Source organism: Primulina eburnea, chromosome 8, assembly GCF_022965805.1.
Source record: "Primulina eburnea isolate SZY01 chromosome 8, ASM2296580v1, whole genome shotgun sequence".
NCBI classification, from domain to species: domain Eukaryota; kingdom Viridiplantae; phylum Streptophyta; class Magnoliopsida; order Lamiales; family Gesneriaceae; genus Primulina; species Primulina eburnea.
Window position 1 is genome coordinate 36,706,465 of NC_133108.1, and position 72,089 is coordinate 36,778,553.

At 36.5% G+C, this 72,089-nt stretch overlaps 6 protein-coding genes and 1 pseudogene across 8 annotated transcripts; 4 read left to right on the top strand and 3 right to left on the bottom strand.

Moving 5' to 3' along the window:
* The first annotated feature begins 492 nt into the window (after positions 1-492).
* On the top strand, positions 493-4,153 carry LOC140839484 (uncharacterized). The gene is made up of 4 exons (XM_073206209.1): positions 493-731; positions 2,418-3,036; positions 3,313-3,592; positions 3,933-4,153. The coding sequence occupies exons 1-4, from the start codon at positions 608-610 to the stop codon at positions 3,981-3,983; spliced, it is 1,074 nt and encodes a 357-aa protein (XP_073062310.1). The 5' UTR covers positions 493-607; the 3' UTR covers positions 3,984-4,153.
* A 908-nt stretch (positions 4,154-5,061) lies between these two features.
* On the bottom strand, positions 5,062-6,773 carry LOC140839485 (transcription factor MYBC1-like). 2 transcript variants are annotated; one of them, XM_073206210.1, is made up of 2 exons: positions 6,617-6,773; positions 5,062-6,312 (listed from the first exon to the last, which is right to left on the bottom strand). In XM_073206210.1, the coding sequence occupies exon 2, from the start codon at positions 6,263-6,265 to the stop codon at positions 5,366-5,368; it is 900 nt and encodes a 299-aa protein (XP_073062311.1). In that variant the 5' UTR covers positions 6,266-6,312; positions 6,617-6,773; the 3' UTR covers positions 5,062-5,365. The 2 variants fall into 2 exon arrangements, with proteins under 2 accessions (XP_073062311.1, XP_073062312.1); XM_073206211.1 differs by having other exon boundaries at positions 5,062-6,317.
* A 1,738-nt stretch (positions 6,774-8,511) lies between these two features.
* LOC140839486 (calmodulin-interacting protein 111-like) lies at positions 8,512-18,028 on the bottom strand. 2 transcript variants are annotated; one of them, XM_073206212.1, is made up of 11 exons: positions 17,724-18,028; positions 17,243-17,398; positions 16,126-17,006; positions 15,246-15,450; positions 14,275-14,482; positions 12,768-13,255; positions 11,318-11,744; positions 10,986-11,066; positions 10,691-10,881; positions 10,417-10,604; positions 8,513-9,076 (listed from the first exon to the last, which is right to left on the bottom strand). In XM_073206212.1, the coding sequence occupies exons 1-11, from the start codon at positions 17,979-17,981 to the stop codon at positions 9,004-9,006; spliced, it is 3,156 nt and encodes a 1,051-aa protein (XP_073062313.1). In that variant the 5' UTR covers positions 17,982-18,028; the 3' UTR covers positions 8,513-9,003. The 2 variants fall into 2 exon arrangements, with proteins under 2 accessions (XP_073062314.1, XP_073062313.1); XM_073206213.1 differs by lacking the exons at positions 17,243-17,398; positions 17,724-18,028 and having other exon boundaries at positions 8,512-9,076; positions 16,126-16,805; positions 16,886-17,008.
* A 3,655-nt stretch (positions 18,029-21,683) lies between these two features.
* LOC140839228 (uncharacterized) lies at positions 21,684-22,643 on the top strand. Its single transcript, XM_073205867.1, has one exon. The coding sequence runs from the start codon at positions 21,684-21,686 to the stop codon at positions 22,641-22,643; it is 960 nt and encodes a 319-aa protein (XP_073061968.1).
* Positions 22,644-22,676: 33 nt separating this feature from the next.
* LOC140839229 (uncharacterized) lies at positions 22,677-25,112 on the top strand. The gene is made up of 7 exons (XM_073205868.1): positions 22,677-23,051; positions 23,247-23,514; positions 23,700-23,895; positions 24,018-24,092; positions 24,424-24,664; positions 24,781-24,857; positions 25,010-25,112. Exons 1-7 carry the CDS (start codon positions 22,677-22,679, stop codon positions 25,110-25,112), a joined length of 1,335 nt encoding a protein of 444 aa, XP_073061969.1.
* Positions 25,113-25,229: 117 nt separating this feature from the next.
* Positions 25,230-25,715, top strand: LOC140839230 (uncharacterized). Its single transcript, XM_073205869.1, has one exon. The coding sequence runs from the start codon at positions 25,230-25,232 to the stop codon at positions 25,713-25,715; it is 486 nt and encodes a 161-aa protein (XP_073061970.1).
* Positions 25,716-49,426: 23,711 nt separating this feature from the next.
* On the bottom strand, positions 49,427-60,821 carry LOC140839487 (probable mediator of RNA polymerase II transcription subunit 26b; annotated as a pseudogene).
* Between the last annotated feature and the right edge of the window lie 11,268 nt (positions 60,822-72,089).

Here is a 72,089-nt window from a genome sequence, read left to right on the forward strand (position 1 = left end):
TAAGATCATGAAGCAAATATTTAATAACTCCATTTTTATTTATTTCCTTTTCACAATGCATAATTATGGGATTTTTAATTTTTTATTTCTTTCCCATAAATTGAAATTTTATTAATATATCATCATCACGTATAAAAAAACTCGAATAAATTTAAAAATAATCATCATCTCCATTAAAAAATTAATAAACAAAATAATTTATTGGTCAAAGATTTTCTATTACATTCCAAATTTATTATTTTATTATCATAACTTATTACAAGCTGACCAAATCATATTTCGGATGTAAATTTTTAATATTTTTAATAATTATTTATTTATATTAACTAAAAAGTTTAATATTCGACAAATTTGATTTCAAATTACTATAAAATTTGAATGCATTTTAATTAATTTTATTTATGTGATAATACAATTTTAATTATTGTTATATTTTATAGACCCTACAAAATTGAAGGAAGATTGCCGTAATTTGCAGATATATATATTCGATTTCTTATACCGCTGATTCCTTCTCTCGGATTGGTGGGAGAGAGAAGCCCCACGCAGAATTTCTCCCTCCCAACGCTGCGGTGGAGGAGATTATTTTTGGATTTGTTGTTCGAGGATGAATATGACTTCTCTAGAAGCTAACGGGATTTCTGTCGTTACGGAGCCACCGCCGGTCTATGTTGCCATGGTTGACCCGTTTCTCGTTGAAGCTCTTCAGAATCCTCGTCATCGTCTGACTAGTAAGTTTGTTTTCTTGTTTCGATGATTTTGTTTGTTTGAAGTTCAATTTTTTTTTGGTATTCGCTCTTGTTTTGGTTGCGTTAATTTGCCCATGGTGTCGTGCTTGAGGTGGATTTATGCTCTTTGTGTCTGGAGAAGTTGGAAGTTATTGAGGTAGATCTAGTGGGGTTTTGGGTATCTGGATTAGGGTGTGTTTTGTTTTGTTTTATTGGTTGTGTGGACTTTGGGAATTTTGGGTGCTTGGCTGATTTAGATCTGGGTCGGGAAAAGCTGACGGTGCACTGTACGTTGCAGAGAAACAGAAAGGTGTTGTGTTCTGATTTCCAACATGCTGTTGAACTAATTTTTATTGCTTGCAGATTTTGTTGGTTGTATCCTGAATTGCGGGAGATAATTTTTTATGGGTGTTGTTTTACTGGTACTGGCTACAATTGTGATTTGCAACTTTGTAGAAGTTCTCCGGATTACATGATTTGTACATTTTTCATTTACTATAAAAGAATGAATTGCTTGTGAATATTATGATTAACATCATATGTTGAATTTGACTTCTTGAGTTACTTCTTTTCAGTAACTATTTGGTTTGTTAAAATTTGATGGATGGATTATTTATCTCAAATGGACAAGTACAGCCTTCCCATATCAATTACAGAAATAATATAACTGATTGACCTTTCTTCTTCTGATGGTTTCTTAGTTGATGAGAACCTGGAGGCAGTTAAGGCCAATAGTGTGAACAATGCAAAGTTAATTTGTTAAAATACTCGGGAAAAAATTGCCTAGCAATTTATCCTATATCGAATATCGATAAATAGAAGGGAATCAGAAACTTGATGTTGCACGGATAATAGTTCATTTGATCAATGTTTAATTTTTTTTGTTTACTTTGCATATAAGCAAGGCAGTATGTTCAGTAGTAAAACATACCAGGTTCAATTCATTTATATTCCTTAACTTCCTCTTTTAAGTTTGTTGTTATTGTTAAATACATAATTTCTATGCATTCATACTTCAGTGGCCTAATAGAGGCAGAGCAACGTAAATCTGATTACCATTAACAAGTCTTCATGGGCCTGCCCTCAAGATATCGGAATTCAATCATGTTTTTCAACTTCTAGTTTTCCTCTCAAAAAATATTAGAATATTTTTCTTTCCAAATATCATAACAGTTTGAAAACGATATTTGGAATTGGCAGTTGGCCAACTGTAAAACTTTATGGAAAAATACTACATTATTTACATTCTCGTAATTATTTTTTTGTGCTTTTGTTTTTGCTGTATTGCTTTCCTTATATATTGAGTTACTGATTGTATAGGATATCTGCTTAGATATTTTTCAATATCTTTTGTCCACTTATATATGATGTAAATTATGTCTGGATTATTTTAGTCCCCATTCCCCAATAATGTGTACCTTTGAAGTTTGTTACATATACTTATTTTCATGGTGCACTTGTGTCGGGGTCAGGGTCGGGGTCGGTGTGTGCAAAATCATCTCTGTGGCTGGTGAGATTTGAACATGATATCATTGTTTTAACTCTTAAGATATTTGAATAATTTCTGTTCACATTATTGAAATTTATTTATTTTTCCTTTCTGTTTATTATTTGGATAAAGATTTCTTTTTCTTTAATAATATTTTTTTGGATAAAGTTGATATATTTTCTTTTGTAACTATTTACCAGTTCTACGGATGGAACTCGATGTGCAGAAGTTCTTTCAGAATTCTGATCTACAGATGTTTGTCTTTCCGCACTTCCCTACTTCATACCTTCGTCTTGCAGCTCATCGTGTTGCTCAACATTATGGCTTGCAGACCATGATTCAGGATAATGTTGTAGATGGCCAGGGAAGTGGAATTTTGGTTATAAAGAAGGCAGACAGCAAGTTCCCTGCCATCTGTTTATCAGATGTTCCAGCGAAAGAGGCAGAAAATGACAAATCTGATCAAATCAAAATTGTTATAAGGCCTAGAGCTTCTAGAGGTTCCTCAGGTGACGCCAATGAACAGGGGACTAAACGTAGTTCAGTAAGAACTGTGGAAGAAAGGAAGGAGGAGTATGACAGAGCACGGGCTCGTATTTTCCATAGTTCTAGTGGTTCTGAGTCGGAAGATGCGTTAACTCAAGTTGCTTCTGATGTGAGGAATTTGACTCTAGATGAGAATGAGGTTTCAAGGAACCTGGATGTGGATGTTGACAAGAGCATCTGGAGCAGGGATACCGGTAGTTCCTTAAGAGTAGCCATTTTTAGGGACAGGGAAAAAGATCGCACTGACCCTGATTACGATCGCAGTTATGGAAGGTAGTATGAACTTGCATTTCACTTCACACAATTTTTGCTATTTGAATTATTAGGCTGATCTTGGAGGTACCCTTATAGGCTTCTAGTATTGAAATATAAGCTTCAAAAGTCATACCAATGTACTTAATAAATGGATAAGACCGATTAACCTTACTTTTGTGGATGCTTTAGCCGAACCTCCCAATTCTAATGCCCATAGATCGACATTGATAATGTTTTGTTTGCAGTTTGTACTAAAACCAATCTGAGATTCTTCTGTTTTCTGATTTGATGCAGATATGTTAAAAGCACTCCCAACACTCAAAATTTCAGCTTAGCACCTTGTAATTTGCAGAAATTCCAACCTCCATTCGTCCAGTATGATTCTGTTTTCCCCCAGTTGCATCAAATGCCAGCACCTCAGGCTTCTCTTAACTACAGCAGCCCAGTGATGAGTCCTTACTGTGCCGCAGGAGTGAATCAGACTCCTAGGGATGCTTTATATATGCAATGGCAGCAAACCCAATCCATGATGTATGCACATTCGTATAACCAAATGAGACGCACTCTTTTTCAGGTAAACACCACAATCTAAATTCATCAAACTAGTTTGGATACCTTTTGAATTCAACAAATTTGAATTCCCCCTTCTATTGTTTGTTATAAATCGGTATAATGGATTTCAAATTATCGTCAAATATGGCCGTTCTAAATTATTAATCAAATCCAAACCACGGCATCCAAACACAACCCCGAATCATTTTTGGTGTACTTGTACTTTTTATGTATCTTAGCATTTTTAATGCTGCTGTACCTAGTATTTCTTTCTTTTCACGGAACCATCACAATTTTACATGACTAATGCAGTGCCTTCACAAGCAGTTAATTCATCTGTATATGTATAATCTTTCTTGTAGGCTCCCTTCTGTCAGCAGCCACTGAGTTTTGATTACTCCCAGAATCATTGATGAGGGTCGGAATATTTGGTGGGGGAATGTCTGTATTGATAGGTATCCTTATTAGGTGAAGTGTTGGCAGACAAACTTGGAGTTGTAATTTTGTATCTTTTTACTATTTTTGATTTGATGAAAATACTTTTTGTTAGAACAACAAATTTATGATGATGATTTTTTTTTTTGCTGTGTTATATTATAATTGTCATTGGGGTCGGCTGTATTTTATTTGAAATTATATTTCTTGATTATCAAGTGAGGTAAACATATTTTCGAAAAAAATTCAAAAGCTACTTCAAATCACAAGTCGATTTTCTGTTTAATGAAAACTAGTGGAGTGAAAGTGCTCGCGCTCCCCGAGATATAGGTGGGTTGACAATTGAAACAATTCATTAATTAATCAAATTCTGAGTCTATTGATAAATGAGTATTTATTTATTTATTTATTTATTCCACAATTTTAAATTTCTGGGTTTTTTCATTTATTTGTCACAGAATCAGGATTTTACTTTTTAGTGAGGGAAATACATGGCTTGTTAGTTTGAACCCGGTTTATGTATTGTTTTTTTTTTAATGATGTTTATGTATTGTTAGATACAAGTATAAACCATAACTGCACACGAGCCCTTCTCCAAGAATCCAGTGAGTGATTAGGTGATGGGATTTGTTTGGATAAATAAAAAGATTCTTCCCAGAATCGTGCTGGTGGAGTAGGTAGTTGGTTCACTTATTATTTAACTCAGATACAACGTTTTTCCCCCATAAATTCGATATGAACCAAATAAAAATAATATTTGATTGCTCGGGACAAGGCATGCTTCGCCAAATTCATCGTTTCGACATAAAATTAAATCGAGACATGTACATGCACACATTGCATCACAATGCCTACTTTTTCTCCAAACTCATGAGTGGAAAGTGTGTGCATGAGATTGAACACCAAACCCCAATGGATCATTAAATCCATCAATGGAACAATGTTTCACAAAACGAAAATGACAAAAATAATCAAAATCGAATCAATTTTTGTGCCTGATCTTAGTAATAAAAACCTTTCAATATAACTCGAGAATCCCTTGTAAAGAAGAACAACTTGAACAGAAGGATATATGGATTAGAAGCTCGGGGGGAGCAACAGAGTTTACACTATGCACGCACGCACTGATTCTAATGGATAAACTGCTGTCCACATGAACATCAGAAAGAATAATGGAAGTGGTAAATCATTTTAACAAACATTGAATGCCAATAAACACGAATCTACAACATCAAGAACACCTAAAAAAGACAAAGAAACACTAGATAGTCATCCGAAAGACTGGATTTCACAATGTCAAGGACCTTATATCGCTTGTGAACTGCATAATCCCCCTTGAAAAGTCATCAACTACCGAAACTCAATCATCGCCGGTTGGAAACAAAGTAAGAACTTTCCTCCCATTCGTGGTGCCAGCCGGTTCCATATCCTCCGCATATGCTAGAGGGAACGCAGAACCACTCATTCTCTGAACTTGCTGCTGTGATTGCCTCAAAAATGGATGATCAAATTGCCCGTTTGGTGGCGAGTGACCGAATGGCCTGAACTGCTTTTGCAACTGCTGTTGGTGCCCTGGCCCTGCCGCCACTACCGCCATCGGGTGGTGATGCTGCATTGCTGCACCAACCGGTACAAATGGCAAGAAATGCTCCGGATTCCCCCTGCCGGGGTTCAAAAACTGAGCTGGCACGGGGGAGCTCGCAAATAAGTGGTCCATGGCCGGATCCATGCCGGAACCAGACAGCCCCGCCGGACTGTTATTCCCTATGCCGCTGCCATTTCCACCATTGGAAATACCTTGCATTCGCTTCAAATATAGCCTGTATTTCTGCAAATGGCTCGCTACGTTCTCTCTAGTTAGCCCATCAACACTCATGAGCTGCATTATAGTCTTTGGAACAGCATTCTTGATCCCTAAATGGGCAACCGCATCTACAAATCTCTTGTGCAGTTGTGGAGTCCAAACGAGGCGCGGCCGCTTGAGGGTTCTTGCGGGTTCGTCAGACCCGGCGGCCCCACCTGATCCGCCTGCGGCGCCACTCAACTCCGGCGAGTCAAATTCAGCTGAGGAATGGGCAGTTGACTGCGGCGGAGGAGGAGCCGGCGTGTGGTGGTTGTGAAGGTTTTGAAGTGGATTCGAAATGTTGAAAGCTAGCGCTAGATCAGGAGTAATAAGAGATTGGTTTAAGGGCATCAATTCCTCGGGTGAGGGCAGTTCATCTTCCCATTTCGAAAACCAGTTGGATTCTTCTTCCCTCATTTCCTTTCCTTTTGTGACTCACTTCTTGGATTCACTGCCGCACAAATCTTTTCTCGAAAATAGAAAGATTTTTCAGCACAGAAATTTACAATACAAAAAACAAGAACAAAACCCCTTGTTCTTCAGAAATTCAAGATCTAGTGCCCCGAAAACCAAGAAAATGATAGCCAAAATCACAAGGAAAAAATAACAAAAAAAAAGCTCACTTTTCGGAGAGTAAGAGACAAAGATACAGATAAAAAGAAGACACAGTTTCAACTTTTGAGGGTGGTGAAATCTCGAGCATAGATCAAATTATCACGATATTAAACCAAAAAAAAAGTTTTGAGAAATGGGGTTTTCATTTTTCACCTTTGAATCCTCTGCAGACATTCATTTGAGAGAGAAAGACTAGTGGGGGAGGGGTGATCGAGGTGGATCATGTCTTCTTGTTTCCAGCTTTTGTTTATGTTTACTGTTGCAGATGCTTTTCTTCTGATTTTTTGTGTGTGGAAATTGTACTATCTGGTTTTTGTTTTATTTTGTTTTACATACAATTGTGTGTATGTATATATATATATAATATTTAGGTTCTTTATTTATTTATTTTTTCAAAAATCTTGAGAGTTAGTGCCACCATAGTGGAAAGGGGATTTATTTTTATTACATCATATTGAAATTTTTATATTAAAACGTAGAAATTGGGTGGACTAATTTGGTTTTTTAGAGGTTTCTGCAAACGGATGAAAATTAATTTTGAAATTCAATGAAAATAAACATGAAAGATACGTGAAAATTAAATAGGGACCCAAAAATGTAATGATATTTTTGTAGAAATTAAGGATGTCAATTAGTGCTTAGGTTGACGAGAAATTTGAATTCTTCTAAACTACGTCTGAATTTCATTTTGCTTTAATATGTAAATTTGGGAAAGATAAGTGGCAAGATAAAAAATTCAATTCACTTTATGATATCAAGAATTAGACTTCAAAAAAAAAAAAAAAAAAGAGTTGCAATTTGAGGAGGGTCTTAGAAATTGGAGCGAATATAGCCAAAAAAAAAAAAAGAAAGAGAAAAGAAATGGAGCAACGATACGGCGAGTGTTATGCACGCTCCAATTATCTGTGTTTGAGTGAGAGTTCCGCATTTATGACATTTATTTGTACAAAAGATGAGGTTTGTATTTCGTTGGTTTGGAATTTTAAAATTCCAAAGTGGGGAAAAAGGAGAAAAGTCTGAAGAAATTTCTTATTAAAGTTCCATATATATATATATATATATATATATATATATATATATAGTTTTGATATGCTGCACACCTATCGTGTACACCTATGTGAGCACCGATGAGGTGTCAATCACCCATTGAATGTGATGAAATATAGAAAAATTGTGCATCCAATAGGTGAGTGACATCTCATCGGTGCTCACATAAATGTGCACGGTATGTGTACAGTATATCAAAACTATAATATATATGTATATATATAATTTCAAGTTTTTTTTGGTCCAACGTATGAAAACACCTTTTTAAAAAATTAAATATTTGATTTCCACAATAACTCTATATGTAAATATGTCTACTGAATAATAAATCATAACTCTGATTTTTTTTCCACTAAAGGAATGGTTAGAAAGAACATATCAAAAATGTTTTTAAAATAAAAAATCACATTAATTTTGCAAAAACTAATAGTTGAATGCACAAAAAAAATATTATATACAAATTGCTCACTAAATTTTAGGACTGGAAATTTTTTTAAAAAAGCTCAAGCAAAACTATATTTAATAAGATGAGAAGCCCGCAAAACCCGTTTAAAGGAAAAAAGGCTGAGAATCTTTTTATGTTTAAAGCAATGCATCTTTCTTATATCTTTTTGGTCTCATAATTATATGTGGTAAATTGGATATGAATCGCATCTTTATCTTGAAAATGCTTAAAAAGATGAGATTGTAAAAAATATTTCATATTTTTTCTAAATTGTAATCAAATTTCACGTATCTTCAAATTATCCACTGAAATATCAAAGTCGATATTTATTTATTACCCTTAAAAAAAATCGTTGTTTATTAACTTATAGATTTTTAACTCTTAATTTAAGAATACAGAAATTTAGCTTATTCATATTTTATATTTATAAAGAATGAGTCTATTTGTGAGACCGTCTCACACAAGTTTTTACCATTTATAAAAGGGGTTTTAAACTGTTTAGCATAAAATACACCAGATCCGTATTGAATAACACAAGCACTGTATCTACTCAAATGCTATAAAAATTTGACCCAAAGAATGTTTCACTTCTTCATTGACAAATATGTAAGAATGGCATGAGCATATATAAATATATATGTAACTAACAAAGTGAACATAGAAATACATCTCTACGTACGTTAAACATGAGATTGGACAAAATCACAAAAGAAAAAATATGTAATAATAGGGGTAAGGGCAATGAAATGCAGCGCTACGAGTATGGGTTCATCCACACTTCTTCATCTGTCACAGACGCTACTCGATTAGACGTCAACATACAACGATCCGAGGTAATGACATGAACCCAAATGGCTTTGATGTAAAGCTAGTGACTCGGCATTTGAAAGGTTCCTCTGTTATGGCTGTATTGGCTAGGCCAATAAAATGGTTCTTTGGCAGTTCTAGTCATATTAGCGGCCTGGTCCATTCCATATTCTGATCTTTTTCTTTTATAAGAGCACTATTGCAGCCAACATCAAACAAGAGAATGCCAAATGTACTGGCATTAGGAAGAACCTCGTTGCAGTAAAAGATCCGGGAGTCGATAAAGGAAAAGCATAGCAGATCTTATTTTGGTCCTGATCACAAAATTTATGGTCTCAAATTCAGATTCCACACCATCCTAATGACAAAAAATAAAAGATAACGACAAAACACAGCATTTAGATCATATATTCATCAACATGGAACTACCGTAAATAATACTGAGTTTCAAAAGGAGCATTAACTTTTACTTTATCACATAATTCCTTTTCCATGGAACTAAAGATGCTTTTCCCGGTTTTCAAAGTAACGGTTCACCATTGAAAGAGACTAAAAGATTCTGAAGAAAAAAGATAACAGCAGCAATAAGTCAAAGACTTCAGGTGAAAGTAAAAACAAAGTAAATAAATCAAGTTCAGCAACTTTTAAGTGCATGCGAGAGACCTTACAAAACATCCAAAAGGTTAAAGAGGTGAAAAACAGTATGTACAATATCTAAAATTCACATTTCAATCCCTTTTTCTTTGCATATCGACATGGGAAAATTTAGAGATTTAACTCGCATATGACCATGATTTTGATATATAATCATCGTTCGTAGAACGAGAATGTTACGAAAACTAACTTGGTCTCTTGGTGTGAACACTATAAAATTACAAAACTAATTCCTATTTAAGTTGGCCTAAAATTTGAATGGCTATAAACCTTATTCTCATAAGAAAACAAGTACTCAAAAAACTTCCATGAATGATGGCTTTTTCAATTAATGGACAAAAGAGTTTTTAATAAGCACATAATCATATAGGACTAAATAAATATTTTAAGAAAATAATTAAAGATACGTGTGCATGACGGCCAGTATATATCATATATGAGTGTCCATTACATGTTTGAAGGTTACTTTACACAATAATAATAATAATAAAAGGTCATAAATTAAAAAAAAAGACCAAGAAATGCAATAATGGTCATGAAAAATCCCATTCATCGTGTATTCAAATAACAGTGAGTCGAGAGACCATTCTCATATCAGATCTGAACATGGCTGAACTAGTCACCTTTTCCATGTTGCTTTTAACAAGGTAATGATAGCAACGAGCTGTGATTTAGTATTTATGCTGGCCATGGGAATAAAGAAGAGGGGATGATGTCATGGAGAACTTGAAAATGCAAACAAAATATTATTTCAAATGCCCACAACTTCATTGAGGATTTTGTAGCGTATGGGTAAACAAAGGTCTGTAACAGGCCAGTCATTTTTGAGGTGGCTCAAAATTAAAGACAGTGGCATGAATAAGTGGAAATTATATCATCGTTTTTTCACAAACTTGACTATTTAATTGGAGACCAAGCATTTACTAAAATCATGCCATACTATGAAAACAAAAATGTGAAACACATTCTTAAAATGTGACAAGACAAAGAGACAGCATACCATAAAGGGATTGGACTTTGTTTACTTGAAATAGGTTCACATATAGAATTATCTTCCTTAGATGTTGCATGAACGAGTCTCTGAAACCTCAATGATAATTTTGAATACATCTGCACATCAGATGGCTGCACTTGGTTAATTCCAGCTTTTAAGTGCCCCATTGTAATTTCTGATGCCGATAGGTTCTCCTGACAACAACACAATGATTAACGACTAGTGAATGAGAAAAGTTAATATATTATGTGGTCTAAATTAAAAGCCATTTACTGCCTACTTCAATAGCTGTCATTGCTGCTTCACGGCAGATAAGAGAAATATCAGCGCCTGTACATCCCTCTGTGAGAAGAGAGAGCTCACTGATGCATACATCAGAACTACATGGCATTCGGCGCAAATGGACTCGAAATATATCTTCACGATCCTTTTTATTCGGTGGTCCCACGAACAGCAGTCGATCAAAGCGTCCTAAACGTTTGATAGCTATGTGAGCACTCGAATTTTGGGAAAAAATAAAACAGTATAGAAGAATTCATGGTAATCAGATACAACCAGGACACAACGCAGTTTACCTGGTCTCAGAAGAGCTGGGTCAATCTTATCTGGCCGATTTGTAGCAGCAATGACAGTGACACTACCTCTTTGTTGCAAACCTATCAGTAAAATGTTGACTGATATAGAGATTTGTAACATAGTAACTAACAAATTACTATTAGATAGCTATGCAAACTCCACTTTCATAGAAGTTATCACTTATCAGCATTTGGGAACTATTTGAAGTATGTCACACTACATGTTTCAAATAACAATAGTAACAATAATTATTGAAAGATAATAGATGTCCGGCTTGACAGAAGATACCAAGTAAATGAGGATTTTCTAAGAGAATTTGTGAAACTGTTACCATCTAACTCAACAAGTAGTTGACTCATAACTCGATCACCAACTGAAACTCCATCGCTTTCTTTTCCACGAATTATAGCAAGACCATCAATTTCATCGAAAAATATAATTGAAGGAGCATTTGCCCTTGCCTTCGCAAATAGCGACTGTACAGCCTTCTCAGATTCACCAACCCATTTGCTAAAAAGTTCAGGGCCCTTTACTGCAAGAAAATTCAACCCCGCTTCAGAAGCTACTGCACGAGCCAAAAGAGTTTTGCTGCATCCTGGAGGACCAAAGAGCAAAATTCCTGTAGGGGGACGGGTTCCAATGCGCTTGAAAGCATCCTTGTGCTTTTGAGGCCACTCCACAGCTTCCATTAATTGCATCTTAACCTCCATCTGGCCACCAACATCTTCCCAGGAAACCTTGGGAACTTCAAGAACCACCTGTTAATAGCAAGCAAATGCAAAAAAGAAGTGATGTTGATTTTGATACTTCTGGTCATGAACTACTGTATTTTCTCTATAATATTGTTTTTTTTTTTGGATTTTTATGAATTCAACAAGCTAATATTCCGTATGCTCAGCGAAGTCCAAGACTTCAATGAAACAATCACATAATCTTAATAAAACGTAAAGAAAACATTGACTATAGTCCCTCAAGATACTTTATCTAGATAGCGACATACAAATTTAGGCTATGCTGGTCTTTAAAAAAAATTAGGCTATGCGGGTTGAACAAGGGCAAACCCAAACTTTTCTCCTTGGGAGGCTAAAATTATTAATAAAAAACCGACAAGTCAAAAAACTGTTTATATTATGTTTATCCTTTATTCTCTTAAATTACATATCTTTTAATTTATTTGCACTCTTTTGCTTTTTGAATAGTAATCTTGGAAATAATGATACAATTTTTTAATATATTACCATCCTAAATTTGACAAGACAAAATTAAATATTTTCTAAATTTAACAGACAACATTAAACTATATTTTAATAACTAAACTTTGTTTTGAAAAACAATTGCGTTAAAATTCGAAGGGTAAATGAACAGTAATATTATTTTCATGATGTGGGGTATAATTTGTTTATTTAATTTAATAAAACACTTAATTATAGATTTAATTTATACTTATAACATGATATACTATCCACCACACTACATAACACTATGTCAGGCTTTCCCTAAAAAGCTGGGACGCCTAAACCCAAATATCACGTCACCTACTTCTTAGAGTACAACACAAACGCAAAAAATCAAATAGAAAAGGAACTGCAAGGGATCAGATAGACAGATATTTACTGGAAGAAAATGGAGATTTAACTGTCAGCCTGACATCTAAGACAAAGTTCTGAACCTTATGACAAAGGATATCATCATATCAAGAATGAATATATATTATTGCAACCAAAAAAATAGGCAATAAGCTCACCTTGGGTATGAGAGTAAAACAGATGACATGTACTTACCTCTCTCATAGCACTCGGTCTTATTCTATCTCTAGCCTTCTCAAAGTCCTCGGAAGTAACTTTTAAGTCACCCTTTGGAGCGCAAGCCCCAGTTGTTCCAATTCCATCCATAAAGTCTGATGAGCTTACTATTTCTGAATCATGGGAAAAAGAAGCCTCCAAATTACTATTAATAGAATCTCCCAAAACTTGACAAATATCCATATCACTGCTCAAGCAAACAATATCTGAGCGACTAGACGTTGAACTAACTGAATCATTGGCAGCAGTTGAAATTTTGAAATATTGTTCTCCAATGCAGACATTCAAATTAACAAATTGTCGAAGGCAAATCAATGCTGCTTCATTGCAAAGAGCAGCTAAATCAGCACCAACAAAACCATGTGTGGCCATTGCAAGAGTTAGAACATCCTTGTCAGAAAGTGAATGCTGCATTTCCCTAAGAAGTGCGAGCAATATTTCATAACGTTGTTGAGGAGAAGGAACCCCTGTGTATATTTTAATGAAACAGCAACAAATTTGAATCAGGTTTCTTAGAACCAGTCAGTTTTAACTAAATCTAAAGATGAAAATCAATACCAACATAACTGCACCGTGACAAAATGTTACTACCTCCATCCCAAATATACAAAATGCAATTCCATTTTCGGTCGTTCCACTCATATAGTCAAGTTTCTACATTTAGTATTATTTCTTCTTATTTTTACTAATATACCCCTGTTAATTAAGTATTGAAAAAATGTGCAACCATTACTTGAATGAATTAAATAGAGATAAACGAGGAAATTTGTTTGTAATTTTTTTCTACTAATGATATTATTAATTTGTGTGAAAAAAAAAAACAAGTTTATATATTTGACACGAATACGGTATTAATCAGTGTGACTATTCACATAATGAGAATGGAAAAAAATTCAATGAGTATACGTTCTAGTCTATTCTAGCTAAAGCATTCTTTTCATTTGTCTTAAAAAAAGACAAGTGTTACAATGAAATCATACAGAAATAATGTCCATGAGAAATTTGATTTCTTGCTGCCATGGCCTTGAAGCCAGAGCATTATTTCATTTGTCTTAGAAAAATATGGAAAGAGATGGAAAAAATCACATTGTAATTATATCCCAATGAAAGGATGTCCATAAAATGCCAATGTCTTTATGCTACGTAAAATCCTTTTCCTTTATCAACTGAAACCATGTAAACACTCTCTTCTATTACTTGTTTCCACATTTCTCGTCCTTGAGAGAAAAAATTTGCAAAAAACATATAGAGCATGACTTTCAAAAGCATCACCTAGGAAACACAATTACAGTTGGTTAATACAGGAGTCAAGCATAAGAAATCCTGCAAGTAGAAACATCTAAAATGCGCAAACAGGCCTCCAAAGTTTTCGTGTAAGATTTAACTGGAGTACCTCAAGGGGAAGACAGTTAGTTTCATAGAAATCACTGAGAAGTGTCGTATCCACATATTAAACAAAAACAGATTTGAAAAAAAATCAACAAACCAATTTCAATTTCTCGGTCAAGCCTTCCGGGTCTCCTAAGCGCAGGCTCAATGCTATCAGGCCGGTTTGTTGCAGCAACAACTAGTATCCCATCAGTTCTACTCATCCCATCCATCAGATTTAAGAGAGTAGCAACCATTCTTTGAGAAACCTGGTCTCCTCCATCTTTGCGTGCAGGTGCAATCGCATCCAATTCGTCTATGAAAATCTGCATCCTAAAATGTTAAAATACTTCCGGTCTTCCGCTAAGGAATAATGAAATTGTATTTGTCCAAAATATAGTCTTTCTTCGGTAATAGTATGTAAAATTGTGGAAAATATTATTATTTTATATATTCTGAGAATGCACACCTGTACATACGCAACAAAGAGTATGCTATCCGTACGAATCAGGAATTGATGATATTCTCCTACTAAACTTAAATATTAGACTATCCTATTGAATTAGATCAAAACACTATCAAATAACTGAATTACAACTGATTTGATCTTAATCTACATAGTAAAGCATTAAACTGCAATCCAATCGTGAAAATAGTTAAGTGTACATGCAATAGAGTATTGCCCTTGCATTGTGGTACAAGTTTCACCTTCCTAGTAATAAATCAACTACATGTGTCAATTCAGCCCATATTCAACAACATATTTACAACGGTTCCAATTTGGTCCAAACATGAAATTCCTGAACAAAATTTCAAAAACTAAAACATAACAATTAGTAGCTACCTCGAAGAACTATAGAAAACATACCCAGTAAACGATTTATACAAATATGTATCGATAAAATAGCATAACATTCTCTGGTGTAAAATGGCCTCGTATACTTGTGAATTTTGTATAATCCAACTACCTTGAATAACATTTCTCAACTTATCTTTACCAGTTGGACATTAGTTGTAAAGAAATAAAAAGATCCAAAACCAAAATTTATCTACTTTTGTATATAAGAAAAAATATAAAAAGCGATTTACCACGGCGGGCACAGCAAGGCTGGCTTTTTTAAACACTTCATCCAATGCTTGTTCGCTTTCTCCTTGGTATTGACTAATAATTTCAGGTCCACTGACTAAAAATAAGTTAACACCTACATCATTAGCACATACTCGAGCCAAAGTAGTTTTTCCTGTTCCTGGTGGGCCATGAAGAAGCACTCCCTTTGTGGGACGTAGACCCAAGCTAAAAAGTAAAAGCAATCACCACATGTATAGTTGAAAAAGAAAGATGTAATAACTTTTCTCTACAATGTCAAACTTTATTGCATCTAGTCTAGTAGTAAATATGTATTAACTTGTAGCAATAGATAAATGCAAATATGATGCTATAACTGATGCCCCACCAAATATGATGCTATAACTGATGCCCCACCTTGGTCAATACGCTAATACTCCTTATGGACGTCCAATGCCCAGCACACATTGCTGACAAGGAGGATGATGTCATTCGACAAGTTTCAAAATACATAATGAGCAACACTTTTGCTTGAACACAAACAAGGAGCTCCTACATAAAAATTTGCTTATTGTGATGTTAGCACAGCTTCTCCTTGCTGTTCTCCATCGCATTTCGTACGTGTAAAGCATACATGACTTTAAATATAGAGTTGGACATCACTGAGTTTTATAAAACATATATTAATATGATGATACGGTGAAAGGACCTCGGATCTAGGGAAAATAATGATACAGCAGTGCAATCAAGGAGGTGCAGGGTCCATAAGACAAACCCAACATGCAGTCCAGCATAAAACAAAAAGAATTCCCCTTTGTGTGTTGTACAACTATCAAGATCAAGTCCAACCAACTCAAGGACAAAAGAATCAGGTTAGATTGTTATTGAAGTCAAAATATATACCTTGCAACCGAACCCTTCACAGCTGACGAAACTATAATATCTTTCAGAATGGAAAATTCTGTGGAAAGGCCTCCCAACTTTGAAACGCTGACTCCCATACTCTCTATGTTACTTCCATGTCTAACTTCAGGATGCGTCAGAGAGCTTGTTACTGAAGTTTCAACCATAGAATTTCTTGGTAATAGCAAGTGCACTTTTGTTCCCCGATCTACAGAAAAAACACACACCATGCCTTTGCTTAAGTCTGGAGCTCCAGTGGCAGGACCATTATTTCTATTATTCAGATTCTGACCAACTGAAGACAATCTTTCAGAACCTATCACCCGGAATACACATTTCCTTGAAAGTAATGGGACTATCACAAAATTACCACGGAGTAAACTTCGTGAAGATAACCATGAGGTAGTGCAAGTTTCTAAAAGTTTCCTAGAAGAATCATCCTCCAAAACATCCTTCACATCAAGAATGTCAATAGATTCATGAGACTTATAAGCTGTCTTTGATGCTAACTTTTTATAGCCTGACATATGAGGTTGCATTGAGCAGGGAGAGCTCACTTTAGGCAATGAAACAGATGGTGTCTTTGGAGATGAAATTTTGTCATTTTCAACGGACCCAAGTTCAACTTCCATGGATAAGTCATAGTGAGATGATGTGACACTCTCCAACTGAAATTTACCCTTCAAACATACCGGAGATAGATATAACTCTTTGCAGCCATCAGATGACAAACAAACATCTGAAAGGCCAGATGGCTTACCGATTCCATTTTCAGTCAACTGCTGAAACTCCACAGGACAAACAAAAACAGTCCTACCAGAATCTGGACAACCCAGTGTACATAAAAGGCTTGAAGATAAGTGTATTTCATTCTTTAGAACCTGTCCACAAAGTAAACATTGATATTCAACAAAAGAAATCGAATAAAGTCGCAAATAACAGCATGAGATGAATGTTTCTGATGACAGCAATCAGATAATCAGCACAAAGAATTCATGACAAACTAAAGCCTAAACTTACACATTCAATCCACCATCCATAACTTTTATATAAAATTACAGAAATGCTGTGCGACAGAAATATAGAGCATATCCAACACCCAATAATTATGACCAACCTTAGAAGAAGGAAATACAGTTGCCAGGGCAAAAAAACTTCCTGCTTCATCAGAAATATTATCTTCGCAGTCAAACCCAAAATGCGTAGCACATTCATAAGATATGTCGGTCAATGAAAATCCACCCGGAGCTTTGTCCAGAGAAGGCAAGGAAACCTGTGATAAAATCAACCAAACAAGGAAAATATTGCGAACGAACATTCTAAAATTCCAATAGCTACAACTAAAATGATAGATTCGACAAATGAAACAAAACAGATGATTGATGTAACTGAAAAATCAAAATGATCCAACTCCTTAGAAGCAAATTCTCGAATACGTACTGCATGTGCATGAAACTCGTACTTCGAATACTCAAGACAGAACAAAAAACAAGCAGAATCCAAAAAAAGATAAGTACATCGGAAATAAAACAGGGTAAAGGTTTACAAAATTATTAAGAAACAATTTGTTCAAATGAAAAAGATGAAAAGAACAATACCGAAACAACAGATCCAGGGGGAATGGACCTAGAAATCATAGCCGATTCCGGCAGCCAAAGCTTACACCCTCTGGAATCGGAAACGTTTCCTTCTACAATTCTGCCGATGAACGCCGATTTAGCAAAGAAAGCTGGGAACTTTGCGGAAGCTTCATCAAGGGATGACGAGAAATCTTCGTCGAACGGTGACGAATTGGAAGAAGACAAAGCTGATGGTGAAGGTGAAGATGCTTTAGAATTTTTTTTCTTGGAAGGCATGTTGAATTTACAGTGAACAGCAAAGAACTTGGGGCAAGCTTTTAAACCCTACTAGGGGTTTAGTATTTATACGTTTTTTCTTTATGGAATTTGCAGTAACTTACGAATTTCATGACAAAAAAATTCAAGTATAGTTTGTCTAAACGATATATGAACTTCAAAAAATATATATATATATATATGAACTCTTTATCTTTAGAATAACTCACTCTTAACAAAGAATTCGTATCAAATTCGGTTTATCTATAGTGTTTTTCTTTATAAATATTATTATCTCACTCGTACGATATACACGTAGTATTATTATATATAATTTATTATTAGCATTAATAACTATGAGTGTTTGAAGAATTTTTAAAATACAAATCAACTAAATTGATTATAGATCATACAATTAAAACATAAATAAAATTTACGAGTTCTGGAAAATCTCTTTAAATATAGCATTTGTCGTGGAATTTTTTGATTTCATTGGAATTTTAAAAGAATAATTGGATCGTAAAGAGCCAGAATAAGTATAGAGTTTATTCCATGAATGTTGCTGGCTTTTGCCTTGAACGACAAATTTTAAGTAAAGAGACATGATAAGTTTCTATGTCGTTTCTACACTCAGTGGAATACAATCTATAAAAAAATATATCTACAACTCATTTCCTTTACATTCATTTAAATATTTTTTTTAAAAAAATTGGAGTTTTTATTTTTTGGGTTTGAATTTAATTATTAATGTATCAAGAAGAGATAAATGATTATATAACATGTTAATATTTTTTGAAATAATCAAAATCAAAATTATGTACATTAAAGATAGACAGAGATTTTATTCAAGAGGGAGGGACAATCACAACTAACCAACTAACATATTGTTATTCTTCTACAATTTTCAATTCCCAACTTGTCTTCTTCCAAGATATCGTGTAAGTCATGTGAAGGTGTCCTATTAGTTCAGTATCTTCTAACATATTAAGTGCTTCAGATGTCAAAAGAATCAACAGCCATGTTTTGTTTCACATAGATACGCTGAACTCTGAATTCCTAGTCTCTAGGAAGCAGAGTAGTACACACAAGAATCAAATTAAGTAATGACGAGCACTGTGAAGACCGTGCATTATGAGAGGAAGAATTGAAGTGCACCAATCTTGGAGGAGATTCATGAAACCAAAATCACTCTCCATTACACCATGAATATCGGGTGTGTATCTTGAATCAAGAAGAGGCCACGTTCATTCGGGAGAGAAAAGTGCAATCATCTCTTTGATTAAGCAATCAGCGACATTCTTGGAGTGACAAGAGCTTATCTTTGTAACTGATTTTCCAAGCCTATATAAGGAGGACCAAAGTGGTAGTAAACCCACCTCACATTCTGCAAACTCCCTCCTCGTAGCTACAAGAATTCGAAAGTGTAGCTGCTGGAAAACAGATTTTTTGATCCAATTTCCTGGCCAAATTCGAAGCATTCTAGTAGCGTTTCGAAATCCAGTTGCTGTCATTGTTAATTACCCTGAATCAACCGAGTTCCTGCTCATTCTTTCGAACTCAGTTGCTACCCGAAGCTAGTCCAGAAATAGCCGAGAAGCTTGATCAAACAAGCTATCCAAAATCCCGAGAATCTCGCAACGGTTCGAAACAAATTGTTGCCCATTCTCCAGACCAAGATTCTGTCCATTTTCAAAGGTGATAGCAGCCTACTTCGGTAAAACCATAGAAAATGATATAGGGGACTGATCAATAAAACCATAGAAAATAAGATGATTTTCAGTGCTATATTCGTATTTTTGTTAGTATTTGATTCAACATGCTTAATATTGAAATTACGATAATTTATTCGTATGTATATCCTCGATATTTGTTATGCACAATCGACCCCCATTTACTGAGTATTCTCAAAATATTCACCCCTTACATTCCCACCCAGATAAGAATGAGGAACAAATCGAGGATGAAGAGCAAGATTACTTTTGGGGATGGTGATGAAGCAAATCCATTTGAGACCAGTCGAATGTATTCTGTCTTTTAATTTTATCATCATGTATTTCGCTTCCGCATTTCATTTTCATCGCATTGTAAAGACGATTACTTGTTATGAAAAAGACTGGTTATTGCGAATTACTATGAGGCTTGTTGTTTTGCAATATGTGATTGTGAGACAACGTCGGTGTCGACTAACCCCGGTCTCGGGGCGTGACATTTAAGTGGTATCAGAGCAGCCATGTTCATAATCTGGTTGGGGAAGAAAATTATTCGAAAAAATTTTCGGTAGAATTTTAAAAATCGGCCAATGCAGTCTCCTCCAAAACGGCCCAACGAGCGATTTTCACGACTAAGTCGTGAGGTATGGGTCCAAATCGTGGAATTCCTTCGTTTAGGCCTCCGAAACCGCGTTTTTGCCGTTTTAGGAAAGTTTCGTAGAGCTTATAATTTTCGTAGGAAACTCCGAATTCGATTCTGTTGATTGTTCTGGAATACTCTCGACATGTACTTTCCATCCATGTGCATATCCAGAAAGTTTCCATTTTTGGAAACTTTCGATAAATTTCTATTCCTGCATTTTACCTTTCTGCTCTATATGATTGAACTTATTCTGAGCCTTTCCATTTTCTTCTTTCGATTTCAGGAAATGGCTTCAAATTCTTCTATGCCTCGTACTCGGACAACCGCACGCATGAGCGTTATACCCGTCCCTGACAAGGATATCATCATTAAGGACCTCCGAGCATCTCTCGCATTGGAATAGAAAGACAACGGGAAATTGATTGCAGCTTTACATACTCTGTAAGAAGAAAAACACAGGCTAGAGGAACAGAAAGCTCATCTCCAGGCTCTCTTGGAGCAGACATCCTTTATAGCGTTCCAACGGCATCAGCAGGATGCATTGATCATTCAAGAGCTACATGATTCGGTGCAACATCTGACTATGCATAACGAAAATTTACAAAATCAAGTTCAAGAACTTCAGGATGTCCTTATCAACTTAGAACCAGAAATGGAACCAATAGAAGAGCCGATGGAAGACGAAACAATAGGAGATGACGAGATTTTAGACGATTAGGGACTTAGTGTCGTGACTATTTGTAATAAGGGTTTATAATCCATTTGCTTTCTCATGAATTTTCCCTCCTTTTATGCTTCCTAAAACTTGGATTTGTATTGCTTCCCTTTCGTTTGAATCAATAAAAAGTTTATTTGATTATATTAATGGTCAATTTCAGTTCATGATTAATTCATATATATGTTAGCAAACAAATATCTTAGAAGCTTGTACCTTTGTAGGACATGGACGGAAGACCTCCACGAGCCAATCGCAACCCGCGGTATGCCAACAACCGCAACGACAATAATAGAAATCCGAATCCTGACGGAAATCCACCGCGACCACCTCCCAGATTTGGCCTGAGCCAAGCAGATTTGATGGCTATAGCCACCATAGTGGCAACAACTATCCAGGGTTTGGGAAACCCCAATGCTAATCAGCAACCCCCACCTCCACCACAGGGCGGGATCAAGTTCCACTACGAGTCCCTCTGCACAAACAGGTGTCCAACATTTCAAGGGGACGCAGATCCCGAGCTAGGCCAAAAATGGCTGAAAAACGTGGAAACACAGATGCAACTGCTCAAGATACCCAATGCACTCAGAGTGGATGTGATAGTGCCTTTCCTTGAAGGCAAAATAAGTAAGTGATGGGAAACAGTCTCTCCATCCATGACAGCTGCCGGACCAACCACATGTCAGCGCTTTCGAGACGCATTCCTCAAGCAGTACTTCCCCGCCGAGGTCAGGTTGCAGAAGTTGAGTGAGTTTGAAAACTTCTCACAAACTCCAAACATGCCAATGGTAGATTACACCTCCCGATTCAATGACCTTGGAACCTATGCCTCGACAATCATGGCAGATGAAGTTCTGAAGTTGCACAGATACAAGAAAGGATTGAGCAGCCGTATTCAGTCATCCTTAGTTGTTTACCAACCTACAAGATTTGTTGATTTAATGGGAGAAGCAATAAGAGCTGAGACAGACATCAAGCGTCGTGAGGACGAGAACAAGAATAAGCGGCCTCTTACTGGACAGCCATCTCAAGGGAAACAACCATTCAAGAGACCCAATCAGTTCAATGGGTCATTCAAAGGTGCTTCGTCCCACCCAACCTACCAAGAACCAAAGATGTGTCCCAAATGTAATAGCCGTCATTCTGGGGAATGCCACAGACAGACTGGGGCATGTTTCAATTGTGGGAAACTAGGGCATCGAATTGCTAATTGTCCCGAACCATTGAAGAGAGGGACCAAGCCAAATGTTGATGCTAACCCCAACAATCCAAAGGAGAATAAGCCCAACGCTCGTGTGTTTGCAATAACTCAAGAAGAAGCAGATGATGCAAACGATGTCGTGGCATGTACCATTTTTATCAATGAAATGCCAGCTTATGTGTTGTTTGACAGTGGTGCTACTCATTCATTTATATCTAAAAGGTTCACTAAGAAACTAGGGCTTACACCTGAAATACTAGTCGAACCCTTTAGAGTAGCGACTCCTACTAGTACGACAATTGAAACACATAGAGTGCACCGAAAGTGTAAAGTCTGTATCAATGAACACATATTCCAAGCAGAATTGATACAACTGAACATGGTGGAGTTCGACGTCATTCTAGGAATGGATTAGTTATCCAAAAATCATGCATTATTAGATTGTCGAATGAAGAATGTCAAACTTCAAGCTCCAAACCAAGAAGAGGTCATTTACCATGGCAAAGTCAAGAAACAGAAGTCCCTCCTATCAGCTTCTCAGAATTGGAGAGCCATGAAAAGTGGAGAAGAAGTTTACCTAGCAATGATAAGTGAGGTAAATGAAGAAACTATACTTGCATTAAAAGAGATTCCAATAGTTCAAGACTTTCCAGATGTCTTTCCTGAAGAACTCCTCGGGGCAATTACGGACCGAGAAGTAGAATTTAAAATTAATTTGATACCCGATGCTGCACCAATATCAAAAGCACCCTACCGAATAGCTCCAACAGAATTGAAGGATCAACTTCAAGAGCTGTTAGATAAGAAACAAATCCGACCAAGTGTATCTCCTTGGGGAGCTCATGTTCTATTTGTGAAGAAAAAAAATGGAAGCATGAGATTGTGTATTGATTACATGGAACTGAATAAAATCACAATCAAGTACCCACTTCCAAGAATGGACGATTTTTTTGATCAACTCAAAGGAGCTACGGTCTTTTCCAAGCTCGACCTAAGGACTGGTTATCACAAACTGAAGGTCAAGGCAGACTATATCCCGAAGACGGTTTTCAGAACAAGATATGGACATTACGAGTTCATGGTAATGCCGTTCGGATTAACAAATGCTCCAGCAACATTTATGGATCTCATGAACAGAGTGTTCAAACCATATCTTGACAAGTTTGTGATGGTGTTTATTGACGATATTCTCATATATTCACCAAATGAAGAGGACCACAAAGAACATCTCCGTCTAACTCTTCAGATGCTGAGAGAGAAAGAACTTTACGCCAAATTCAAGAAATGTGAATTCTGGCTAAGTAGTGTCACATTCTTGGGACACATAATATCAGCAGCAGGAGTAGCTGTGGATCCTAAGAAAATAGAAACGATCTCAGATTGGCCTAGACCAAGACTGTGATAGAAATTCGAAGCTTCTTGGGATTAGCCGGCTACAACCAAAAATTTGTTGAATGATTCTCTTCAATAGACATAACTCTCACCAAGCTCACACAGAAGAACTCTAAATTTCAATGGAGTGAAGCTTGTGAGAAAATCTTTGATACTTTGAAGAAGAAGCTTACTTCTATGCCAGTATTGGTATTACCGATGGAAGGCAAAGACTTCACCATCTACAGTGATGCATCTAAAGGAGGTTTAGGATGTGTGCTCATGCAAGAGAGAAGGTGATTTCATACGCGTCGAGACAGTTGAAGCCGTATGAACAGAATTACCCAACACATGACCTCGAACTAGCAGCAGTGGTATTTGCAATAAAGATTTGGAGACACTATTTATATGGTGCTAGTTGTGAAATATTCACCGATCATCAAAGCCTCAAGTACTTGTTCACAGAAAAAGAGTTAAACATGAGGCAGAGAAGGTAGATTGAACTCCTGAAAGACTACGACTTGACGATAAGCTACCACCCAGGAAAAGCCAACAAGGTAGCAGATGCTTTGAGTCGAAAGAATACAAGTAAGGTGATCCTGACATCACTTTCAGTACAACCATGCCTTCGAGAGACAATCAAGATAAGTTGAGATAAAGATTCCGCTTTGGTGAAACTGAAAGATCAAGCTAAAGAAGGGAAATCACAAGATTTCGAGATGGATAACAAAGGAATCTTGTGGATGAAAGGACGATTGTGCGTACCAGACATCGATAACCTTCGACAAGAAGTAATGTCTAAAGCACATAAGTCCAAATTTCAGTCCATCCTGGCAGTACCAAGATGTAAGAGACCTGAAGAAGAATTTTTGGTGGATTGGAATGAAGAAGGATGTTGCGATATTTGTTTCCAAGTGTCTTATGTGCCAACAAGTCAAAGCAGAGCACCAAAGACCTGGAGGACTTCTTCAACCCCTAGAGATTCCAGAATGGAAGTGGGAGCATATCTACATGGACTTTGTTGTCGGGTTACCAAAGTCTAGACAAAGTCATGATGGCATTTGGGTAATCGTAGATAGACTCACAAATCTGCGCACTTCTTACCTGTCTGCATGAATATAATTTGGACAAGCTAGCCACATTGTACATGAATGATATCTTACGATTACATGGAGTTCCAGCCAACATATTGTCAGACAGAGACCCGAGGTTTGTATCTCGTTTTTGGAAGAACTTTCAACAAGCCATGGGAACTAAGGTCACTCTTAGTACGGCCTATCATCCTCAGACCGATGGCCAAACAGAGAGGACAGTTCAAACTCTAGAAGATATGTTGAGAGCATATGCTCTAGACTTCAGTGGTAATTGGAGTGAACATCTGCCTTTAATTGAGTTCTCTTACAATAACAGTTATCACAAGAGCATTGTAATGGCCCCGTATGAAGCTCTGTATGGGCGAAAATGTAGATCACCACTATATTGGGATGAAGTAGAGGAAAAAGCCATCAATTGACCCGAGTTGATCCAAGAAACAGTGGATAAAATCGTTATAATCAAGGAGAGACTCAAAGTTGCACAAGACCGACAGAAAAGTTGGGCCGATTTAAAAAGAAGACCAGTGGGATTTATAATGGGAGATAAAGCATACGTGAAAGTGTCACCCATGAAAGGTGTGGTTCGATTCAACAAACTCGGGAAACTGAACCCCAGATATGTTGGACCTTTTGAAATTCTGGAGAAAGTGGGAACACTTGCATACATATTGGCACTCCCACCAAATATGTCTAGAATCCATAATGTCTTTCACGTTTCGGAATTAAGAAAGTATGTTCCGGATCCAAGCCACATTCTTGAAGCTGAACCACACTTAATCAATGAAGACTTGAATGAAAAACTTACATATAAAGAAATCCTGATCCAAATCGTGGATACCATGGACCAAGTACTAAGACGACGAACGATTTCATACGTCAAAGTACAATGGTCTAATCATATTGAAAGAGAAGCCACTTGGGAACTCGAAGAGAAAATAAGAGACCAATATCCCTACATTTTCAAAGGACAAGTTAATCCAAGTTTCGGGGACGAAACTTACATTAAGGAGGGGAGAATGTGAAGACCATGCATTATGAGAGGAGGAATTGAAGTGCACCAATCTTGGAGGAGATTCATGGAACCAAAATCACTCTCCATTACACCATGAATCTCAGGTGTGTATCTTGAATCAAGAAGATGCCACGTTCATTCGGGAGAGAAAAGTGCAATCATCTCTTTGATTAAGCAATCAACGACATTCTTGGATTGACAAGAGCTTACCTTTGTAACTGATTTTCCAAGCCTATATAAGGAGGACCAAAGTGGTAGTAAACCCACATCACATTCTGCAAACTCCCTCCTCGTAGCTACAAGAATTCAAAAGTGTAGCTGCTGGAAAACAGATTTTTTGATCCAATTTCCTGGCCAAATTCGAAGCATTCTAGTAGCGTTTCTAAGTCCAGTTGCTGTCATTGTTAATTATCTTGCATCAACCGAGTTCCTGCTCATTCTTTCGAACTCAGTTGCTGCCCGAAGCTAGTCCAGAAATAGCCGAGAAGCTTGATCAAACAAGCTATCCAAAATCCCGATAATCTTGCAACGGTTCGAAACAAATTGTTGCCCATTCTCCAGACCAAGATTCTTTCCATTTTCAAAGGTGATAGCAGCCTACTTCGGTCAAGATCGAAGCATATAGCAACCTAGTTCAAAGCTTTGCCGCAAACTTGTTCTAGCAGAGTTCTTTTAGCACACCCTTCTAGCTTTTCAATTCAAACGAAATCGACAAGTGGGTTTTTTTTTTATTATTATTATATATAATTGCACACTTATGTTTATTTTAAGTGGCTCTTGATATTTATATTCTTTTAATAAACATGGTTCACTTATTTAATTATTTTTAAAGTGGACTTTTAAATAAATATATTATTATATAAAAGATTTGGCACACTTATTCTATTTTAAGTGAGCATGATATATGTAGAAAATAAATTAAATATGACTTTGAAAATTCGACCGGCATAATTTATTCATTTCCATTTGGTATAAAATCCCCTGAATTATTCGTTGTTCGATATCAGTTATAATATTTGAAAGCATGTTGAATTATTTGAAATGAACTGTAATGATTTGATTTAGAAATGATAAAGGAAATTCCGTACTTTGATATGCTTTGTTTAAGCCCTGATGCGGTGGGTTATAATAACCGTTCTTTTGGCCTCGCCCCTTAGAGGAGTAACATATAGGGGACTGATCAGTAAAACCATAGAAAATGAGATGATTTTCAGTGCTATATTTGTATTTTTGTTAGTATTTGATTCAATATGCTTAATATTGAAATTACGATAATTTATTCGTATGTATATCCTCGATATTTGTTATGAACGATCGGCCCCCATTTACTGAGTATTCAAAAAATACTCACCCCTTACATTCCCACCCAGATAAGAACGATGAACAAATCGAGGATGAAGGGCAAGATTACTTTTGAGGATGGTGATGAAGCAAATCCATTTGAGACCAGTCGAATTTATTCTGTCTTTTAATTTTATTATCATGTATTTTGTTTCCGCGTTTTATTTCCATCGCATTGTAAATATGATTACTTGTTATGAAAAAGACTGGTTATTGCGAATTACTGCGAGGCTTGTTGTTTTGCAATTATGTGATTGTGAGACAACGTCGGTGTCTACTAACCCCGGTCTCGGGACGTGACAAGCACGGCCTCTAAGCTTTATTCAGTCTCTTAACTACCATCTCTAAATCAACCTCAAGCAAGATATGCTTGTACCCTTAGTTCCACGCTAGCTCCAGCCCTTACAAACTGCCCTGCCTAGAGCTCTGCCTCCTCGATCGAACTGTATCCAATGTTATACATGAAACCTATAATCCAATCACCAACTTTGTTACGCATTATACTTCCTCTCATAGACTATTTTTTGACTCGACATTAACCTAATGATGATACATACTTATTTTGCCAATGCCAAATCCACCATAAAGCAATAGCAAAGATAATATTCCAATCTATGTTATTTTGTTTCTCATGAGATAAATTTGTCATTAACCAATCATAAAAACTTAATCTCGCGGCCGACTGAGCATCTGTTGTAGACTGTTGACCACACCACACTCCTCTTGTGCTGGTACACTTATGGAAGATATGGGTGACATCTTCGAGATAATTATGACACATATTACATAAGTGTTGGAGTGCCGTTTTTTCGTAACCAAAATGCAAGAAAAGTTTAAAAATTTTGTTTTGATGTTCAAAATTTTCATTGGGCGTCGTATGATTTAAAACATTCATAAGGTGTTAAAATATGTTTACTTTTGCGTATTTAACGATGGACACCAAATTAATCCGAGATTAGCGAAGTCGGTCCTTACAAACATATCTTTTTCCTTTGATCGTCTAATCAAGTCCACGATCGGAGACTGGGTTCCTCGTTTAGATCGCACTAGAGATCTAAACGATTTAACGTTGAAACTAGACCGCTAGAATTTTACAAGTCCGGTGGAGTTATGGTGTCGTCGAGGCGGCGCATGGTGGAAGGGGTGGTGACCAAAATCTCCTTGTGAAATAAAAGGGTGACCGGAAATTTTCTCGAGCGATGAGAGAGAGAAAATTTTGGTTGCTAAAATTTCTGTGCAAATTTTATCTTATTTCATATAGTTCTAAATTATATATATATAGATTTTCATTCCTGAATATATATATTAGTGACTTTATATGTGAAATTTCATTTGTGTCCTTATTAATTGCTTGCTTTAAATGTATTCACTTATTTTTTTATTTATGCTTTAAAAATGTGTGATTATTAGTATTTGATCTTTTTTATGCCTACTCACATTAAAATGTGTTCTTTTTATTTAATGATTTATAATTTTTTTTATCTTTTCATTATGTAAATTAAATTAATTAAATTAAATTTAGAAATAGTCAAAAGTTGAATTATGAATTTTCTTTGGTGTCTTATTAATTTTTTTTTTATGTCATCGTTAATTAGTTTGTGTCTGGTTTACATTTATAAATTACTTTAATAAAACATGAAAAAAATCATTGTTATATGCATTTTTTAGAGTTTTCAATTTTTTTTTTTATTTGCAATTCATTTATTTGTAATGTTGGCTAGAACTTATGCGTTTAAAAAAAAAATTGCAACAAACATTTTTGGATATAAATTATTTAAATAAAACATGGTAAAAGATCATTGTTATATGTTTTTATTTTTGGAGTTTATAATTTCTAATATATTTATTTACTTGTGACTATTGACAAAAAATTATATGTTTAAATAAAAATTATACGATTTCTACGTTATAATTACTTGAATGAAACATGGTAAAAATCATTGTGATATACTTTTTTAGAGTTTATAAATTTCTACTCTCTTTATTCTACTTGTGGCCATTAGCTAGAAATTTTATGTTTAAATAAAAGTTGTATGCATTTTTTTAGAGATAATTTTCTAATCTCGTTATTCTACTTGTGGCAATTAGCCGGAAATTATATGTTTAAATTAAAAGTAGGTATCTTATGAGACTGTTTCACGGACCTTTATTTGCCAGACGGGTCAATCATGTCCATATTTACAATCAAAAGTAATAATTTTTTGCATAAAAATTAATATTTTTTTATGGGTGATCCAAATAAAAGATTTGTCTCATAAAATTGAACCGTGAGACTGTATCGTATGAGTTTTAATGTAAATCATATCTTTAAAAAAATATTAACTATATCATGTGGTTTGGTTTTCGATATTTAATTCTTTTTTATTCTTTTTAAATGTTTATAGTTTATATTTATAAATTATTTTAATAATATATGGTCAAAAAATTTATTGTAATATGCCTTTTTTAAAAAAAAAGTTTCTAATTTTTAAATATAATTACTTCTAACCGTTAGCTAGAATTTATGTGTTTAAATAAAAAAAATTGCACCCAACATACTTTTGCGGTTTACATTTATAAGCTACATGAATAAAACATAGTAAATATCATTGTGATTAAAGCCGTCAATTAGGGTTGAGTCCGTCGGGTTGGCCCACTCCGCCAAACAATTTGAGTGAGTTGAGTTGAAAGACCCATTTAAAGATTAGCCTAAATGAGCCTGCGCGGGGCGAGCTGGTTCAGGTTGGCCCACGGGCCTGTAAAGAATTTTTTTATGTATTATGAATTTATGGTGATATGTGTATTTTTTAGTGAAATTTATGAATTTTTTTCTGTCAAATACTTTGTCTAAAATGTACAAGTATAAAATTAATAATTAGGAATTTTTTAGAGATTTTTTTATAAATATTTATTTATGAAATGATAAATTTAATTAATTATTAGAATTTTTTATATTTATTTTTTTGTGAGTCGGCCCCCTAACCTGCAATCCACCTTGGGTTGGGTTGAGTTGGGGATTTCCATCCCGCCGAGATAGAGGCCAGCCCAACCTATCCAGTCAAATGGCGGGTTTTTGGATGTTTAGCCCATCCTGCAATGGGTTGGCCTTTCTGACAATTCTAATTTTTATATTTTTTTTTTATTTTCTAATATTCTAATCTATAATCCATTTGCAATCAATTTTTTTTTTAAATTTATATTTTATTTGAATAAAACATGGTAAAGAAATCATTATGATACCTCTTTTTTTTATACTTATTGTGGGGACCTGGACGCTAATCAAGTTCTTAATCATAATTGGGACTAATTAATCAATTAAAAACAGGGTCTAAATTTTTTTTTTTAAAATGCGGAACGTAGTGAAATTAAAACATATATACATATCAGTATATAAAATACAAGTCCTGTATTACAACACATTTATTCAAACTAGAGTCTAACATCTAATATCAAGTGTTCAAACCCTATCTCAGATCAAAGTCCGAAGTCTCCACTCTAACTCGATCTCTCTTCATCTCCTTGACCCTGAACCTGTCCCACCTGTTGTCAAGTACACATACAGACAAGACAACAGCCGGATAAACCGGTGAGAATAACTCCCAGTATAAATCAATGAAACATGCAATCATATAAACAAATATAAAGCATGTAATCAGGTATCAACAATATGTAACAAATCTGAAACATAATCAACAACACACTGTCAACAATACTCGTAGCTACTAAATTCAGACTAGACTCAATCCTAGTCTAGGGATCCCGATTCCAGAAGTTGGCATGCGTATATCGACTAACAGTGATAGAAAAGACTCCAGTTCTATCCACGCCGATATGGTATCGATCAACAGTAATAGAAAAGACTCCAGTTCTATTCACATCGATACGGTATCGATTACCAGTAATAGAGGAAGCTGTTATTCTATCCACATCAATATAGTACAGATTAACAGTAATAGAAGCAACTCTAATTCTATCCACATCGATATGACATCGATTAACAGTAATAGAAGAGCTACTAATCTATCCACATCGATACAATACTGATTAACAGTAATAGAAAAAGCCACCATCCTATCCACATCGATAGCCAAACATCCAGTGACAGTCTTTGGCACATCTGCCAATACACAATCTTATGACATCGTGCAATGTGCTCGTGGTGATCCCACCACTAACGGCACTTCTGTCATAAGACTACTCGTCTAATACCTGTAATCTATAACTCCAGAAAACAAGTATATCATCAATCAATGCAAATATCAATGCAATAAAGTAAAGTATGTGATTTAGGGAAACCCAAGTCTAGACCGACTTAAGTCCATCTCCCAATACCACATTGACTTATACCTTTCCTTCGTCGGTTTCTGGCTCAGTCGAAGTCCTGAACGCACAATCTGTCTGGTACTGACAATATCAATAATCTCATATCAATATACTAGTCAATTCCATAACAATCTGATCAATCTGGATTTAATTCAAAATCAACGGTATAACGGTACAATCTCAGTATCTCCGTCAATACCATATCACCAGATAACAGTTACAATCCATAACCCATATCCCATACAATCCGTAATCCCGTCACAATTCAAATCTGTCCAGTATAAATCAATATACTCCAGAAAATTCATAACAATTCCATAATCAGTCTATTTCTTAATCTGACTTCGATTCTACGATGTCTAACATATCAAGAACATCATATATGAATCCTATTCAATTCTGACAATAGCATAATTTCAAAGCATGTCAAAACGTAGCAAAACTTACGTCAAAGTGTAGCCTACGCTGATAGGATTACAGTACTGAAGTCGGATTACAATTCAGACGGACGGATTTCTCAGAAAAGGCGTAAAGATTTTCAACAACTCTCCCCTGACCCTTTTCTCGATTTTTCCCTTCTTTTTCCTTGAATTATGAAGGATAACGTATATATATATATATATATCAAAGGGTTCGGTTAAAGAAACGTGTCATCATTTCCCACATTTCGGTCGGCGCTCGGGCGGTAATAAACTACCGCTCGAGCGCGGCAGTTTCTGTCCAACTCCTTTCCTGGTTGCACATTGGCGCTCGGGCGGTCAAAAACTACCGCCCGGGCGCCGCAGTCTCTGCCCAAAGCATTTTCCTACTGAACATTGGCGCTCGGGCGGTCGTAATCTACCGCTCGGGCGCCACTACTTCTGTCCAAAACTTACACAAGTTATATGAACTCTTATTTCGTGTCCCGATTAATCCTTTCGTAATCATATCAAATTATAAATCAATAATTACCGATTACTAGGATTAAATTTCCGGGCATTACACTTATAGTCATTAACAAGAAATTATATGCTTAAATAAAAGTTATAAGCATGTCTTTTTTTAAAATTTCTATTTTTTAATTTATTTATTCTATTTGTGGCCATTAGTCATATATTATATATTTATATAAAAGTATCAACAATATCACGTGATTTGGTTTTTGTTAGGGCCAGGAAAGAGATTAGAGGAGGGTGAATAAACACTTTAAAAATAGTTGTTTTTAAAATTTGTTTTCAATCGTTTTTACGCGGTTGAAAGTTTTCTCGAATGGTTATAAATATGAACCACTTGAAAAGTGCGGAAAACGCTTCAAAATTTCTAATGACAGCTTCAACCGGTTGGCTGACTTGTTAACAAGAAACAGTTTGAAATGTAAGTGCTCACAGAAAGTAAAGACACATGATTTTTATGGATGTTGGGAGATAAAACTTCTACGTCACATCTTCTTCCTCTTTAGGAAGGATTCTACTAAAAGACTTTGGCTTTACAAACTTATTGCAATAACCCACTCCAATCAGGACTTATCACACTACCTGTTTTGGAACACTTAGTGATCACTTTACACTTCTGGATATTTAAGAATCCTCGATTCACCAGATAATACAATCAATCAAATAACTAAATGTTACTGATGTAAAGAAAACAATATGTCTTTATTAGCACGAAAATGATCTTTGAATGATCAGATATCTTTCTGTTGAGTATGTGCTTGATGAGCGATGAAGTATATGAACTTTAGGTGCGCTCAAAATCTTCAAGTATGCAAACTTAATGATATAGCAACTGCGTGGTTGAAAGGTTTAATTGATCGATGTATATTCTGCATTCTTCAACTCTTCTTTTTATAAGCTATCATTCCAAAGATAAAAAATAATGTGTAACGTAAACCTGTAGCATTGGAATGATGTGTCACCATCAGCTGCAACAGCATTAAATGCTCTTCAACAAAACATTTAATGTTCTCTTTGGTTGTGCAACTATGAATCTATTTCCTTTGAAGAGTTGCTGTTGCTTTTGTAGTAACTGTTAGCTTCATCAGAACTTGTAGGATGTTTAAGCAATCTTTTTACTCTGTGATAGTGACTTTAATGAAGATCTTTATCAGGACTGATGCAGAACATGGTTGACGGTTAGCGGTGCAAAACCATTGAATGTCCTGAGCCGCTCAAAGAATGTCTTTCATTAAGTGAACAATGAATAACTCTTTAATTAAGTGGTTGAAGTCTATCTTGGAGCAATCGGCTGGAAATCTTGAAGTCTTGGAATAACCGGTTGTAAATCTTTTGTTGCAAGCGGTTCAAATCCAAGTGGCTGAATTGTTGCTGTTATACAAGATAAATAGCCACTGTTTTCTTGAAACAGTTAGGTGTTGTTTTGATTTTGTCAATCACAAAAACTTTAGGGTAATAATAATATCTTAACAATTTCCCCCTTTTTGGTGATGACAAATCCAGCTGCAGAACTATACAACAATTTACAGATAATAAAGAATGCGTAATAAGAGAAAAGATTGTATTTCATTGAGTGAATGAAATTACAAGCTTTACAAAGTACAAGCAATTATATTAACTTATAAACATAGTGCTTTAACCTTTCTTATCTGCTTGACTCTTATTATGTTCTTCAAGTTGTTTTTGTATAAAGGCTTCATCTGTTTTGGCACGCTCTGCAATCTTTTTTCTTATAGCTTCTTCAGCTTTCTAAGCTTCCTTCTGCCTCTTTCTTTCTCCCTTTTTGACATCACCATGAATAAAGAATTGCATAATTTCGGTAAGTTGTTCTCCTTGGACATCCATGCGCTGATCAACATGTGCTTGAAGTCTAGACATTTGGCCCGAAAGCTCAGTGCACATATTGATAGGTGAAGAATTATGCATTGCTTGTCTGAGGGTAATACTTTTATTCATGACAAGAAATTCCTTGGAGAGGTCAGATTTCAAGGATTGAAAGGCTTCTTTGAGATCAAAGCTTCCGGTTGAGGGAAAAAATTGACTGATCCATATTTGTTAAGCGGTCCAAGATTTCCTTTTGGCTGTCTTCTTCCACAAATTCTTCTTCGGGTTCGAAGGGATCCGATGAAGAAAGTATTCGAGCCTTAATCGCGGCCACTTGAGAAGAAGATGCTTTTCCGATTTACTTGGAAGGCTGAGGTTCATCGATTTCAGAAGCCAAAACATCAACCGCAGTGTCAAATGCTGCAGACGAAACATGGATTTCTTCGCTGGGGACTTTTTGTGCTACCAGACCGGTTGGTGGAGCCTCAGACACAAAAGAGACTAGAGGCAGAGAAGCAACAGTTACAGTATCATCCTTGGGTATGGCAGGTGAAGATACAAACGGTTCTTGGAGAATTCCCTCAGCGGTATCAACAACATATTCAGACTTTGAAGGGGAAGAGATCTCCATGTTAGTTGTGCCCTGATCATAGTCAGACAGAGATTGCACAACTTCTTCAGCAGAGATAAGATGAACTTCTGAAAGATCAAACTTGGACGCATCACCAACCTCAGGCAGTTGAAGTTCCTGCCGCTTAAGAGCGACAACCATTGAGAGTGAGAGGGCGCCCATCTCAAGTTGAGCAATGACAGATGAGTCATCTTTTGCGGTTGGGCAAGTAGGAACAAAATTGTTCCTCTTCAATTGAATCAGTGCTTGGAGAACACTTTCCTTCGTCTGTAATTCCAGGAAATCTCTACGAAGCAGATTGGTTGGAATTTCGGAGGCTTCTGTCCAATCTAATATGGAAATTTCAAGTTTGACATCTGCTTTGATCTTACCGGTTTGAATGAGTGAGTCGAAGGTTGTGACCTATCGAAATTCAACCCACTTATCAAACATTTATATTTTCTGCCGAACGATCTCATTGACTCGTTCTCTTGTTAGCACAATGGCAGTGTAAACATTTTTGTTTTTCGGTGGATATTCCAGCAGAGCTGTCTTCCTCTTTTCTGTGGGATGAAGGAGAGGAATACTGGAGAAGGAAGATGTGATTTCTAGTTCAGCGATCTTAATCTCTTTGAGTTTTGTTGCTTTAACTACGGGGACTAGAGGAGGGATCAATGATACAGAAACATGCTTAATTATCTTGATTTTTGTAGCATTGGGCTTTTCTGACCGTTTATTCTTAAAAACAGACATCATCCCTAGATTCTTCATTTGAGATGGATTTCATAACCAGCTTTCTCTTAGTGACCTTGGGAAGCACATGAGTCTTCTTTTGTTTGACAAATTCAATCCTAGTCTCTGTTTTGATAGAGACGATCTCCTCATCTATTGGAAGATTTTTCTTCCGAAAATTTTCAATCGTTGTCTAGTTGAACAACTTGGGTTTTCCCACTTCAACCATGTCTACCGATTGGACTCCTTCATGTATCAGTAGATGACAGATTTGAGCCGCAAATCCTTGATACTGATTCTCTTTCTTTATCATAACAACTAGTGTCTTGAACAAGACATCAGCCCAGTTGACTTTAAGATTTGAGGCGATAGTGGCCATGACAAGGAATTTTTCTAGAGTTATTTTATCAAACGCACCAGCCTTGGCTGAATTCCTTTTGCCACTATATCACCCATCAATCTGAACTCAATCTTAGATCTCGTTTCTGGCAAGTTGGAGAAGAGATAGGAGAGTCGGAGAGAGAGAAGTTACTTCTTCAAAGCTTAGCGTTGCCATCTGACAGAGTAGTAAATCAATGATTCCAGCGACTGATAACTTAAACAAATCAGTGAACATCTTCTGTGTAATGAGAAGGTCTTTTCCCTGAACAGCGCAGAGGATTTCCCCATTTTCCATGAAGGAAGAGTTGAAGAATGCCTTCAGAATGGTTTCAAAGTATTGTTTGCTGCATCCCAGAAATGAGCGAAGGCCAAAGTTGGCGAGCATTCAAAACATAACTTGCATCGACTTATTGGTCATGGCGAGCACAGATGCAAAGTCGACAACGATGGTGTTGTGGGCAATAGAGGCAGCCATTGAGGCGTTGAATGCAAGAAGTTTAAAGAATACAACTTCTAAGACAACCTTGACAAGCAAACAATCGCAGAATAGTACAGTGCTAAGATGATAAATGTTTGCAGTAGAGTAAAATGATTATGTAAATTTGATATGAGTATATCCGACTCGAGGAAGTACAGATCAATTCACGTGGCGGATTGTCAGTGGATGGGTTTTAAAATTTGAAAAATTTCAGACGGCGGTATAATGAGTAATTTAAAATTAAGAAAGTAACCGATAGGGCGGTCAAAAAGTTGAGTGATTTTTACACAATGACATTGAGAAACGTGCACAACACATAAAAAACCGACTGGCTTTAATATGAATAGAGAGTACGCGGTTTGAAGTCATGTAATAAACATGTGTTGTCCATTTTTCAACCGCAGCGGTTGAAAACATATTCTTTTTAACCCATTAGCTTGTCCACTTCAACGATATTTCTCCCTAAATATATTTATAAAATAGCTTTAAATGAGCTTATCATCGGTGAATGAGCAGTCGATGGTGGACAGAGATCTATTCATATTCTCCTATCAATGAGTCATAATGGTGATCACGACCCTTCATATGCTTTGAGTCTATAAATAAGAACAATCCACTTAGTCACGAAATCACTAAAAAAATTTTAAAGGCATATAATATTATATCAAGACGAGCAATGGACAAGGCAAGCAGCTCAAAAGAACCAGACATGGTGGAGGAGTTTCAGCGGTCCATAGTGGTTGCTCGCAAGCTGAAATACGAGGACAATGTGCTGGAGAAGATGTTGTCCACTTGGAGCAAGCTCCAGGAGCTGCAGTCCTTCTGGGAGATGGATCTCCTTGAAGGAGGACCTGTTGCCACAAGGAAACTTCTGACAAGAGAAAAGAAGTACCGACGGCGTCTAGGCGTTTCCCATGCTGCTGACGTCTTCAATGGTGAAGGTGTCTATCTCCTGATGCTTCTCAAGGAACAGAAGGTTCTGAGAAAGATTGTCTTCTCAGAAGGTTTCCTGAAGACCAGCACCGGTGGAATGGGCACCTTGATGTTCTTCTGGAAGGATGCTGTAGATAGGGAAATAACCAATGTAGAAGCCCGTTTTTATCAATTAAATCTTATTTTGTTTATTGTTTGTCTGGTTTTTTATGCTTTCTATTTATTATTTCCTACACTTAATCCTAGAAATGAACAACATATAAAAAAGTTGGGTTTTCCCACTTCAACCATGTCTACCGATTGGACTCCTTCATGTATCAGTAGATGACAGATTTGAGCCGCAAATCCTTGATACTGATTCTCTTTCTTTATCATAACAACTAGTGTCTTGAACAAGACATCAGCCCAGTTGACTTTAAGATTTGAGGCGATAGTGGCCATGACAAGGAATTTTTCTAGAGTTATTTTATCAAACGCACCAGCCTTGGCTGAATTCCTTTTGCCACTATATCACCCATCAATCTGAACTCAATCTTAGATCTCGTTTCTGGCAAGTTGGAGAAGAGATAGGAGAGTCGGAGAGAGAGAAGTTACTTCTTCAAAGCTTAGCGTTGCCATCTGACAGAGTAGTAAATCAATGATTCCAGCGACTGATAACTTAAACAAATCAGTGAACATCTTCTGTGTAATGAGAAGGTCTTTTCCCTGAACAGCGCAGAGGATTTCCCCATTTTCCATGAAGGAAGAGTTGAAGAATGCCTTCAGAATGGTTTCAAAGTATTGTTTGCTGCATCCCAGAAATGAGCGAAGGCCAAAGTTGGCGAGCATTCAAAACATAACTTGCATCGACTTATTGGTCATGGCGAGCACAGATGCAAAGTCGACAACGATGGTGTTGTGGGCAATAGAGGCAGCCATTGAGGCGTTGAATGCAAGAAGTTTAAAGAATACAACTTCTAAGACAACCTTGACAAGCAAACAATCGCAGAATAGTACAGTGCTAAGATGATAAATGTTTGCAGTAGAGTAAAATGATTATGTAAATTTGATATGAGTATATCCGACTCGAGGAAGTACAGATCAATTCACGTGGCGGATTGTCAGTGGATGGGTTTTAAAATTTGAAAAATTTCAGACGGCGGTATAATGAGTAATTTAAAATTAAGAAAGTAACCGATAGGGCGGTCAAAAAGTTGAGTGATTTTTACACAATGACATTGAGAAACGTGCACAACACATAAAAAACCGACTGGCTTTAATATGAATAGAGAGTACGCGGTTTGAAGTCATGTAATAAACATGTGTTGTCCATTTTTCAACCGCAGCGGTTGAAAACATATTCTTTTTAACCCATTAGCTTGTCCACTTCAACGATATTTCTCCCTAAATATATTTATAAAATAGCTTTAAATGAGCTTATCATCGGTGAATGAGCAGTCGATGGTGGACAGAGATCTATTCATATTCTCCTATCAATGAGTCATAATGGTGATCACGACCCTTCATATGCTTTGAGTCTATAAATAAGAACAATCCACTTAGTCACGAAATCACTAAAAAAATTTTAAAGGCATATAATATTATATCAAGACGAGCAATGGACAAGGCAAGCAGCTCAAAAGAACCAGACATGGTGGAGGAGTTTCAGCGGTCCATAGTGGTTGCTCGCAAGCTGAAATACGAGGACAATGTGCTGGAGAAGATGTTGTCCACTTGGAGCAAGCTCCAGGAGCTGCAGTCCTTCTGGGAGATGGATCTCCTTGAAGGAGGACCTGTTGCCACAAGGAAACTTCTGACAAGAGAAAAGAAGTACCGACGGCGTCTAGGCGTTTCCCATGCTGCTGACGTCTTCAATGGTGAAGGTGTCTATCTCCTGATGCTTCTCAAGGAGCAGAAGGTTCTGAGAAAGATTGTCTTCTCAGAAGGTTTCCTGAAGACCAGCACCGGTGGAATGGGCACCTTGATGTTCTTCTGGAAGGATGCTGTAGATAGGGAAATAACCAATGTAGAAGCCCGTTTTTATCAATTAAATCTTATTTTGTTTATTGTTTGTCTCGTTTTTTATGCTTTCTATTTATTATTTCCTACACTTAATCCTAGAAATGAACAACATATAAAAATGTTAAAGAGATTAAGATAAATCAATTAATCCAAGAATATTTTGAAAATAAAAAAAAACTTAGCGTCCGGTAGAGGCTTGGTGAATGTCTGCTGCCTGTTGATATGTTTGAACATATTCAAGGCGGATCTCTTTCTTTATGACATGTTCTCGGATGAAATGATGTCTAATGTCGATATGCTTTGTCTGAGAGTGCAATACAGGATTATACGTGATGACTATTGAACTTCTGTTGTCACAGAAGATAGGAGATTAAGCGGTTTGAATTCCATAATCTTTGAGCTACTGTTGCATCCACAACATTTGAGCACATCAAATTTCAGCCACAATATATTCTGCTTCAGCAGTTTATGTGGCAATAGACATATGTTTCTTGTTGAACCAAGATATTAATCTGTCGCCCAAGAATTGACATGAACCGCTGGTGATCTTCCGGTCAATTTTGCATCCTGCTTAATCTGCATTTGAATAGCCCTCAAGGTTAAAACTTGAGTCTTTGGGCTACCAAAGACCCACATTAGTAGTGTCTTTAAGATATTTAAGAAAGCATTTAGCAGCAGTGTGGTGTGATTGCATAGGATTAGCTTGAAAATGGGCACAAAAAAAAACTGCAAACATGATGTCTAGCCGGCTAGCGGTCAGATACAACAGTGAACCAATCAATCCCCGGTACATGGTTGTGTCTACTGAGATTCCCCCTTCGTCTTTGTCAAGTTTGATTGATGAGCTCATTGGGGAGGCTGCTTTAGAGCAATTTTTAATACCAAACTTCTTTAACATATATCTTGTATACTTGGCTTGGTTAATGAAAATGTCAGTCTCTGACTGCTTGAATTGTTATAATGGTCCGAAAATTCGTGTTTGAAAATTTACGGAAAATTTAAAATTTTCTTTTTAAAATAATTAAAATTCCTCTTTAAATAAAAAAATTGATAAAAAGATTTAATATTTAAATATTCGAAATAGCAGCGAAAGTATTTATTTTTTGCAAAATGACAAGTTTAAGTAATCCAACAACTGATAAAAAATGTTTGAGCATAAAATGGTAAATGTTGTAAATGAGGTCCTCGGGTTCCAATACTGCCGACCCAAGCTAGCTCACTGGTCCCCGCCCTCGGTCCCGACCTCATCAGTACCTACAACAATAAAGTCTAGTGAGTCTAAAGACTCAGCATGCATATATCGTAAATAACAAGTAAATAAGATAACAATTGCATGCAAGTGAAAATATTATGTCATGAGGCATAACGTAAAATATCGTGTCATGATTAATTATAGTACGTGCATAACTGAACTGAAAATCATAGCGAAAATGTTTGCTCCTTGGAGCCCTGTAATGAAATAACATGTAATAATTTTCTGGTGAGATTATGTTCTACGCAAGTGGCCCCTGAACTGAACTGCACTGAACTGAACTGACCGGTAACTGACGACCGGGTGAAATAATAATCGTCTGATCAGACTAATGCAACAGTATACTGGGTGGTACAAAACTGAACTGACCGGTAACTGACGACCGGGTGAAGCAATAATCCCATGATAGTAAAGTGACCACAAGCAATATCACATACATCTCAAAATGAATATTTTGCACGTAATATAATTAAATAACATCATTAAATATCCTGTATAAATTTTTACCAATTGGGTTGGATCGTTCCCAGGCTCGCTGCGACCTAAATTTAACATGAAAAATATGCAAATGATTTTTCTTGACCAAACTTTGTAATTGAATCCAAAAACGAAACAATTACGCCCAACGACTTCGTATTTAATCATGACTCCGTGCCAACCCGAACCAAAACCGAACCATCATTTGGTCATGATTAAAATACACTTAAAATGATGAAATAATGCTCCTAAAATGGAGAGGGCCGAAATTTGGTGAATGGAGGCCAAAACATGAAACGCTCTTTCGAGAGTCAATTTGGCACATTGTACCGAAATTTCTCGTACGACCTCTAAAATGATCCGAATCACGAACGGCCAAAAACATGACCTTCCTAACTCGATGAGGCACTGTCCAGTCCAAGGCCATAGGCTAAAAACCAACCAAGAACTCGAACAAGCCACTGAACCAAAGCAGTAATTTGCTGTCCAGAAATTCCAGCAACCGCACTTGTGCTTACATTGCTTCGTTTGCGAGACTATTGGCCATTGGGGCTTGAACCACCGACCAGAGCCTCTTCCCAACATCCTAAGGGGTGGCTTGAACCATGGCTAAGGGCCCTAGGCCAACCACAATCCAATCCAACACCTAGGACAACACCAAGCTTCAACCGAGAACACAAAAATCTGTACGGTGATGTTTCTGAAATTTTGTTTTGTTGCTGTCATGCATCATACCAGTGGCCATAACGTCGACCATGGCTTGATCTAGACATCATGGGGTATGGTATGAATGGTGGCTAAGGGCCAGAGGCCAACCAAGATCCACACCACTCCCTAAAAACCGAACAACACATGCAATAAGGGGAAGGGGCAGTGGGCTGTTCTTATTTCTTTTGATTTGAAAACCGATTCACCATGGACCAAGCCTCAAATGGGCGACTTTGTCATGTCTTAGACATGATAGGAAGATTTTCTAACCATGGCTATAGGCCCCTAGGGCAGCCAAGATCAGCAACTCCCCCCTTGACAGCAACATGACAGAAATTGAGACTCAATTGGCATGAATGTGGAGTTGATGTCATTTTTTGATTTCCAGCATGCATGGGCTTGAACAATTGGACCAATATGATCCTAACATGTCCTAATACATGTCTAGATGCAGCCTTGGGAGCCTAGGGTCGAACCAATACTTGAAACAATGAAAACAAGACAACCCGTGAGGTAGCAAAGGAAGACCGAAAAATTCTGCATGTACATTTTCTGAAAATATGTTGATGGATTTCGGTTTTCTTGTATTAAAATCATGTACATGTGATGTTTAAAAATATCTATATGGCTTGATTGAAGAGCAAATAAAAATATATACATGCCTTGGTTAGTTTTGAAAGAAAAACGAACGAAACGATGACGCGGCGCGGAGGAGACGGAGTGATCTTCTTGTTCTAGCTTCTACTCGATTTTTCTCTCTTAATCTTGCTATGAGGCTCACGATTTCTCTCTGGTTTTTCCTCTGAATTTCGATGGTGAGGAGGGGGAATGATGGTTAGGAGAGTGAAGGGAGTTCCAATAATAAAGGGATTCAAATGTCATGACCAAGTCTTGCTCCCTTTTGAATTTGAAATGGTTTGATATCAAATATTCTTGGAGGGATATAGGAGGTGCCAATGACCGATTCTACCATGTCATCTCAAGGCTAGGATAATGATTTATTATTAATAATTAATGGTGATTAATAAAAGAAAGGATTATCATACTAAGAAATGACAAGGAAAGGGTCAAAGGTGAGTTGTCAAAGAATTGTTTACTCATCTAAGGGGTGACCGAAATTAATCTAATAAATGGAGGGGAAATATTGTTTAGTTAGTGTATTTTAAATCTTTAGAGTCTTATCTACCCATTAAGTATTCTAGTGAATTAATAAATTAATTAAGGAATAACATTATCTTGCATGCATGGATAATTCATTAAATCTTAAAGGTAAATTTACTATCATATTAAATTATAATTTTTTTTAATTAATATAAGTCTAGATTAACTTATCTCAATTGGTCACATATTTTATTTTAAGCTTTTAATTAAATTATTGGACATAAAGAATTTATTTACTACTTATCTCAAGTTACTCACTTCCTACCATTTGAGATAAAAGATAAGTGATTATAAATGAAAATAGCATAGGGATCGAATCAGATAATGAAATCGAAAGAATCACATCAAGAACTCGCGCAGATGAATAATGAGAATAAGGGGAGTATGATTCAAGAGCTGAGTTAATATTATGGTAATTATTTAAATGATATGGCTTCAAACGGTAGCTTTCTCCTGAAACAACCCAATTCCATAATCAAAATTTTTTATCTCATCCAACGGTAAAAGAAATTTGAACCAGTGCAATCTTTTAAAAATTCAAGAAAATTCAAAATGAAGAAGATTTTGGTTTTTTTTTTTCAAGTGCTATAGGTTAAAAGCTAATATAGTCTACTGAACAAGATAAAATCACATAACAATCAGAATACATGTCCTAATTATGGATCAAGTATGAAATAATAAAGAATTGTCAGGCAATGATCAAATTGTAGTGTGTCTGTACTTGGTGTTGGCAACATCTCTTGCAACATTCCTGATTTTGAGTCAAACATTCATAACTTTATTTTGATTCAAAACCGGTAGCTTTCATATTAGAAGAACGGTCTTAATTGGACTCCTCTATGTAGCTTTTTTCATCTTTATTTGAATTAGAAGTAGGAGCTCCTACTAGAACAATGTTATTCATTGGACTCTTTTAGGTAGATTTTTTCATTTTTTTCTAAAATATTTTTTGTTTTATTTTCTCTACTTTTTTTGTTTTTCTCCTTTTTGTACAAATTTTCCAAGTCAATTTTTCACATTAGACAGGATCATGGAATACATGTACGTCCTCATCTACTTGATGACTTAGATTGAGCATAAACCACACTCCATTATTTGATGGGAGTTTGAACAACAACTGAAAGAACACAATGAAATAGCCACCACTATACAGACCTTACACAAAAAAAGATGAATGATATATGCAATACGTCTGGCATCCTATAAAAATACATGCATATAAGGTGTTGTAACATGTTTTGCAACATCCACGACAACAGGCATAAGTGATCATTATATACAAAAACTGAGAGACTTTTGAAGATTGGAGAATCTCTGGAAATCCAAAGATTTTTTGAAAATATACCTAGTTGGTTCTCAGTTCCAACAAATTCCATTCAAATTATACCATTCTCAACCAAATCTCGACAACAATGACATTTAATGTCAATGTGTTTAGTTCGAGAATGTTATACTGGATTTTTTGAAATATCAATATCACTTGAGTTATCACAGAAACAACGAAGGTCTCATATCAAAACCATGATCCTCAACTATTTGATTTATTCACAACTACCCGCTGCCATATATTAAAATTCAACAGTAGACAAAGACACATTTTTATTTTTGTTGTACCATGACATCATATTATTTCCTAGATAGAAACACTATCCAATTGTACTCTTCATATCATATAGTTCACCAGCCTAGTTAGCGTCATTGAATCCCACTAAATCTTTGGTGTACCACAAACCTAGATCAACAGTCCTTGCAATATATCTCCGATTCGTTTAACAACCTTTAGGTGAGTGATATTATGATTAGCTTGATATCTAGCACACAATCATACATTGAACGTTATATCAAGGCTACTAGCATGCAAGTAAAAAAGACTATCAATGATGTTGCGTACAGGGTGTTGTCAACACCTTCGTCAACATCAACTCTAGACAGATTTTCACTGGATCTCATAGGAGTTTTCATGTGCTTAGTGTTCTCATTTGAAAAATTCTTGACCAAATTCTTAGCATACTTAGATTAACATAGAAAGATATTATCAAACAACTGTTTAATTTGCAACCCACAAAAAAAGCTTAATCCTCCCGCCATGCTCATCTCAAATGTGAAAGACATGCATTTAACAAAATTATCAAAAAGATTTTACGAAAAAACACAAAAAATAATGTCATCCACATAAACTTGAAAAATTGAAATATCATACTTTAACATCTGAATAAAAAGAGTTTTATCAACCTCAGGTCGTTTTAAGCCAATGTTAAGCAAATATTATGTCAATTCATTGTATCATACTCGTGGAGCCTTTTCAGGCCATGGAGAACATTCTTTAGCTTCTATACATGGTCCAATTGATGTGGATCCTCAAATCTTTTTGGTTGAATTACATAGTCTTATTAATTCAAGATGTCATTCAAAAACACACTCTTCACATCCGTTTCATACAATTTAATTCTTATATGTCATGCAATGACAAGCAACAGTCGGAAAGATTCCATTTGGGCTACATGAGAAAATGTTTCATCAAAATCCACCCCATCAACCTATCTATACCCTTGAGCAACCAACCGTGATTTGTTTCTAAAATTACCTTATTCATCAGTCTTGTTTTAAAAAAATCATTTAGTTCCAATTACATTAACATTTTCAGGTCTTGGAACTAAATCTCACACATCATTGCAGACAAACTGCTCAAATTCTTCATGCATAACACCGAACCAAAATTCATATTTTAATGTGTCATTTGGTTCAACGTGTGACACAAAAAAAGAGTGACTTACCTGGGAGTACACGGAAGTCATGCATACTAAATCAGTCAATTTTCGATAGTCCACTTTCTCATTTCTTCTGGTTTGCATGCCCACATACTTCTCCATTGATCTGTGATGATGAATGATTCTTCTGAATTTTGTTGGAAATATCTTTTCCACCATTGATCATTGTATCATGATCTTGTTCATTTTCAAATGTTTTTTTTCTTAGTCAGAGGAAATGTTGCAACAGTTGGCTCAACATTTGTTCTGACTAGTGACTCAGATGTATCAACCAGTTCATCTGCATCATCCTTGATTGTCTTACTTGGCAGATATGCAAAATCATCAAACATAACATTAATATATTTTTATAGTCGTTCTAGTTCTTAAGTTAAACATTTGATATGCACGCCTATTTTTAGAATATCCAAGAAACAAACATTTGTCACTTTTAGAATCAAACTTAGCAAGATGATCTCGATCATTCAACACATAGAATATACATCCAAAGTCATAAAAATACTTAAAGTTTGGTCTCTTTCTCATGATAATCTCATAAGAAATCATAGCGGAACCACTCCTTAAATACACATAATTTGAGACATGACATGCTGAGTTTAAGGCATCAGCCCAAAAACGTTTTGAAATATTTTTTCTACAACATAATGGAGTACATTTGTTAATATCCCTTAATCTTTTGCAGTTGTTTTGTATTGATGCCGAATGAAACCATTTTGTCAATTTTTCTTTAAGTAAAAAGTCTCTTCCAGCGAACGTATATGGGTTTCCGGTGATGTATTGTTTTATTAGCATTGCTCTTAAGAAGCTTGATTTGTTGGTGAAGAAAAGTTGCATTGTTGTACTTTCTTCAACTTCTGAATTCCAACAATATTCAGTGAATAACATGGTATTCATCCACTGAATGAATGTCATGTAATTCAAGACTATACAAAGCTTGAATATATATTATTTTTTTCTATGTATCTTGACTATTGAAATACTTCATTTCATCTCTATAAATTGTACTTTAAATAGGGTGGTCATTCTTCCGAGCTATCTGATTAAGAAATTTTCTTATATGATTAACTCTTTGGTTTCTGACAAAGTCATATATCAAGCGATTTTGATTGATCCCATATGACTCATTTCAAAAAATTTAATAAATCTTTCTTTATTGAAATCAAGCGTTTCAGCTATGATTCTGATAACCGATGTTCAATCATCTATGAGATCTTCTCTCTTTTACATCAAGATTAAGCATAACCCCGTAAAGATGTAGTGTTTCTAAAACAGTCTTCTTATATGGTGTTTGGTGCAAGAGAATTGATTCCTTCTTGACCTTATTCTCTCCTGGTGTGATTCTCCACCAGCCTGGAAATCTCTTTGGGTCGTCTCATGTTTGTATCATAGGATCCCACACTTTCCCTTGGTGGTCCTTGAGAAGATATCTTAGTAACTAGGGATTGGTTGCAACAAAATATGTTCATTTTCAGATCTTTGACCTTGAAGTTTGCAAAAGACTTTGCAATGTTTTAAAGATCATTGAGACCAATCTTTTTTATTGTTTTCATCATATTTTTTTGAGACAATTTTGATAAGATTGATCGTTTTTTTCGTCGGTTAAATGTTTTTGCATTGCTTTGTTTCCCCTCTTTGATTTAATAAGGGTTCAGTATCAAAAGAGAATGATAATATTTCTCATGTGATCTTATTGTTATTACTGGGTTGATGTTCTAGGCTTTGGATCTTTGTCTGAATTTCGTTCAAGGCTTCAAGAATTTCTTCTTGTCTCTCGTGATCTTTTTGTATCAGTTTGGTCTTCCTTCTTTGATAGCTTATTGCAATAATTTTGTATCGTCTTTAGGATTTCTCTTATATCTCTCGTTAATTTAGAGAAATCCGGGACAATTTATAAAAATATATTATTTTAAATCATTTTCTACCTTGGCAATATGTTCTGTTCGTAGTAATTATTGGCATATAATCTTGATTATATCTTTTTGTTCAAAATATTCCTTAGTATCTCAGACATATAACAATAATTTTATATGTCTGAGATTAAAAAAAAAAACAAGATTCTGATACAATTTTATTGGAATTTTTTATGTATTTCATAAATGGCTTTTTAGGCATTTTTGAAAGTTTTTTAACCTGAAATACAAAAATTTGGGCTAAACATTAGAGTTCAAATTGAGTTTTATTCCTTAAAATTCAATTTTATTTAGCTAAATAATTTTAAATTTTGATTAGTTTTTTTTTATATCAAAGTTCAATCTCATACCGACAAATACTTATACATGACCAAAAACTAACACTGACGAAAACATTTTTTTTTTTTTAAAAAAAAGTTATTATCGTGACATGCATGACCAAAAACTAACACGGATGAATACATTATTTCAAAAAAAGTAAAAAGGAAGAAGAAGAAAATGCACATTTGACCCTTCGACTTGTTAATTAGAAATAGCTTTCCTATATCAACTATAAGCCATAATTAACTCTTTCTCATAATTTTTTAGGCATAATAAAAATACGATAATGCAATACCATTGAAGTTCAAATGATTCAATATTAGCAATATCAGACATAAAACTACACAAAACACGCCTAATCATGCACAAATTGTTTTCCTACACAATCTAGATTAAGTTTGAGAAAAAAATGGACATTAAATGAAGAATTCATGGCTTGGATGACACAATCCAGAATCCCTTTTTGCTAAAAGAGAGTTCAGCCTAACACATGGGTACGTCCTCTTGTCCTAAATGTTCGACTAAAAGGTCCAAACTAATTCTGTCTATGTAAACATCCTGGATGAAAGCCAACTCTCCAGCTCTCAACCGACTTGACGCAAAATACGTGCGTGAAGTTAGTGAATGGCAATACCCTTCTACTCGATATAATGATGATTTTCCAATATTCTTGAAGATTAGTGAAATCAAATTTGGTATTCACAGAATAGTAGCTACCGGCGTAATTTTGGCCTATTCTTGTTGGATAAGCCAGTCTTCATGTGCTGGTTATTCCTCTGCGCAAAACTCTTTTTGGAAGTTCATGAGGCTCCACTACTTGTATTGTTCTTTGCTTCTTGGCTATTGAAATATGTCATAATCAATATTAGATGAAATATTTTAATGATATGATAATATGATTTACATGTTCTCAATAGATCTGTAGAAACTTATACATTTGCTAACAGGATTCACTGCATAGAGTCTTGATTACGGCATTGTTCATATTTTATGCTATGAGGTGTGACAAAATGTAATATATTCAAGCTAATCAGTAGAGAGTAGGCAAACTAACCGTTTTCGGCTGCTTGATAAAGCTCTTGTAGCTTTCTTTTTGCAACCTCTAATTCATCTGCACCGAAGCCTCATTGTTAAAATCCAACTTCTGATACAAGAAAACTTAATGATTGAAGCAACAGGTTCACAATGATACCTCCTCAGTCTCCTGTACTTTCACCAGTTACCTGTGTGGGAGGCACTGGTTTCTTCTGAATTGTGCTATCTGGTTTCTGCTGAATTTTAATGTTACTTTTAACCCTCGGCTGCATGGCTGGTTTTGGTCTCATGGGCCTAGATTGACTGTCGGGAGGGTTTTCTCTAGCTAGTCGAATTTCATTATACTGTGGTTTTGGTTTGGCTATTCGAGATTCACCATTTTGAGGCCTATTTGGTTCAAGGGTTTGCTTCTTCAACGTAACTTCCTGATTTTTCTTCTTCTCAACCTAACTGCAATTCGGAGTAATGCTTGAATTACCGGGATTCTTAAGCTTCGACTTTGGAACGTCCCTTTTTCCAAGCGTCGGCTTTCTTCTATTTTCTTGGTTCTTGTTAAAGGCCAACCGTTACCAAGGTCTGAAACCGTAAGCAAGACCATGCATCTTTATTCTTTTTTAGAGAAGCAGTTCTTATAAAAGAACGGAATAGCCAAAATAAAACATGACATATGAAGCGTTAAAGGGAGAAACTCACTCCCATCAGCATCCATGCCATCAAAGAACTTCACAGATCATGAAAATATAGAAAAAACAAGCCAAGTTAACCATGTCATAAAATCAGAAGGAGGCCACAAATTGCAGAACTTTGACAACAAAATGAGGAGATATAACACCTTTGACAGCTCCATTGAAGCAGTAGTAGTAAAGAAAGCTCCTTCATCCAGCGGAGGAGACGGAAGTCCTCCCTCTTCTTCAGCTGTCATTTTTACCGATTCTGTTTCAGCTTCTCCACCTTTAAGGAAAAAATAACTCATTATCCTCAATTAAGAAACACCAAATTTTAGGTCATAAGAAAATCTTCGTGACTAACTCTCTGTAATGGCCGTTGTAGCTTTCACCCATGCATCAATCATAATTCTCCAATCCCTGAATTTTTTAAACAGAAAAGGAGCAAACGTTCATTAACAGCTTTAAATGCGCCAGCAAAACTTTTTAGATTGTTAGTTCACCTACAAAACAATAGCCACTATTCAAACTATAAGTAACAACTATAGACTCAACCAGATAATTGATGGGATTTTGTGGTATGGCATAAAAGGAACAAACAAAAATGGCGGATCCAAATGGAGTAGGCAGAGGGCAGCTCCTCTTGCAGAATTATATAATTTATACATTCTATACACAACAAATTATAGTTCACTTTCTCAAAATATTTCGACTTCTTGTTTCACTCCACTCCACTTTTCTTTTGGCTCTGCCACCATCTAACATACCAAATAACAGATATATGTAATGCAATGTATTTTGACACTTCTCAGTGCAACTGACTTCATTCTTTTTAGGCCAACACAAACGATACACCAAGGAGAAACAAAACTACGAGTATCATAACAAGGCAATGATGTCATATGTCTATATATTTATAAACAAATTGTTAGAGTAGGTGCCCGCCAGCCAACTTGTGGCTCGGACTTTATTGACTCTAATGGAAAAACAATCTTTATTTTAATAATATTTTACGATTTTATTCGATTATGGCATTATACTTTATCTGTATACCCATGCAAACTGCATAGATAAAGTCCTTGAATATACAATAGGTACCATGAGGTCTGCGATTCCACGTAAGATCATGAAACTCATTAGGAAGAGTACCGTATATTCTAAACAGGTTCATAGTCGAATCAGCCGCCTAAAACAAGGATAAAGGTCGCTCGAGCTCGAGACTAGCATATGTGATGTAAACGCCATGTTTCATTGGCAAGGTCATGGAGATGTCCATTCACACAGATGGGTGATCATATGATGATGCACTGAACAACCCTCCCTCGGACTGTCCAAGTGGTTCTCACTTATCGAGTGGAATAGTCCGAAGTTATGGTTGTACACCATTAGTCCTTTGACCCGAGACAATGTAGGGGCTATACGTACTAGCATGCACTTTGATCCGTTTACCGACTCCATCGAGGGTCATCAGGTGGCGAGGTTGGGTGTAGTTTCGAAATACGTAGGAGTAAATGCATTGTAGTCGGGGATTCACCGTTCGCCTACGGGAGAAGATATCCTATGTGATCTGATGAGTTAATAGTGCAAGGAGTCTCTGGCCAGAGCAAGAAATGTGCTTTAGGGAAAGGTGTTTTTCTAGTTGCACATGCCATGCCACTATTAGTACTCAAAGATAAATCACATCGTTATCGAATTCATATGCAACCCTCGATATACCAATGGTTGCAGATTCGATCGGGATATATATGTTGAAGGGACCGTACTGTACGCTAACCATGACTAAAGATTCTTGCAGGCACTATCAGTGATACCTAGGGGATCATGGGGCGATGCTATTAGACGCTCCTACCATGATCCGATGGGTGCAATCAGAAATGAGTTCTGACATTTTTGATCAAGGAGTTGATAAAAAGAATGGGGTTAACCAGGGTAAACCCGAATAAGAATAAATGTTATTCTGAATCACATGGAGATGTGAACCCACGGCTAGCTGTATCTCTGAACCATTGAGGGTCACACAAGTATCGGATTCTGTGTTCCCGTTGAGATAGTCAAATTTCAAGGAGTTGGAATTTGGCGACTATAGTTTGATGGAGATCAAACAGGAAGCTTATAAAGGAGTTTATGAGCTGATTCCATATGATGGAAGAAATGGAAGTTAGCATGATTGCTAAATAAGGAAGGAGAGTGGAACTGTTTGTTTTGTGAAGGAGTTCACTAAAACTGGCAGCTGCCAAATATGGGAACTGCCATATGTGGTAAGTTCTAAATTTGGTAAATGAAAATTTTGATCTTCGAAATTTTCGATTTTCATTATATGAACAAGATTTGTATCCTTGGTACATCGGCGCTCTCGGATCGTCGATCGGGATTATAATGAGTTCGGAATCAATTTTTAGTGAATTTGGAATTTACTAATTAAATGATTGTGCTAGTTGTGGGAACCCAAATAGTTTGGAGTCCAGCGTTGAGAACGCAAAGGTATAATTCTAAACGTCCTATGGATGATTTAAACACACGACGCCCAAGCAAAATATTTTAACTTCCGCTGCGTCTTGGGTGCGAGAATACGATGTCCCAACAGTGGTATCAGAGCCAGGTTATTCTCTATCGTGTATTTTAATTAAATTGTGTTGAGTTTATTATTTCTAACCGCGTAAGAATTTTTATGAAAAACGCCCCTAAAATTATTTTTAAAAAAACTGTTTTTGAAAAGAAAAAGAAAAAAAAAAAAAAAACTGTTCCCGGTGAATAGTGCCCGCGGGCAGCGTGAACAGTATCCGAAAATTACTGTTCACGGGCAGCGGTACTGTTCACGGGCAGCGTGAACAGTACCACGGGGAGCCCAGTTTCGGGTCCGTGGCGATTTTCTGATTTTTTAAAATTTTGGGTTAATTTGATATTTTATGAAAATACGGACGATTTTACCCCTACAATAATTTTTATAAAATCGATTTCTTACGAAATAAATAATTGAAATATGATTTTAATTATTTATGGTAAAAGGAGTTTTACAAGAAATTTAATTATTTGAAATTAAATAAAATTGTTTATTTAATTTGATAATTATGGCGGTTAGTGATAATTTACGAGATACACGATTTATTGATAATATGTGATATTATCGGATTTATATAATATATGGTATTATATGTTAAAGGATGATCGAGAGCCATGACCAATTTGCTAGGTGTATGTTAGGTTTTTACATGTTGTAATTTTTGATTATTTGATAATTAAAAGTGGACCTGGTTTATGGTCCGTTCTCACCCCCTAAATTTGTATCTCAATGTGCCATGGATATTTAATGTAAATATTAGAATTAGTGGGAGATCAAGATTTGAAGACGGTGGGCCCGAGATCCTCGAAAGGAGTTTTGAAGATCGAAGACATGTAAATTTTGGAGGCTTATGTAATAGTTGCATTTGCATCCCTACATTTCCCTAGGCTATGGACATGGATTCGTATGTGGCTCGTACGGATCAATTAGCTCTCGGTTATCGATCATCCTTTATTATTATTATTTGTGATGTATGTGATATATTATAAATAATCAGTATGTGAGTTATTATTAATATAATGACAAGAGTTGCATGAATCCGGCAATCATACAAACAATCATGGCAGAGTTTTAAAATTAATGATGAGACAAATTTTTTAAATTAAAATCCCTCATTTTGGATGAGATCCAAAATTTAAATCAAGCCCATTAAAAGGATAATTAAAGGAAAGTTTAATAATTCCTTGCCTTCCATCAACGGTGGTTGCATGATGAACGCTACCCGCGGTCAGTGTCTGGCTCATATTATTGGGGAGGCCTGGACGCCGGAAAGCTGTGACTTCCACTGACATATTTGATGTGAACTACATGGAACTCCAATGACTTCGGCTCATATTATTGGGGGATCTCATGGCGACCGTCCATTAAGGTTCAACATTGATGGGCCTGGCTCGACACGTGAAGAGAAAGGGGATCATATTATTGGACCCTCCTCAAACGTGAGACAAAATTACGTAAGGGTTGCAAGGAGTTGCAATTGGGCTCTACCTTTTGGAAGTTATGATTGGCCGATATTATTCGGGATCATAATTTCGCAATTGGGCCTTGCGTACTCACTAAGGAAATTGGATTTCCCGTTTGTCATCAGAGGGTGGTGAAAATGTCAAAATAGTGGGAGGCAATTCGTAAAAACAAAAGTCCAAATTTTACGTCTTACTAAATATTTTAAAATAGTCGGTAACGTTTATTCTGTTTCCATATCAGTATATTTATGATTTCTTCGCGTAATTCATATCTGTTATTAAAACAAGATAACCGAACACTAATTTTCAATATTGGCTGAGAAAATTGTTCTAAATTCGGAGAGAATAGCATACACATTAATGTCAGTCTTGCTGAACTGACAAAGCATGCAAGATGGTAGGACCATAGTATGCAAGCTAAAGTGTTATATGCTTGCGCCTATGTCAAATGAACTGTAGAGACAGTTTGAGGAAATATTGAATGCTGCTGACATTCGAATAACACATGCAAGAGTTGCATAGTGCATGAAACTCGCATAATGATGCACACTACTTTCAAGGAGCTCATGACCACACGTATGCAAGATGGGGCTCTTGCCCATGAGTATGGTGTAAGTATGATTGGGCCTATTGAGAAGGTGGTGGGCCTGGAATTTGACATGGCCTGATAATTTAGAACATTTATATTTCACTGCTTGAAGCAAAGACATAAGAAATTATCTAGGCCAGAAATGTTTTGACAATGATAAGTGAATGTCCAAGTAAACTCGATTTTCAACAACGATAAACAAAAGAAAACAAGATAGTCTAAACCAAGCACATTTGTGACACGTTAGGCTAGGACATATTTCTCAAAGAAGGATCCACAAGCTAGTGGGAGAGGACATGTTTGACTCGTCAGACATAAACTCTCTAAGAGACATGTGAGTCCTGTCTGAAAGGAAAAATGACCAAAGCCCATTTCCTAGGGAAAGTGGAACGTGCACATGATCTATTGGATTTGATCCATACAGATGTGTGTGGCCCGCTAAGTGTTAGCACAAGATTTGGTCATTCCTACTTCGTTACCTTTACCGATGACCATTCGAGGTTTGGATATGTGTATTTGATGAAATACAAGTCTGAAGCCTTTGAAAAGTTCAAAGAATACAGATCAGAAGTAAAGAAACAATTAGGAAAGAGTATTAAAACACTACGATTAGATCGAGGTGGAGAATACTTGAGTACTGAGTTTCAAGACTACCTCAACGAGAATAGGATTCTCTCACAGTGAACTCCACCTGCCACACCCCAGTTGAGTGGTGTGTCAAAACGTCGTAACCGGACATTGATGGACATGGTCCGATCTATGATGGGATTCACTAAGTTGCCGTCATCCCTTAAGGGATATGCGCTTGAAACAACGGCAAGGTTGTTGAATCAAGTCCATACAAATGCAGTGAATAAAACTCCATATGAGATATGGATGTGAAATATTCTTTCTTAATAATATGGGGATGCCCTGCTTACGTGAAGCAGACAGTGGGAGACAAATTGGATAGTAGAGCCAATTTGTGCTACTTTGTGGAATATCCAAAGAACTCTGTTGGATATTACTTCTATTTATCCTAGTGAAACAAAGTGGTTTGTTTCAAGGAAAGCCACCTTCTTAGAGAAGGAGTTTCTATTAGATAGAAAAGGCATGATGATAGAACTCGATCAGATTCGAGAACCACCCGTGACACAAATAGCATAACCCACACCCCAACAGCCAATAAAAGAAACATAAGCTCTTAGAAGATCCGAAAGGATCTCAAGGCCGCCTAAAAGGTTGAGCCTGCTTCTTGAAGAGGGTCAAGGTGAGCTCATTCTTGGATGTGATCCAAGAAATTTCAAGGAAGCATTGTCTGATGCCGATTCATCTAGATGGCTTGAAGCCATGCAGTCCGAGATGGACTCCATGTATTCGAACCAAGTATGGTCCTTACTAGATCCACCTGAGGGAATTGTTCACATAGGATGCAAATGGATTTACAACAGGAAACTTGGAACGAATGAGAAGGTGGTGACCTTCAAAGCTAGATTGGTAGCAAAAGGATGTACTCAAAGACAATGTGTTGACTATGAGGAAACCTTTTCTTCAATCGCGATGTTCAAGTCCATTAGGATACTGCTAGCCATAACAGCATAGTATGACTATGAAATATGGCAGATGGATGTGAAAACAGCGTTCCTTAATGGGGATATTAAGGAAGAGATTTACATGTCTCAACCTGAAGGATTCACATCAGAAGGAAGTGAGCATAATGTATGCAAACTTCAGAGATCCATTTATGGACTCAAACAGGCATCGAAGAGCTGGAACCTCAGATTTGACAACACTATCAAAGAGTTTGATTTTTCCAAAAATCCTGAGGAACCTTCTGTATAAAAGAAGGTTAGTGGGAGTGCAGTGACATTCCTAGTGCTTTATGTTGATAACATACTAATCATTGGGAATGATGTAGGGATGTTGCATTCAACTAAAGTATGGTTAGTTGGTAAGTTCTCCATGAAGGATATGGGTGAAGCATCATGTGTATTAGGAATACAGATCTATAGAGATAGATCAAAAAGATGCTAGAGCTCACCCAATCCACATATATCTATACCATACTGGGGAGATTCTCTATGGGGGAGTCCATGAGAGGATATTTCCCAATGTCTCATGGTGTGAATCTATCCAAGTCTATGTGCTCTAAGACTGATGAAGAGATAGAAACCATGAGCCGCATTCCATATGCGTCTGCCATAGGCAGTATTATGTATCGGTATGATATCTGCTCGACCTGATATTGCATATGCACTGAGTGTTGCAAGCCGATATAAGTCGAATCCCGATCTACTGCATTGGAAAGTAGTAAAGGACATTCTTAAGTACTTGAGAAGAACTAAGAATTTGTTCTTTGTATACGGGAGTGGAGAACTAAAATTGGAAGGCTACATTGATTCTAGCTTCCAATCAGATGTGGATGATTCGAAAATGACCTCTGGATTTGTGTTCAAGCTCAATGGTGATGCTGTCTCTGGGAAGAGTTCCAAGCGAGACACCACAGCGGATTCAACCACTGAGGCCGAATACATAGCTGCATCGGATCTAGAAAATGAGGGTATTTGGATGAGGAATTTCATCCAAGAGTTGGGTGTCATTTCTCAAACAGTTGATCCAGTCCCGGTCTACTGTGACAACACCGGTGCCGTAGCGCAAGCGAAGGAACCGAGGTCTCATCAGTGATCCAAACATATACTGAGGAAGTTCCACATAATTCGGGAGATTGTGGGAAGAGGAGACATATCGGTAGAGAGAGTATGCTCCGCAGATAACGTTCCTGATCCACTAACGAAGCCCCTGCCAGGACCATTGTTTGAGTAGCATCGCGAAGCAATGAGTCTAAGATCTATGGGTAGTTGGCTATAGGGCAAGTGGGAGATTGTTAGAGTAGGTGCCCGCCAGCCAACTTGTGGCTCGGACTTTATTGACTCTAATGGAAAAACAATCTTTATTTTAATAATATTTTACGATTTTTATTCGATTATGGCATTATACTTTATCTGTATACCCATGCAAGCTGCATAGATAAAGTCCTTGAATATACAATAGGTACCATGAGGTCTGCGATTCCACGTAAGATCATGAAACTCATTAGGAAGAGTACCGTATATTCTAAACAGGTTCATAGTCGAATCAGCCGCCTAAAACAAGGATAAAGGTCGCTCGAGCTCGAGACTAGCATCTGTGATGTAAACGCCATGTTTCATTGGCAAGGTCATGGAGATGTCCATTCACACAGATGTGTGATCATATGATGATGCACTGAACAACCCTCCCTCGGGCTGTCCAAGGGGTTCTCACTTATCGAGTGGAATAGTCCGAAGTTATGGTTGTACACCATTAGTCCTTTGACCCGAGACAATGTAGGGGCTATACGTACTAGCATGCACTTTGATCCGTTTACCGACTCCATCGAGGGTCATCAGGTGGCGAGGTTGGGTGTAGTTTCGAAATACGTAGGAGTAAATGCATTGTAGTCGGGGATTCACCGTTCGCCTACGGGAGAAGATATCCTATGTGATCTTATGAGTTAATAGTGCAAGGAGTCTCTGGCCAGAGCAAGAAATGTGCTTTAGGGAAAGGTGTTTTTCTAGTTGCACATGCCATGCCACTATTAGTACTCAAAGATAAATCACATCGTTATCGAATTCATATGCAACCCTCGATATATCAATGGTTGCAGATTCGATCGGGATATATATGTTGAAGGGACCGTACTGTACGCTAACCATGACTAAAGGTTCTTGCAGGCACTATCAGTGATACCTAGGGGATCATGGGGCGATGCTATTAGACGCTCCTACCATGATCCGATGGGTGCAATCAGAAATGAGTTCTGACATTCTTGATCAAGGAGTTGATAAAAAGAATGGGGTTAACCAGGGTAAACCCGAATAAGAATAAATGTTATTCTGAATCACATGGAGATGTGAACCCACGGCTAGCTGTATCCCTGAACCATTGAGGGTCACACAAGTATCGGATTCTGTGTTCCCGTTGAGATAGTCAAATTTCAAGGAGTTGGAATTTGGCGACTATAGTTTGATGGAGATCAAACAGGAAGCTTATAAAGGAGTTTATGAGCTGATTCCATATGATGGAAGAAATGGAAGTTAGCATGATTGCTAAATAAGGAAGGAGAGTGGAACTGTTTGTTTTGTGAAGGAGTTCACAAAAACTGGCAGCTGCCAAATATGGTAACTGCCATATGTAGTAAGTTCTAAATTTGGTAAATGAAAATTTTGATCTTCGAAATTTTCGATTTTCATTATATGAACAAGATTTGTATCCTTGGTACATCGGCACTCTCGGATCGTCGATCGGGATTATAATGAGTTCGGAATCAATTTTTAGTGAATTTGGAATTTACTAATTAAATGATTGTGCTAGTAGTGGTGACTACTAACATGCACAAATTCCCATAAATATTCTAGAGGAGTCTAGAATTAAATTAACTAATGAGTTAGTTTATAAATTAAATAATAGTTATTTAATTTAATATATATATACATGTATATATTTTATATGGTGATACAAAATATGTGTATATGATATTATTATATCATGTATTATTAAAGGTTAATAAATACATTGTATATTAAATATATGTGATTTTAAATATAATGAAATTATTAGAGTCTTAGTGGGAGAGAGACTCCTAATTAGATTAGGAGTTTCACTCTATTTATACAATACTAGGACTCATAATTACTAACCCTAGTTTTTGCACACAAAAACAACTCAAAATTTCTCTCCATCCTCCTTGAAACCCACGGCCATCACCATAAGGAAAGGCAAATGTGATTTGTTTAATTGTTGATTAAAATCAATAATTAATTGTTAATTATTGGCTAATAATCAATTAGCACAAATCCATGATTATGAATCTTGGAATTCTCGGCCAACAAAAATCCTTTGGGGAAAATCTATCACGGCCGTGATTATTCTTCCAAGCGTCGCGAAGAGCCGTTCATAGAGATTTACAAGAAAGGCTATCTCCGCTTAAACACCGGAATAGTTTGGAGTCCAGCGTTGAGAACGCAAAGGTATCATTCTAAACGCCCTATGGATGATTTAAACACACGACGCCCAAGCAAAATATTTTAACTTCTGCTGTGTCTTGGGTGTGAGAATACGATGTCCCAACACAAATATCATGTAAACCTCAAACAAGTAATCCATTTACATAAACTTCAGCTTCAAAAACAAACTATAAAACTACTAGACGACAGTCCATACTCCATTAATGCTGTGGCAAGATTCTGAATCTCCTTTGATGCATGCTTTAGTAGAAACTTGCCACACTTTCCAATATCAGTAACCTGAGATAAGATCATATGATTCAAGATTAAAAATAAAATGCCGCAGAAAAAAATAATCCTAAACAAGGATTCCAGTCGAACCTTCAATGTCTCCAAAGAGACATGCATCAGCTGAAGCTGCCTCAATGAATCAAACAACACCTCCACAGACTGCTCAAGAAAAACAGGGCAACAATCAAAACCCCAAGTAAAACAAACACAGCCGCCAGTTAAACTAATTAGCAACAAATACAATTATACAAAGAACAGCTACGTAAACCAATTAAAAAACAAGTAAAAGAATCCCATATTTCAGTTCAACCAAGAAAACAACAACAAAAATAGACCTCAATCAGCTAGATATAAATAACATAATTTTAGCAAAATTTAATACAATATGGACTGAACCAGAACGATCCGCAACGAATAGAAACAAACCAACCTCTTCATCCTTATTATCCAAAATTCCTTTGATCCTCGAAAACTCCTCAAAAACCTTAAATTCTTCATCAATGTCATCAGTCAATGTTTCAGCAAGTCCAAAACTGCAATGGCTAACATGATTGCAATTCGCCTTTATCACCCCTCGACTTTCATCATAATCATCACCACCTCTGTTATTACTCCCCTTGCTTTCTTCTGTATCTTTGCTATCTCCAGCTCTACTTTTAGCGTTATTACCATTGTTCTCCACACCATCACAATTTGTCACAAAATGTTAAGTCCTATCACAGCCAAAACACTTGGTCATTTTGCTCACGAATTACATCTCAGCAATTCGATCCCTCTTCAATTTGAAGTCAAAAGGGTAATCACAGGCGGCAACCATTATCGCATGCTCGATCACGTTTAAGATATCAGAATTTGAACTTCTGAAAAAATCCCTCCATTTATCAAGACTCACTGATGCATCACCCATGGTGAAATTTTGAAGATTAAATTCAGTTTCAAACTAATCTTTTTCAACTACCCAGATAAAGAAAATCGATTCTCTTATCACATATGAGGTATCCAAATTCAATCTCTTTAAAAAAGTCTGATTCTGTAAATTTCTTCGTCTGTCAGTTCTGACCCGAAATTCTAATTATGGGAAAACCGACACAAATCACAAAAGATTAGAATCAGTTATCCATATATGTCATCGAGTATTGATGAAAAATTCCAATCATGGATTTGAGTTCAACCCAAATACTTCCCCTCAATACAAAGTCATTTCTCAATTGAGAGAAATCAAGAGAGAAGTTATCCATCAATCATGCATCACTCTCTCTCAAACACCATATATACAGAAGGTGTAGCTTGGATAGAAGAAGGAATATTTTATGTGGGATTAAAAGAGAAAAATATGAAGAAATGGGCAGGTGATGTTCACAAAGATGATGGGGTTCAGCTCTTTGTAAGACAAGTATTGTGAAAGCTGGCTTCACAAAATTTATCTACAGACAAAGAGAGCCTTCCTTGATTTGGTATTATTAATAAGGTTGTTGGATTACGCAAATCTCTTCTTAAATTCACATCTTAAATTCATCAAATTTTGGGCATTGTGAAAGGAAGAAATTTGATTTTTTGATTTTCAGTTTTGTTATTTTATGGGTTTTATTCACGGTTCAGTCTTAGTCTTTTTAGTGTACCAAATTAGACCCTTATTTTACATTTTTATCCGAATTTAGATTTGGCTCTTCATTTTATGATGGGGATCAACTCCAAAAAAATATATATATATATATATGAGGGATAAGTTAGTACACTCGGAAGAAGTGGATTGTGTAACCTTAAAAATTTTGATGACTTTAGTCAAAATTTAGGTAATGAAATTTATTAACAATAATAAATATAACAATTTAGTCAAAAGTTTTATATATAAAATATTAATTGATTAAAAATTTAAATCAATAATTAAATTTAATGGAGAATAGCCTATTTTATCTCTTCTTTCATGTCGAGCTTTCGAAAGCCACTGGAGAGGGAGAATGAACGATCGATACACATTCCTCAAAAAATCCGATTCGTGCGGATAGTTTCATTCGACATCGTGATGGAGGACATAGCTTACTATCATCGGCTTTAATCATGCCTTCTTGCAGCCTACTTTCGTTTTTCCGTAGGTGATCTCGACTCTCATATACGACGTTAGGACAAATGTTGCATAGTAGCTCTCCGGCTCATTAACTTGATGGAAAAGAAGTGTCACTAAGTTAGGCCAATATTTGACTTGGAGTTGTGACTCATCTCATTTCAGTTTGCTTATAAATAGGGCTCATATGATACATTTCATCAAAAAACTCATCTTAAATTCGTGGGTTTTAATGATAAAATAGTGACTTTGAAGAGAGCAAAAATAATGAAAAATAGCAACAACAACAAAAAAAGCAAATTGTCCCCAAAAAAAAATCTGAAATATTTATAAAACAATGCTCCTCCAACCACAAATTGTACCGTAGCATCAGTTTCTTATATTTGACTGGTCGTCCAGATATCATATTTGGTATATATTTGTGTGTGAAATATCAATCGAATCCTAAAAAAATCATACACTTAAAACTACGAAACGTATTTACAATACATAACAGGCACTTTGGATTTGGAATTGTTGTACACTAGAGAAATCAAACCAATCTAGTAGGATTTATTTATGACAATTGGGCTGAGGATTTAAATAGCAGAAAGAATATTATGGGAGAGTGTTTCTACTTTGGAAATAACTTAGTTTTGTGGTATAGTAGGAAGCAAACTATGTATCACTCTTCGACTGCAGAATCTGAATATATGGTATTTCGAAGAGTGATACATAGTTTGCTTCCTACTATACCACAAAACTAAGTTATTTCCAAAGTAGAAACACTCTCCCATAATGTTCTTTCTGCTATTTAAATCCTCGGCCCAATTGTTTATTTCAAAGTTGTTGTTCTCAACTTATATGGATGAATCAAATGGTAAAAGATTATGGCTTTAAGAGTGAGACTCACAATGTACTGTGATAATTCAGACGCAAATAACATCTAAAAAAATCTTGTACAATATTATCGTATAAAATTTATTTACATTAGAGATCATTTTATTCAAGATTTAATCGAGAAATGCTTGATCCGTATGAAATTTTTGGGACTAATAACCAACTGAAGGACAAATTCACAAAAGCATCAGATTTTAAGATATTTTCCAATCTTAAGAAATCTCTCAGCATGTGTGCATTCTGATTACTTGCGGATTTTTATTGGATGTTACAATATCTATGACAACACCTAACATACATGTGCATTTTTAGGACATTAGGCATACTGCACTTTTGATTTAGTGTCTTATATGATGTTTGTATTGTGTTGGTTGATTTCTTAATGTGCTCTCAGTTACTCTCAAAATTTCAATCAAGAACTTGATTGTGATGAATATTTTGTTTTAGTCAAAAGTAGTCAAGGGATGTTTGTGTATTCCAAGATCTTATCTCATGTGAAAAGTGACTTAGAGAAACTAGAATAAGAATGAAAATATATATGTTGAAAAAATGCAAAAAAATAATAATAATAACTAGAGGAGCTCAATGCAGACTTTTTTTTAGTGTGGAAGCTATGATTTCTATCTCAAAATGCAAAATAAAATAAAAAGCTACCTAAATGAAACTAATGAAGAAAGGTCTTCTAGTGCGAGGCTACCACTTTTGAAAAAAAAAAATCACAATTTGAAATGTTGTCAGTATATGTTTCTGACATCGGTTGAAACACCTCATGAATGAACACATCATATGCACCTTATTATATTTTTATTATGTTCCATTATGTTTTTAAGCATAATTTGGTCATACATATACAAAAGTGTGAATATTTTCTGCTCATGAGTTATAAGTATTCTAAAAGACATATATGGTGAAAAACTCTATTTATTAAAAGTCAAATATTTATGATCTATCATGGTTTAGTGGAGTTAAGTCGAGGTGGATTTAAATCTAGAAATTATTTTTGATATCAATTACGTTGGATTATTTCCTTAATTATGCAGATATTTTTTCTTAAAAATTCATAAATATATCTACTAACTTATTGTTACCGTTGGTAAGTAATATGCTAGGATATGAAAAGGTTTTTTAAGGGTTTATTTCAACGGATTAATTGGTTAACTTATATCTTACATCGACTTTTTTAAATCTAAGCTTATTTGTTCTTTGCGATTCACAAATTCTATCATTGCTTACTCTCTCGACCTTCTATAAAATTATCAATGGCGGGATTTGATCATGAAGATATCTGTAGCGAGATGAGCAACAGTGATGATGTTGCACCCCGAAGGAAGCTACCTAGGTATCACCTCTGCCAGTTGTTCTTGTAACAGAGGTACTTGCTTCGCTTCAAGCCATTTTTTCAAGGGAACATAGGAATGAGATTAACAGAGAGAATTTTCTAGACTTTCCAGTGTTTAATCAAGTGTTTTCACCAGAGCCTCAAGCCTGCGATAAAAATTCTAAGCAGAATACAATACTTACTACACTCCTTCTAAAATATTTCGCCAAATCATCTGCTAGACCGTTGTTGGATGACCCAGAGGAGTATACCTCTCATTATGATTCAGAGGATGTCGATTATGCATTTGTGGCTCGGGAAAAGATTGCTCCTACCCCCAAGCAGATCCTCCGACGAAGATGAACAAATTCCCACATCCACCGTAGAAGAAAAGGTTCCCAAGGAACCGAGTTTCTCTTACAAGGAGAATGTTTCCCTCGCTCAGTTTTTGGTCAATTTGAAAAGGAAAAATTATTTTCCATATGTTCCTGCTACTGAAGAATTCGATGATGAACCTGATGCTGAGATGCAACACGAATTTGCCAAAAACAGGCCTGACCAATATAATAGCTCATCTTCCACCTCTGATGATGATGATGAGAAATTTGTTGTTGATGATGATACTGCTGCTGAGAACGAGAATGTTGAGGTAAATGTTGTTGACACGAAAGACAACATCGACAAAGAAGATTATGATCTTACCCTCGCATTTTTTCACAAGTTCCACTTAGAGAATTTCGTAGCTCTTCGGCCTCTCTACACCAATAGAGGGTTTGTTGATGAGAAAAATATTTGAAAGTTCTGTTTCCACAGTGTATGTGTGAGTTGAGAGTTGTGTGTTTCAGAATATAGGTGTTGTGCGTAGGTGTTGTAACACTCACGACAACATGCAGCGGAAGTTATAAGTTTAACACACCTAAACGTAGTTGGAATAACGATAATAATAAGAGAGACGAGATATAAATTATGCACAAGTATAAAATACTTGTGCGATGCCTCAGGGCAAAATAATTCACTAGAAAAACTTGTAAGTTTACAAAAATCAATACTAGTGAAAGAAGTAAACAACTCCCTTGTAAAGGTGAGTAACAAATTGCATCCAAAACTTCTGACAAAGCATATAACCGGTATACAATGGATGCATTAACCGAGAAAGAAAAGTTCTTCAAAAGAACAACACACTAATCAACATAATGATTAGGTGTTGGCGTCATAGGATGCAAGCACTTCTCGGCAACAACAGTACGAGCTAGCTTTGATCTCCGAACTCTTCTCGAACACCTTTGGCTCTCTAATAATCCTCTCTCTCACGCCGCCCACGTTTAGTTGCTTGGAGTAATATTTAACCTAGACCACGAGCAATTTCATTAGGAAACAAACTCTTTAAACAAAAGGATAATATCTTAAAGATATTGTGATATCATATAAAAATATTATAATATCATATCACAAATTCAATATTCTTCACATGTCTAGAAAGGCAAAAATATTAAAGATAAACATGGAAAGTATATCAAGGAATAAAATTCCTTTCAATCTCCCCCTTTTTGCCTTTCTGGACAAAACAACCGTCAAATGGTATTTGGCTGAACTCCCCCTGAGTGACTAACTTCAGTGACTCCCCCTGAACTTAAGCTTTCTCCTGATGGCAGAAACAACTAGCCAGTGTTGTATGTTAGATATTGCAACAATGTAGATCATAACACCGGAATATTTCATTAATCAGGAGTGACACATATCAGAGAGAATAAAAGAACAACTGAAGTACTAGAAACATCAAGAGAGAAAATAACGCAAAATAAAATATCATTATTCATCATGACTGCCATCAGCATCTTCATCCATTTGGGCTCCACTGGTTCCAGCTGTATCATCTACTCCCCCCTTTTTGTCCTGAATGGTAGCTGGCAGCAAGTAGAAGCTCATAATCTGCCACTTGATTTTCGTAATAATCAATGGTCTGCATGGCATGAGCAATCTGTTGTCGACCATAGTCAATTTGAGCGCGAATATAGGAGACAGATAATGTAACATAACCAGGAGGCGGTGTAGGAGGTAGACTCGCAGTTAGAGGCTCAGATGTATCAGCAGTGTCAGGCTGGGGCTCAGATGTTGTGTCTTCAGTGTGGCCAACATCCGAAGCAACACTCGAACTTTGCCAGGGCAAATCAATCTTTCGGTGGCCCTTAAAGTATGCAGGAGAGATCTTCAGGGAGTCTCTAACAGGGCAGTAATCTTCATCTATATCCGGAATGAATCCTTGAGACTCCAGAATGCCATAGATCAGTGAGGGATATGGCAGTTTAGTCTTTTTGAAGTCCCCCTCAGCATATTGCAATGCTGTTGTGAAGACCAGCTTCCCAAAATTAAAGGCCCTTCCAGTGCCGATATCAAAGAGGACCAGAGCTTGTGTTCTGGTCACAGCGGTGGAATTTGTCGACGGCGTCCAATTCCAGATAGAAGTCTTATGGAGAACAGAGTAGAAAGAAGTGAGATTAGCAGCACTCAGCTTCTTAGGATAGTCAGGAAACACGGTGATCACACCTCCAGTCAGCACGGAGGTTACAGCATGGATGTCAAGATCCTCGTCAGCTTCCTCATCATCGGGAGTGTCATAGAAGGCATTGATTACTGACGGAGAGAAATTGTAAATACGATCACGTACAAACACCCTTCCAAGCTTCACTGAGTCCTCAACTCCAACACTCTTCAGGAGATTACAATAAAATTCCAGCACCACACGGCGGCAGTATGGTACAGCAGTAGTAACCGTGGATAGCAACCTTCTGTTCTTGAGGAACTCAATCAGGTTGTATCGCCCGTACGCATTCACATCAATATTTTTCTCTTCTATCAGTTCTCTCTGAATAAATAGCGGCCACAACGCCAAGGCATCCTCGGAATAAAATTTGGGGGAAAAGGACTTACTTAAGTCATAGTCAGTAGAGTCGATGTTGTGCTCAATGTTGTCAACATCCTCCTCAACACCGGCACCAGTAGCAGCATTATCATCAGCAGGCTCGCTAAATTCAGAACCAGAATCCTCAGAGTCATCATCACCTTGCTCCTCTGATTCAAAGTCAGATACGGACGAGGAAGAGGAACCAGCAGAGGCTCCAGGTTGATTTTCCTCAAATTCCTTCATCATTTCTGAATCAGGTTCATCCTCCTTAAGGATTTGTTTCTTGGCAGCTTTTTCTTCCTTGAGGTAGGCAAGAAACTCGGCCAAGGATTGTTCATCTTCTTCAGGCTCATCAGAAAGTCCTTTCTCCGCAACCTTTTTAGCATCCGCTATGGGGTTCGGTTTTTGACTGCCAGAAGTTGAACCAGATTCTTTTGCAGCAACAGATGGTTTGGGGCGCGCCACCAACTCAAAATCATCATCATCAGAGTCGTCTCCAGATGAGAAATCAGGGTCCAGAAGATTTGAGGAGGCAAATGCCCGTGGTTTCTTGGTTGGTACAAAGTCAGGGTCGAACCCTGCTTGTCTCTTTGACCTTCTGCGCATGGGGGCAGGGGGAAACGCTTTATTCAAAGCTTCGAAGTCAGGAGGATCCTCAACATTGATCTCGTTCCCAGGTTCACCAGGGACGATAGTCTCCAGTGGCATTGGTTCGTCTGGTGCAGGCACAATTTCCTTCCCCTCGACATTTACTTCGGCGGAGGGTGTTGTGACTGGTGATTCAACACCCATACTCGCAGCCATTTCACTCCTTATGTCTTGAGGATCGAAGCCAGCCATCTGCAAAATCAAGAAGCAAAGAGGCAGAAAACAATTTGAAGAGCCCAAGAACTTGCGAAGAGCACAGATAATTTGCGCGAAATCTGAACAGTGAGGGTAGACAATAATTTCAGAATGTGAGGGAAAGAGTAAACAGTAAAGCTATTCCTGATTCCCCCGTAAGTATTTAAGCACTACTCTCCAACGGTAATATTTTGTTAAGCCGCGACTACAGTACCTTTCCGAATCAGTTTTTCCTCTCACCCAACGGTAACTTTTCTGAACCGGTGTAATTATTATCTCAAGTAACCAGTCAGAAATACGTCGAATTAACCCCACAAACAATTAGCAATCAAAATATTTCAAAATTAAGTTGGTTAGGGTGTTTTTCGAATGTCATGAAAAAAAACAGGTACCCCGCTGGACATGATTAATTCACAAAACAGCAGAATGAATGACCTAAGTTTATGCGTAAAATATGATCGAGAATGAAATGCACACACATCAGGTGTTGGCAACACCTCTTGGCAACACTCACAAGTTGGACTCAACCTTTCTTGAACATTTTTATTCAGACATGGTAGCTCCCACTCTAGAAGAACGGTCTTCATGGGACTCCTCTAGGTAGCTTTTTCCATCTGTATTTTGACTTAGAAGTGGTAGCTCTCACTCTAGAAGAACGGTCTTCATAGGACTCCTCTAGGTAGCTTTTTCCATTTTCTTCTAAACAATTTTTTTCTTTTCCTCTTTTCTGTTTTTCACCTTATTGTTAAAAAAAATTTTCGAAGTCATTATCTGCATGGGACAAGATCATGTAGTACATGAACATCTTCACAGTTTTATGACTAAGTTTGAGCACACTCCAGACTTCAGGGAATTTTGACAGAAAGGTTGATTCATAACTGAGAGCCTACCATTTAGTATCCTTCACCTGTACAGTCTTCACACCAAACAGGATGAATGTAATATGTCTAGCATCCTAAAAATAAAATTCACATGCATGCTGAGTGTTGTCCACCGGTGTTGTAACATCGTGGACAACATCCGTGAGTGATCATTGTGCACACAAGCTGAGAGACTTCCTAAGATTGGAAAATCTCTCAAAGTCCAATGGTTTTGTAAAAATATCAGCCAGTTGGTTCTCAGTTCTAATAAATTCCATTCGAATTATACCCTTCTCAACCAAATCTCGAATAAAATGATGTCTAATGTCAATGTGTTTCGTTCGAGAGTGTTGTACTGGGTTTTTTGAAATATCAATTGCACTTGAGTTGTCACAGTATACAATTAAGGTATCACTGTTAAATCCATAATCTTTAACCATTTGATTCATCCACAAAAGTTGTGAACAGCAACTAGCAGCTGCGACATACTCAGATTCAGCAGTGGACAAGGACACACAATTTTGCTTTCTACTATACCAAGACACCAAATTGTTACCAAGATAAAAACATCCACCAGTGGTGCTCTTCCTATCATCTAGGTTTCCTGCCCAATCAGCATCACTAAAACCCACTAAATTGGTGTTTGTTTCTTTGGTGTACCACAAGCCTAAGTCAACTGTTCCAGAAATATATCGCAAAATTCTTTTAACAGCTTTTAAATGAGTGACTTTAGGATCAGCTTGGTACCTAGCACACAAGCAAACACTAAACATGATGTCGGGACGACTTGCACTTAAGTAAAGAAGGCTGCCGATGATGCTGCGATACTGGGTGTTGTCAACACCTGTCGCAACATCGTCCTTGGATAGTTTTTCAGTCGACCCCATTGGAGTTTTCATGTGTTTAGTGTTCTCAGTAGAAAATTTCTTTACCACATTCTTGGCATACTTAGATTGGCATAGAAAAATACCATCATGCATTTGTTTAATTTGTAAACCAAGAAAGAAACTCAATTCTCCTACCATACTCATTTCAAATGTGGTAGACATGCATTTAACAAAATCATCAACATGCTTTTGAGAAGAAGCACCAAAGATTATGTCATCCACATAAATTTGACACACAAGTATATCATGCTTTGACTTTTTAATAAAAAGGGTTTTATCAACCTCACCTCGTTTGAAGCCCAAGTTAAGCAGATATTCCGTAAGCTTACCATACCATGCCCGTGGAGCCTGTTTAAGCCCATACAGTGCCTTCTTCAACTTGTAGACATGGTTCGGGTGGTGTGGATCTTCAAATCCTTTAGGTTGGCTTACGTACGCTTCTTCTTTCAAAATGCCATTTAAAAATGCACTTTTCACATCCATTTGATATAATTTTATGTCCATGTGACATGCAATAGCAAGTAAAAGTCTAACCGATTCAATCCGGGCAACAGGGGCAAACGTTTCATCAAAATCAATTCCTTCAATTTGAGTATACCCTTGAGCAACTAGCCTAGCTTTGTTTCTCACAACAATTCCAGATTCATCAGTTTTGTTTTTAAAGATCCATTTGGTTCCAATAACATTCACATTATCGGGTTTGGGAACCAAATCCCACACATCATTCCTAACAAATTGTTCAAGTTCCTCATGCATCGCATCAACCCAAAATTCATCTTTTAAGGCTTCACTTATATTTTTGGGTTCAACGAGTGAAACAAAACAAGAATGACTTACTTGAGAGTACAAGGAAGTCATGCATACTAGTCCCATCATTTTCCGATAGTCTACCTTCTCCTTTCTTCTAGTTTGCATTCCTTCAAATGTTTCTCCAATGATCTGAGATGATGGATGATTTTTCTGAATCTTGCTGGGAATGTCAATCCCATCATTGGTTACACCATCATCATTTTCAGTATTCTCTTCTGGTTCATCATTTGATTCTGCCAATGCAGGTGTTGTCTCAGGTGTTACAACACCGGGTCCAACATCTGTGTTAGGCAGTGTCTCACTTGTATTTTGGAGCCCATCAACTTCATCCTCAATTGTTTTTCCTGTTAGATCTGCAAGATCGTCAAACACAACGTTAATAGATTCCATAGTCGTTCTTGTTCTCAGATTATACATGCGATATGCACGACTATTGGATGAATAACCAAGAAATAAACATTTGTCACTTTTAGAGTCAAATTTTGCAAGATGTTCTCGATCATTCAAAACATAACATACACACCCAAAGAAATGAAAATACTTGAGGTTCGGCCTCTTTCCCATGATGATTTCATAGGATGTCATAGTGGAACCACTCCTTAAGTACACACGATTTGAAATATGACATGCTGTGTTCAAGGCCTCGGCCCAAAATCTCTTTGAAATATTCTTAGAACTTAACATGACCCTAGCCATTTCTTGCAGTGTTCTATTCTTCCTTTCGGCTATTCCGTTCTGTTGAGGAGTCCTAGGGGCCGAAAATTCATGAGTTATCCCTCTCTTTTCACAAAATGATACAAAGTGTGAGTTTTCAAATTCTTTACCATGATCGGTTCTTATCTTACCAACCCTCAGATTATGTAGATTAGTAATCTTAGCATATAATTTCTTGAAAGCATCAAATGTATCGGATTTTTCTCTAAGAAATCTTACCCAAGTAAAGCGAGAGAAATCATCCACACAAACACAAGAATACTTCTTACCTCCAAGACTTTCCACTTCCATTGGACCCATAAGATCCATGTGCAAGAGTTCAAGACACCGTGTTGTCCCAAAGTGTTGCAACACTTGGTGGGGAACACGTGTTTGCTTACCTTTTTGACATGCACCACAAACATACGGAATTCCAGAGGATAAATTAGGCATACCTCTCACAGCATCGTACTTACCAAGATTCTTTAATGTCTTGAAGTTTGCATGTCCTAATTTTTGATGCCACATGTTTAATTCGCTCACCTTTGAATGATTGCTCACTATGTCTTCTCCAAGTTGATAGCAATTATCAGCAGACCTAGTACCGTCGTCACAAAGTTGACTTATGCTTATTAAGTTTGAGTTAAGCCCTTCGACATAGAGCACATTGTGTAGATTAGGCAATCCATCAACATTCAAGGTTCCTTTCCCAGCCATTCTTCCTTTAGCACCACCACCATATGTCACATGACCACTCCTTAGTTCAACAAAGTCAATCAAATGGTCTTTAGAACATGTCATGTAGCGCGAGCAGCCACTGTCAAAGTACCATATTCCTGCAATGTTAGTCTTTAATGAAGTATAAATAACAGAACATTTAATCTGTGCTTTTGGTACCCAAACCTTTTTTACCATGGGTTTTCTGTTGGCAGCGTTGCGCCGGGTGTTGTACAACACCTGTGGCAACACCCTTCTGATTCCCATCTCTTGTAATCATCTCTCAGTTTAAAGCAGTAGGGTTTGATATGACCAGGTCTGTAACAGTAGTGACAGATGAAGTGGCGCTTTCTGGATTTAGACTTTTTGATAGACAATCGCCCTTTTGATGGAGTACCCTTTTCAGTTTGTGTAGCATTCGAAGCTTCAACACTTCCTTTGACAAAAACAGTTTGTTTTCCCTTAGTGTTGGAAGATTCTCCAGTTTCAAACAGACTATTCGGATAACCAAGTCCAGCTTTGTCATTCTATCCAGTCATCAAAAGTGAATCAAGTTTGGATGAGCTTGAGTTCATCTTGGCAAGAATCTGAGTTGCTTCTCCAAGTTCCTCTTTGATTTTGCATAATTCCAAATCTTTCTTGCTTAAGATTACTTCAAGTCGTGAAATTTGTGACT

Excerpts from the sequence above, each read along its gene's own strand:
- LOC140839228 (XM_073205867.1), top strand. The coding sequence starts at position 21,684 with ATGACAGCTGCCGGACCAACCACATGTCAGCGCTTTCGAGACGCATTC.
- LOC140839486 (XM_073206212.1), bottom strand. The coding sequence starts at position 17,981 with ATGCCTTCCAAGAAAAAAAATTCTAAAGCATCTTCACCTTCACCATCA. Across the intron at positions 17,399-17,723 it reads CCCCTGGATCTGTTGTTTCG|GTTTCCTTGCCTTCTCTGGA; the intron begins GTATTGTTCTTT and ends ATTTTATCACAG. Across the intron at positions 15,451-16,125 it reads GTGAAGGGTTCGGTTGCAAG|CTTGGGTCTACGTCCCACAA; the intron begins GTATATATTTTG and ends TTTACTTTTTAG.
- LOC140839485 (XM_073206210.1), bottom strand. The coding sequence starts at position 6,265 with ATGAGGGAAGAAGAATCCAACTGGTTTTCGAAATGGGAAGATGAACTG.
- LOC140839230 (XM_073205869.1), top strand. The coding sequence starts at position 25,230 with ATGGGAGATAAAGCATACGTGAAAGTGTCACCCATGAAAGGTGTGGTT.
- LOC140839229 (XM_073205868.1), top strand. The coding sequence starts at position 22,677 with ATGAAGAATGTCAAACTTCAAGCTCCAAACCAAGAAGAGGTCATTTAC. Across the intron at positions 23,515-23,699 it reads TTACGCCAAATTCAAGAAAT|ACATAACTCTCACCAAGCTC; the intron begins GTGAATTCTGGC and ends TCTCTTCAATAG. Across the intron at positions 23,896-24,017 it reads GTGCTCATGCAAGAGAGAAG|TTGTGAAATATTCACCGATC; the intron begins GTGATTTCATAC and ends ATATGGTGCTAG.
- LOC140839484 (XM_073206209.1), top strand. The coding sequence starts at position 608 with ATGAATATGACTTCTCTAGAAGCTAACGGGATTTCTGTCGTTACGGAG. Across the intron at positions 3,037-3,312 it reads TACGATCGCAGTTATGGAAG|ATATGTTAAAAGCACTCCCA; the intron begins GTAGTATGAACT and ends GATTTGATGCAG. Across the intron at positions 3,593-3,932 it reads TGAGACGCACTCTTTTTCAG|GCTCCCTTCTGTCAGCAGCC; the intron begins GTAAACACCACA and ends TCTTTCTTGTAG.